Source organism: Mauremys mutica, chromosome 3, assembly GCF_020497125.1.
Source record: "Mauremys mutica isolate MM-2020 ecotype Southern chromosome 3, ASM2049712v1, whole genome shotgun sequence".
In the NCBI taxonomy this organism is placed as follows: domain Eukaryota; kingdom Metazoa; phylum Chordata; order Testudines; family Geoemydidae; genus Mauremys; species Mauremys mutica.
In genome coordinates this window covers 101,210,785-101,282,873 of record NC_059074.1, presented here as the reverse complement: position 1 = coordinate 101,282,873, position 72,089 = coordinate 101,210,785, and the positions used below count along the sequence as shown (strand labels likewise).

Here is a 72,089-nt window from a genome sequence, read left to right as displayed (position 1 = left end):
TGATCATCAAGGGGCCCCACTGGTTGTTTAGCAGGCTTCCTGCTTCTGATGTACTTAAAAAACATTTTGTTATTACCTTTGGAGTTTTTGGCTAGCCGTTCTTCAAACTCCTCTTTGGCTTTTCTTATTACACTCTTGCATTTAAGTTGGCAGTGTTTGTGCTCCTTTCTATTTGCCTCACTAGGATTTGACTTCCACTTTTTAAAGGAAGTCTTTTTATCTCTCACTGCTTCCCACTGTTACCATTGACCATGAGTTTTTTGATGAGGCATCTGCAGACCCTAGCAGAAGTGGCTGAAATTGCTTTTAATGGCTTCTCTGGTGTCTTTCTGAGTAGTGGTGGGCAATTGTACCTCTGTCCTAGGCTTCTGTCATGCAGGGTACCCAGGGGACTCTTTTGAATGAGTATATCATTGGTAAGGCTAATGAGGTGATATGGGCTACAATGTGTTCAGTATTCTGGAAACATCCACCTTTATGTCTATATCATGTCTGACAAGGTTAGTGGCGATTGGACATCTAACATAGTGAATGCCAGTGAAAATGAGGTAGGGATCTGAAGCTAAAATAGGGAAAGAACAAGTTAAAAATGACTTAGACAAGTTAGATGTCTTCAAGTTGCCAGGTCCTGATGCAATGCCTCCTAGAATACTCAAGGAGCTGACTGAGGATATATCTGAGCAATCAGTGATTATCTTTGAAAACTCATGGAAGACAGGATTGATTGCAGAGGCTTGGAAGAGGGCAAATATAGTGCCAATCTATAAAAAGGGGAGTAAGAATAACCTGGGGAATTACAGACCAGTCAGCTTAACTTTGGTACCCAGAAAGATAACAGAGCTATTAATCATCGATCAGTTTGCAAACACCTAGAAGATAATAAGGTGATGAGTAACAGTCAACATAGATTTGTTAAGAACAAATAGTGCCAAACCAACCTAATAGTTTTCTCTGGCAGGGGTAACATGCCTTGGGATAGGAAGCAGTAGTATATCTTCAATTTAGTAAGGCTTTTGATGCTGTCTTGCATGACCTTCTCATAAACAAACTAGGGCAATACAGCCTAGATTAAGCTACTATAAGGTAGTGGAAAACTGGTCCCAGAGAGCTGTTATCAGTGGTTAACAGTCTAGCTGGAAGGGCATATCAAGTGGGGTCCCACAAGGGATTGGTCTTGCGACCTATTCTGTTCAATATCTTCATAACTGATTTAGATAATACCATAGAGAGTACACTTACAAAGTTCCTAGACAATACCAATCTGGGAGGATAGGATTAAAATTAAAAATGATCTGGACAAACTGGAGAAATGGTCTGAAGTAAACAGGATGGAATTCAATAAGGACTATTGCAAAATAATAACTGCAAAGGAAGGAGTATTGCAGAAAGATATCTGGGGGTCATAGTGGATCACGAGCTAAATTTGAGTTGACAGTGTAACACTGTTGTGGAAAAAAAGCAAATATCATTCTGGGATGTATTAGCATGAGCATTGTGAAGAAGATATGAGAAGTAATTCTTCTGCTCTACTCCATGTTGATTAGGCCTCAGCTGGAGTATTGCGCCCAGTTCTGGCCAGCTCATTTCAGCAAGATGTGGACAAATTGGAGAAAGTCCAGAGAAGAGCAACAAAAATGATTAAAGGTCTAGCAAACATGACCTATGAGGGAAGACTGAAAAAATTGTGTTTTTTTAGTTTGGAGAAGAGAAGACTGAGGGGGGATATAACAGTTTTCAAGTACATAAAAGGTTGTTACAAGGAGGAGGAGGGAGAAGAATTGTTTTCTTTAACCTCTGAGGCTAGGACAAGCAGCAATGGGCTTAAATTGCAGCAAGGGCAGTTTAGGTTGGACATTAAGAAAAACTTTGTAATTGCCACGGTAGTTAAGCACTGGAACAAATTGCCTAAGGAAGTTGTGGAATCTCCGTCATTAGAGGTTTTTAAGAACAGTTTAGACAAACACTTGTCAGAAATTACCTAGTTATTATGTATTCCTGCCTTGAGTGCAGGGGCCTGGACTAGATGACCTTTTGAGGTCCATTCCAGTCTTCCACTTCTATGATATGATTCTATGATATGACTGGTGTAGTGGAATAAATACCTTGGTGTCTAGATGAGCTTGTGGCTTGGATAAGAATTGGTGGACTGTGTCTCAAGCCATGCACGATGGAGATAATTTTGGTGAGCTGAGGAAAGCAGCAGAACTGATGGAACTTGGCATGCTTGAGTGACAGTGTGGAACTGCCATTTGTAACACAGGGTTTGCAGCTTAGATGTGATACTGAATGCTGGGCTAATCTGGATGTTCAGGTAGTGGTTCTGATCATGAGCATTTTTTTCATCTGTGCCTAATCAGAAGATTGTGATCTCATCCATCTAATGTGGCTTTTGCTACACATACCCATGCTTTTGTCACCTCAAGATCAGAGGCGGCTCTAGGAATTTGGCCGCCCCAAGCAGTCATGCCTGTGGGAGGTGCACCGGAGACGCGGGACCAGCGGACCTCCCGCAGGCATGACTGCGGAGGGTCCGCTGGTCCCGCGGCTCCAGTGGACCTCCCACAGCTGCGGAGGGTTCGCTGGTCCCGCGGCTCCGGTGGAGCATCCGCAGGCATGCCTGCGGGAGGTCCACCCGAGCTGCGGGACCAGCGAACCGTCCGCAGTCATGCCTGTGGGAGGTCGACTGGACCCGCGGCTCCGGTGGACCTCCCGCAGGCATGACTGCAGAAGGTCCGCTGGACCCGCCTGCCGCCCTGCCAGCAAAATGCCGCCCCAAGCGCACGCTTGGTGCGCTGGGGTCTGGAGCCGGCCCTGCTCAAGATTAGACTTTACACTGAGACCACTTTGGAAACTGGCATCAGCGCAGAATGTGACAGCCTATTTATTAAGCCAAGTGTCATATCAGAAATAAATTTTTCCACAGTGATCTGGACCTGCACAGGCAAGTAGTCAGATTCTCCAGCTGGAATTCAATGTGTTGGTTTAGCTTATAAAGCCATGAATAGTTACCTAAGGAACCTGTTACCTCTCTCCCCATGACATAATGCCAGAGTTAATACTGGAGCGTGTACGCAAGCTACATGCCACTTGTCATGAACAGGAAGGGCTGCTGGCAGGGCAGTTTCGATGAAAGGTCTGATCAGAGTCTGGATCTGCTAATCTTTAGGGCACACTGCATCTTTCCTCCTAGGCATTTGGAATGGGGACTGTTGAAGACCGAAGAACATTTATTGGTCATTGTGGAAGTTATTTTATAGTTGGGGAGGTCGTTGGGAAGCTATTGTGAAATTAAATTATAGCCGGGTGCCCAGAACTTGGCATGGGTGTCTACATTGTTGTTGTAGACGTGCGCGCGCGCACACACACACACACACACACACACACACACACACACACACGTACGTTTTTGTCTGATACCCCCATAAGGCCTCTGTCCCAGACTTGTCCAAGACATGCCTGCTAAAATGAAGAAAGGCTGCTAAAATTCTAAGTACACTTACGGCTGAAGCCCACTCTGATTATATATTACCACTTGGCATAGAAATATGGTGGGTCCTTGCTTTGTTGTTAAGAAAAAAGAATGCCCTTTATTTTAATACCTGGTAATGAGCTACTTTCTTCCTAGAGCGTAGCTGTAATTGGGAGCTAAACTGTGATTCTATTACATTCTCCAAAGCTACAATAAAATCAGACACAAAAGACTAACTTTAAAGGAAGCTTTGCAAGTAAAGCAGTTCTAAAACTAAACTATATTGTTTATTACCTGTACAAGATGGATCTGTAGAAACCAATCTTTCATGGACCACCTATTTTCTTAAGTAATGGAAGAGGCAGTGGGATGCTATATAAATATCACTTCTGAAGGAATTATGAGGGATGATTGCCTACACTTAACATATTTTTAGAAGAAAAATAACACTAAGGCCTGGTTTACACTAGGAAAGTAGGTCGGTATATCTCCGTTGCTCGGGGCTATGAAAAATCCACACCCTTGAGTGAAACAATTAAACTGACCTAATCCCTGGTGTAGACAACGCTAGGTCAATGGGAGAATTTTCCTGTTGACCTACCTACTGCCTCTCATGGAGTGGCCTACCAACAGATATGGGAGAAGCCCTCCTGTCAGCACAGGTAGCACCTTAACTGAAGCGCTAATTTGGTGTTGCTGCATTGCTACAGTGCTCAAAAAGTGTAGACAAGCCCTAAAGATATGTCTGTGCTGCAACTGGGAAGCGTGACTGCAATAAACGAGGACATGTAGATCACGGGCAGCATGTGTATGTCAAAGCTAGCTCAAGCAACAATAGCAGTGAAGTCACAGCAGCACCATAAGTGCCCAGGGTCCTGGGTGGGCAAAACTAACCCATGCATGGCTTCCTGCTATTGTTCTGTGAGCCTCTGTAGTACTCTGGTAAGGAGAAGCAGTGTTAGAACTCTGGCGCTGGTGGAGTCTCCAAGGGCACTGGGGAAACCCTAGTGAAATGTAGCTCTTTCTGCTCATTGAGAAAGGTGCTACTTGTGTTTGCTGCAGTGCTCCACTATTGGTACTTACCAATGCAAAGGGTGGGACCGGAGGGCAATAGCCATGACCATATCCAATTCAGGCATATATTCTTTGGGTTGGTAAGTGATTCCAGTGATACCAGCCTGCACTCATCCTTTACCATGCTTAATGAAGCCAGCCAAATGGTGTCGGATCACTGTATTAAGTGCACTAGAGTCAGGAAAAGTCTCTTTGGGTCTTTTCCTACTTTAAGTTCACTTGTACTGGGCCAGCCAGGGTTTGGTCCTAGGATGTTATCCTAAATCTATTCTCTCTGTGTGGGGGTGGGGGTGTGTGCGCGCGCGCCAGATTCTCAGCTGCTATGGCAGAGAGTTTTAGAACTGCTTAGTTGGAGAGCTTCCTTTAATGTTAGTCTTTTGTGTCACAGCTTGGTTGAAGTCAATGGAGCTAAGCTGATTTACACCAGCTGAGGAGCTGACGTTATATTTTTTTTCTATGAAAAGACAATGCATTGCTGTGAAGTCTGTTACTGAAGGCTAATATTTTGCGTGTAGCAATTACAAAGTTAATTTTACAAAAATGCTTACTAATAATACCCTTTATATTGAAGTGGTCTTAAATCAATTTGATTTTATAAAGAGAAAGTGATACATTATAATAAGCCTATTACAAAAATAGCACAGTCATGGTAACATGGCAGCGACCAAATGTGTTTGCATATCAGGAAGGGGAACTGACCAGAGAGCAGGACTAATTTAACCAGCCTCTGGGATTCTGAGTACACCTGGATATTACTAATTTTATTGAAGATAAACAGAACTGTTGACAGTTCAATTCATTTTCTTACACAGGCAGTATAAAAGAGTGTGGCATGTGTCCAAAATTACAGAATACAGCAGAACTGAGGCAGTATGAGTTACAAGGTTACAGTAAGTATATGGATAATAAAAGCACAATAAAATCAATATCAATATTTTCAGTCTATTTCACTTGGTCAATGATTCCACAAATAGTTCAGTTATTCATTGAATACATGCAGTAAATCAATGCCTCTTAATTATTTTATTTCTGTCAATTGAATTTCTGTCATAGATATTTTGATTTGTAGCCATTGACATGTCATGTATTTACTGCTGGCAGCCATATGGATTCTAAATTTCTTGTTTAAGTACAGGAAACCAGCACATTTCTCTGCTGCTCAGTATTCCACAGAAAGGACAGAGGAGAATGTGCAGAGAACTGCTACTAACTAAAAAGTAAATGTGATGAAAATCTAGTGAGGCTTGTCAATTAGAACAGATTTGATTAATCATCTGTCAGGAGAGAGACCCATTTACCAATGTTTATTGGTTTTGGGGAGATAAAGAACATACTATGCATTTCAGAGACCCGTCAGAAAAGAGAACTAGAAAGAGGAAATGCAAGATAATAAACAAAAATATTAAAATGATCAATTATACACGGGAACTTTACAGCTATAGTTACAGTATGTATGGGGATTTCTTTAGGAAAAATTAGAATTTGTGTTTGTTGGGATAGAAGGAAAAATATGGCTGTCAATTATTTAAAAAGCACTAGTGACTGTCCCTGCAGCAATGTTCTAGCACTGTGTTTTTTGAGCATTATACAAAATTGTTTGTTGAATTATTTGATCAGTCTTTTACATAGGGGGCCAAACTTTTGCCATATGGACCCTGGGCTACCAATTAAAATGAAGGATATGGCAAGCTACATCTCGTAGCAGTTGCTCTGAGTGTTAACAACTTGTGTGCGTGGCACCTGTGTGAGTGCACGAGCACTATGTTCACTTTTAAAAAAACAATCTTTACAAAACACGGTTAGCATTCAGATATCATGTTACCCAACATGATATCTTTACTGAAATATCACTGAAACATGCTGGGAATCTTTTTCCTATTAACATGCTGTCTGTGTATGATTTAGTGTTTTTCACTATACAGTAGCTGAGTGCAACCCAACAGAAACTCGTTCATACCAGGGCACTGTGCCTGTGCCCAGATAAGAAGGAAAGAACAAAATTAAAAAGTAAATCATTTCGTTTAGTTTAGAAAATCGCTGAGAACTGAAATTGTCAAAGCAAGGGGTGTTTTAATAGTATTATATTAAAGATATGTCTATATTGTTACAAATATACTCAAAAAAGCATACTTCTAACATCTAGGATTAATAATGACAATAATGTAGACAGTGGCATCCCTTTTCTTCTAAAGTCTTTGAATTAAGCCTTCGCACTTACTGATCACCGGTGTACTTAAACTGTACCATGGTATTGAACTGTGGTGTCAACCAGATAAAAAAACACCCCATGCTGCTGCAAATCAAAAATAATTTAAAAAATGGACAAATGTGCATCCTTTGGTCCTGATTCTGCTCTCAGTTATCCCATGTCAAATTCAAAGAATCTCCAATGGTGTAACTGAGAGCAGAATAAGGCCCTACATGCCCCCACATTATATTGTCTCCACAAACAGTTTCTGTTTCCTCACGTAGGCCCTGAGCTGGCACACTGCTTCATATAGGTACATCCCTGCTCCTACACAGAGAATACATTAATAACAGTCCCTAGCTCTTATGTATGGCTTTTCATCCATTGATCTCAAAGCACTTCACAAAGTAGGTCAGGATCATCCCCATTTTACAGTTAGGAAAACTGAGGCACAGAGAGAAGTGATTTATCCTGGGTTCCTTGCAGGCCAGTGAGAATGCTGGGAAGTGTTCTATTCACTAGGCCACATTAGCATTTCCACACTACATCCTCCCACACAAACACAGACAGACACTCTTATTTATTCACTGAGCGAGTGGTGTATTCTGACACTTTAATAAAGATAGCCCTTAAGAGTTAGCAATCTATAAAAAAAAACATTCATACAAAGGGCTTTTCATAATACTTATGCAGCCTAATGCAATATTTCAAAAAAACGGAAGATGGTACCAGGATCTCTCACCTAATGATGCTGAAGCAGGCAAAGAGCCCTAATAAGAAAAGGATAGTCTGTTGTTTATCTGTGCATCCACAAGCAAGGCAATGGTGTTGAGTGGCTTATTCCAGAGAGGCCAAGACTCTGAGAAGAAATGGGAGCTGGGGCAGAGACTCACAGACTCCAAAGCTGTCCACACGGCTTCTCAGATCAGAAAAGCCATGATTTATCATTCCTGCTCCCATCGCTGATGTTGCCTGATTTTAGGAGGTTAATATTATTATTTTAGATAATATGGGTTATAGGCTCGCCAATTAATTTGATCAGAAGATAATAAGGTTTTTGTCCCAGAATTAGGTTACACAGAGTTTGCAAGGACCCCAGAGATGAATGACAAGGACATTCACACTGAGACAAATATAGTCTTAAAGACTTCTATTGAGATAAATGGAATAGTAATAAAATGGTAAAAGACTCAGAGTAATAAGGCAATAATATTGTTCTAGAGATACATGTGGTATTATATACTATAACGCTTTTGATTAATATACTCACACCCTTCCTTGATAACCTGGTGGTAAGACACAAAAGACCAGCCTCTGGCAACCTCTGGCATGCCAAGAGAGTTCAGGTCCAGGTTCCTCAGTGCTTGAGTGGGAGGTGCAGAGCTTAGGAGAAGCTTGAGAGCTAAAAGCTATAGAAAGACTATAAAAGCTGATGTATGAGTTTTAGTTAACTAACTGACTTAAAACATAAGAATTAAGATCTACCAATTAATAGACTAATAAACAAAAGAATAATAAACCCAGAACTAAGAACAAAGAAGCTACCTAGGCATGGTGGGTTACACTTATAGAGCTTGACACTGGAGTCCTCCTTTTATGTTTAAATTTAATTTTTCACTCACAAAATATCAGGATACACTTAGTTTATAGGCTGGCATGTCTGTGCGTATGGATGACACATGCATACATATTAATGGCCATTAGCTCATTTTTACATCTGTTATTTTTGGCCTAACCTGTTGTTTTCATGTTCTTTGTGGTGTATCTGTTAAATTTAAAGGTCACAACCATATATGGACCTTATGCTTTAGCTCATCCCCACTTATCTAGGTGAAAGATCCTGAACATATATCCGCTAACTTTGCCTAAGTTCTACATACAGGATGTGGCCTGTAGATCCCTTGCGTTACAGCCAAAAATACTCTGATATAAATCTATAGACCTATTATAATAAAACAAATAATCAAACCCATAGGAAAAGATATATAGGCAAGCAGGCAGGCTAGCCCTATAGGCTACACTGATCATAGCCAGAAGGAGAGAGAAGAGTCCTGGGAACTACTGTCAGTATAGCAACCAATCAAAGCATCCAGGGACAGGCAGGCTGGGGGGGGAGAACAGGATTGCTGGACTCAGGAAGGATGTGACTGTAGGTAAGTGGTATTTACTAGGTGCAGATCTCAGAGTATTTGTTGCCAGATTAGAATCTTCCTTGACTTAGTGAAAACCTACTGTTCTTTCCAGATGTTACCATCTGTGTGTCTCGCCTTCCACTTTGATGTCTATGCCTTTGATTTATGTCTCCAGGAAGCTGCAGCCAAGTGAGCTGCAGAATCTAAAACAAACAGTAGCTGGTGGATAAGTGAGGCCAACAAATGTGCTGCTGCATTAGCCAGGCCATGATTCAGCCCAAGGAGAGTCTCAGTTCAGAAAAATCTAATGATAAAAGTGTAATTCTGTTTCAAAACCAGTTTAATCCCTTACAAGACCTTAATGAATTAAAGAAAATTAATTTCCTAAAAGTTCTGGTAGATTAATATGTTTAATACTTTCTTTTTTCTCTCTGCAGTTACCTTGGCTGGATGAATACCCAGGAAAACAATAAATAACTCTAAATGTATTTCAGCATTAGGACAAAAGTTGCCTGTGCAACATCCAGCAGGCTGAGACTACAATGTACTTAAGTGGGTTTGAGATCTCAGGAAGGATGCAGTTTTGCGGTGAATCTGTAAATGGCTCCTGCATAAAGAGCAGCTGGTCAAGCCATATCCGTATTTCCATGTATATCTTCATGATGTGCATCATCCTGGCCACGTTGGCTGGAAATCTGACAGTTATCATCTCAATCGCACACTTCAAGCAGCTCCATACGCCTACAAATTTCTTGATCCTTTCCATGGCCACTGTTGACTTTTTGTTGGGGTGCTTCATCATGCCTTACAGCATGGTGAGGTCTGTGGAGAACTGCTGGTACTTTGGAGAACTCATCTGCAAAATCCACACTAGCACAGACATTATGCTGAGCACAGCCTCCATTTTTCATCTTTCCTTCATTTCTGTTGATCGCTACTATGCCGTGTGTGACCCACTGAGATACAAATCTAAGATAAATACTTCCATCATAGTGGTCATGATTGTCATAAGTTGGACCATCCCTGCCATTTTTGCCTTTGGGATGATCTTTCTGGAGCTAAACTTAAAAGGAGCAGAAGAGATTTTCTATAATCATATCCACTGTGTGGGAGGCTGCTTTGTCTTCTTTAGTGAAACTTCAGGTGTGGTGACCTTCATGATTTCCTTCTACATCCCTGGATTTGTTATGTTGTGCATCTATGGGAAAATATACGTTATAGCCAAGAGGCAGGCAAGATCCATTAAAGATGCAGCTAGCCAAACGCAGATCAGATTTGAAATGAAGCACCACATTTCACCAAGTAGAGAAAGGAAAGCTGCAAAGACATTAGGCATAGTGATAGGTGTTTTTCTCATATGTTGGTCTCCATTTTTCTTCTGTACTGTCATTGACCCCTTTCTGAACTACTCAACACCACCTATTCTTATTGATGCATTGGTGTGGTTTGGTTACCTGAATTCTACATTTAACCCATTAGTGTATGCATTTTTTTACATGTGGTTTCGCAGAGCATTAAAACTGATTCTGTTCGGGAAAGTTTTCAGACAGGACTCTTCCAGGACTCAATTATTTTTAGAATAATATACTTAGAATTTTTGGACTCGCTACATTTAGCAATTGATTGGAGATTGTGCTTACACAAATATCAGCTAAAAGAGGTGAAAATCAACAGCTGTTTGTTTACCCACTTGTGATGTCTAGTTCAGGTTGCAAACTGTGGTACCTTAAACCTTGTCTCAGTACAGACTGGACCTTGCCTCAAATTAGGCTTTGTACTTTGTTTATTATGATTAATGATTTATTTAGAACTTACAATGTGCTGAGCTCTCTACAATACACAAAAGGGAGTTTGCAGTTTAAAAGAACATTAAATCACTTTGTCCAGAGAAATCATGTAATTCGGGATACACTAAGCACTGTTTTTTTTTGGAAGGCCTGTCTCACACTTTTATAAAGCAAGCACTCAACAGTTCTCATTACTGAACTGAGGTTTGTATGAATCTTCTAAGCAGAGCAACAAAGAGCTTTCCTTTTGGATTTCCACCGATGACCTGAAGATGAAAGAACATAGCTTTTATCATAAAGCTATTCTCCTTTCAATATATATTAATATTTCTTAAATGCTAATTTTAAGATCCCAATGTTAAATGGTATCAAAACAGTACCAAAGGTATGTTAACTTTAGCAAACAGAACTCAAAAGCAAAATTGAACATCTAGGGGCTAGAATTTGAAAATCATTGCAAATTGTATTGGCCAGTGTCCTCTACTGGTTGCAAGCAGATGAAACTATTCTGTTATGTAAAACGAACAATGTAAAATGTGTAGAGACTAAATGTTTTAGCTAAAACTTATTGTTATTTTAACAAATGGCAACAAAAAATACTGATTAAGACACTTTTTGTTGACTTTTAAAATATGATGTTGCTATGCTAAAATGAATATCATCCTAAGAAACTGAAACAGAAATAATATCTCAGGCCTGATTTTGCAAACACTGCAAGGAGTAATACTCAGTACTGGACACAGTCATTACTGAGCAGTCAGTGGAGCTAGACTCTATAGTAAGAGCTATACGCAGTAGTAAATGATTACAGTATCAAGTCCTGTGCTGATATGGATAGGAAAAGTGTGTGCCATTTGTTGCATCTTGTTTCATACTCTGTGTTTTGTACAACACCTCGAATAAGGAGAATGCAAGTTGCCTATTAATGTTTCACTGGGAAATTAAAATGATGCTACCTTTCATCAGACCAAATGATCAATACTCCCTGTTGTCTCTTTTATTCTGTTATTGTTACGCCGACATCTTGTAAATCTATATCTCCCAAAACTATCTAAAATAAACAATTACTGGATTATACTGCAGCTGGCCAAATGTGTTGTTGAAAGTTTTTATTTCTGATAATATTTCATTGCTTTATATTACTTTCTTAATAATTTATAAATGAACTCATAACAGATAAATTAACTGATAATTAAAGAGTAAAAAATCAGCTCCCTTTTCTTCCATGCTCTATAGAGGAAACAAATTTTTTTTGGTGCAGCTTACTCCCCTCTCCCTGATAGCTCTGATAAGCTGGCTGGCAGGCTGGGTCTTCCTTACTCCTGCCCACCCACTTTTTTCTCACCTGTACGGAAGGGATTGTAGGGAGCCCACAGTGAATGCCCCCACTACCTTAGCATCCTTCAAATCCTTCCTCAGGACCAGTGGTTCTCAAACGTTTGTACTGGTGACCCCTTTCACAGAGCAAGCCTCTGAGTGTGAACCCCCCCCCCTTTACAAATTAAACACACTCTTTTATATATTTAACACCATTATAAATGCTGGAGGCCAAGCAGGGTTTGGGGGGGAGGCTGACATCTCGGGACCCTCCATGTAATAACCTCATGACCCCCTGAGGGGTCCCAAACCCCAGTTTGAGAACCCCTGCTCAAGACCAAGTTCTACCATGAAGCCCACAGAAAACTCAATTGACAAAAGCTAGGGATGTAGCCAGGAGAGGCTTCTGATATTTATTTGGTTTATATGTTGATAAGTATCTTATAATTGCTTTAGGAAATGATCTATTATACAGAAATGTGACTATTGAGATTGATGAGTGGTGTAAGCAAGAAAGACTACGTGAGGAATGTGTGTGTATGTTAGAGCCATGCTCTACGTAACACCCATACATGAACAAATGAGGGATTGCAGGCTCAGATGGTTTGGTCACTGTGGCGTGGCACTCCCTATTCTTCATAGAAATATTGTTATGATATGAATATGGCCTAACTAAGATATATTTTTATACAAGATGGGTCTTGTAAGATATCAGTGGAAAGGTTCTAATTTACTGAATGCGATTATCCAATTTGTATGCATGTATCATTTCTGTATCTGAAGTTCGGAAGATTGACTATGTAACAATTATAACTGTGTGTGTACTTGGGGGAACTCACCAGACAGTAAGCAATCATCCTGAAAATACCTGAAGAGACAAAGGACCTAACGTGAGGGGAAAGGCAGGGGTGAGTCCAGACTGAGATGGGGTCTGTAAGAAGACATAACTGGAACTCTAAGCTACAGAAACTCTGCAACTTGCCTAAAATAACATTTAGGGTGAGAAATTACTTCTTGAAACCAGTCTCTTTAAGATCTTAAGCTTAGTAAGTGTGTTTTGTGTTATTTTCTTAGTAATCTGCTTTGTTCTGTTTGCTATCCCTCATAATCACTTAATATTTATCTTTTATAGCTAATAAACTTATTTCTTGTTTATAACATAACCCAGTTTGTGCAATTTATAACGGGGTGGGGGCAAGAAGTTGTGCATATCTCTCTTCACATTGAAGGAGAGGGCAAATATTTATAAGCTTGTGCTGTGCAGATCTTTCTATACAGTGCAAGAGAATATTATCTTGTGTGTATTTTCCAGAGGGAAGCTGCACTTAAGTGCTGGGCAGTTTCCTGGCTGAACCATCTCAGAGAGAGCTGTTTGCAGCCTCTGTGTGATTCTACAGCTGGTGCTCCTTACCTGTGTGTGTGTGCGGCCAGAGAGCCTGATTCAGAAAAATAGGGAGACTAAGCCCAGGCTAGTGGAGCAGGTGGGCTCAGCGAAATCCCAGTACATCAGGTGGCATCCCAGAAGGGGGGTCCAACCTGTCACAGTCACCTAACGCACAGTCCTGGCAACTATCTGAGTAAAAGAGTCCAGGAGATCAGGAACTGAATGGAAAAGACAGAGAGACTGGCCCAAGGAGGAGTGGTGGAATGTCATAAAGGAAGATGTGTAGTTAGCATGTGGTGTGATGGAGGCTATAGGATGGAACCACTTTCAAGGGAGAGGATTCATAGAGTGAATCCCATTTGATGAAGGAAGAATTTGGTTTAAATATTAATAGCTGACTACAAATCATCTTGCTGAGCTCATAGCTGGCCTATGTAAATCCATGCTTTTATTGTTTCCCTGATTCTCCTGCTCTCATCCCTTCTTCTTATAATTATTACATCCACTATTTCATCATGTCTTTTACTCAATGTTTTGACCAGCACCTATCATAATGAGTCCCTGAACCTCACTAAGGTAGTGCATTGAGTGCTACTGTAGTACAGATGAAAGTAACAATAAGGATCTGACAGCTGTATGCATCCATAATTTTATAACCATTTGATGTGTATTATAAGTTCTTCATGGCAGTGACTCTGTATTTATCTGATTTTAGGAGGCATCATGCACATCTAAGTGAACTATCTAAGGAATATGTAATATTATTATTTAGATTACACTGGGGAAAAGGTAACTATGCCCCTCCCTGAAATGTTGAATAAGGTTAACCACATTTGGGGTTATGATTACTGGGTGGCATAACATACTATATCAGGAGGTAAGCTGGGTTGGTAATGGCATATACAAATTCAGAACTTCACAAGTTCATAGGATTAATTCCCAGGTGGCCCACTTGCCAGTCTAAATTACTGGGAGCCATTATCATGGTTGTTTCCAGGGCAGGCTGGCAGGTAGCTGAGTAATGTTCTTAGCTGGTGCCAGTGCTGTGTCCTTCCTTCCCTGCACACCTGACCGCTGCACATACTTTTCAGGATTGGGTTGTGCAGGTTTGGTTTGTGTAGGTCTGCTCACATGCTGGGTTCTGAACCCTCAAGAAGCCTTATTAAACCTCCCATTGCAATGAACAAAGCTGAATGTAGCTCTCTGGCTTCATTTGAGATTAAGGGTTCTAAATAACCTCAACTGAAAAGCATTCAAACCAGCTGACCTGAAACCAACACAAATGTTAATTGAAGCCCATACAATACTGGATTGCAATAATAGCAAATGAGGTTAAAAGGGTTCATTAATATCATTCACTATTAAATGTTTCCTTTCTGAAGGGCCTGATTTTGCACCCACTAGAGTCAACGAGTTTTGCCACTAACTTCAATGGGAGCAATTTCAGACCCTAGATCTGATTATCTGTGTGTGAGTTTTCCTTTAGAACATACTAGCTATTTCCTTAAAACACATTTCCCTCTCCCCATGTTTGTACACTCCTTGAAAACCTCTGCCCTCCTCACCTCCAATATCTCATACTGCAACAACCTCTTATTCATTAATCTTTCCTCTCCCCTATATCCTCCACACCTATTCACTTCTCCATCACTCTTTGACTCCTCCATTCTTGCCCTCCAGTCTTTCTTTTGCCACCCAAACCCATTACTACAGTCCTAATAGCACTTCTCTACTTGCCCATATCACTGCTGTTTTGGGCCTCTTTCCAGCAGAGAATTTTTTCCCCTTTACACTTCCTTCTCCAGGAAGTACTTGCAGTAGGGAGCACTAGCTTTAAGTTAGGGAGTGAGGAGCATCTGTACATTTCACATAAACTGTGGGAAGGTTGGAGCAATGGTGGGAGGCCAATTGGCTTTTAAGACCAATTGTCTGGGGCTAGCACTAAGCATGTGCTCTAGGGATTAGCTACTGACACACAGGACCCTCACATTGAAGTTTGAGGTTTGGGCAATTATTCAAGGAGGTGAAAGTATAACCCAGTATTGGAGTTTTAGCTGAATAGCCCCAATTGCTTTTCTGGGGGGAGTGGAATGGTGGTGAGAGTAGTGGTGCAGGATTCTGGCTTCCTCAAAACACTGAGGCCAGTCCTGGAGCATCTCAGGGGGGAAGCAAATGAACCAAAACAAAAGAACCACCCTACTAGTTTGTTGTACCAAATCATCACAAGCTGTGACTTTAACATCTCAGACAATGTTAACGTGATAGTAACAGCATTAACCTCCAGCCGCGCCTGTGACAGAGCAATGCCCCTCATACCAACTAGTCCAGCCACAGAGCAGTAGCTGCAACAATAGCGGCTGGCCCTAAGAAGGCAGATTTTCTTGCTCTTAGTAATTTATGGCTATAACACAAACTGTTTTTGTGCATGGCACAATTGAGAAAAAGTTTCAGAAATAACTTCTTTCTCTTGTGTCTGATTAGCTAAAGTTTATAGTTTCCCAAAGCGCCTTGTTGCCTTCTGTTTACAGACACTGTGATCCCTGGAGGCACAGCTACTTTAATGAAGTCCTGAACTATTTACTTTCATTAGTCCTAATCACTGCCAGTTATTGCTCGTGATGATGAAAGCGGACAAAAGAGGTGTGTTAATGAGGCCCCATGGTCTCTATTTGAACCCAACAATTTGGCAAATTGGAAGCGAGAAAATTGCTTTGTGCTTTTGTCAGATTGGATTATGGTCAACCAAGAAGAATATAAGCAAGTGCACCTTCAAAGTGTCATCCTGTAAATGAAGTGCTAAGGGCATTGTTAAATTTGTTATCCACACATCTAGTTACTGACCCTATTAAACACTTCCCAGATGACTGCCTTTTTCAAAACAAATGTGTCTCTAATGGCTGAGATCATGTTTTAACTTTTATGAAAACTTCTTTTAGCAATTATTCTGGGCTTGACCTTAAGAAAGCATTTTCACTTGTTAAACGTGTATGTTTATTTTGTGTGTTACTGTACAACTGCCTGCATTTAATGGGTGCTGGAATAAGGGTGCCGGGGGGTGCTGCTGCACCCCGTCTTGAAGTGGTTTCCATCATATCCAGGGTTTACAGTTTGGTTCAGTGGCTCTCAGCACACTCACTATAAAAATTGTTCCAGCACCCCAGCTTCATTTTGCTGCTAATAATGTCAAAGGCAAAGGTCCCATTGACCCAAAGTCTATAATTTTGATTTTGTGCATTATGCATTTCCAGAACCCTGAGACAGAATTACATCCCAACACAGGAGTATTTAAAACAGTTACATTAAAAAACAAGCACACAACAGCACTAGTGCAACGTTATGACTGACATATTAAGCTGTTTAGCAGTACATCAAGACCAAGCAGAGGAGGCTAGAAGAAGAGCAGGTGAGTCCTGTTCCTGCTCAAGAGGCATGGCTGGAATACACAGTGATGTTAGGTGTATCGGTGGGAATTGGTTCAATGGCAGAATATGGTCTGGTCTGAACCAATTCTCCCTGAGTCTGAACCAGCCCTCCCCGGTCAGAACAGCAGATCTGAATGGAGATGCTTCTCCCCGTCATGGGGGCGAACCCAAATCCTGGACCTCAACACACTGAATGCAAGTGCTAGAAATCCAGATCCGAGCTCAGCCTTCTCCAAGCTGGTGAACTTGTCTATGGATTGACGGAGTCTAGTACACAGCAGTCAGCAGCTATGAACTTGGATCCAAATACAGCTCCCAGGTGTGGACCTAGGGAGGATGGGTTTGGGCCCATCTCTGATTAATAGTGAAACTGAGGGAAATCTTACTATAAAAACATGAGTGATTTCATGAGCTTCAAGTGATTGCTTTTCCATGGAACCAAGCGCCTTCCCTGTTAGGCCAGGGCCTGCTATACACCTGGATTACCTCATGTAGCTTCCAGACACATCCTCTGCCTCTATAGCAAGAGGAAATGGAATCATAGGACTGGAAGGGACCTCAAGAGATCATCTAGTCCAGTCCCCTGCACTCATGGCAGGACTAGTCTACCTAGACTATCCCTGACTGACAGGTGTTTGTCTAACTTGCACTCAAAAATCTCCAGTGGTGGAGATTTCATAACCTCCCTAGGCAATTTATTCCAGTGCTTAACCACACTGACAGTTAGAAAGTTTTTCCTAATGTCCAACCCAAACTGCCCTTGCTGCAATTTAAGCCCATTGCTTCTTGTTCTATCCTCAGAGGTTAAGGAGGTTAACCTTTTTCTCCCTTCTCCTTGTAACAACCTTTTATGTACTTGAAAACTGTTCTCATGTCCCCTCTCAATCTTCTCTTCTCCAGACTAAACTAACCCAGTTTTTTCAATCTTTCCTCATAGGTCATGTTTTCTAGACCTTTAATCATTTTTGTTGCTTTTCTCTGGACTTTCTCCAGTTTGTCCACATCTTTCCTGAAATGTGGCGCCCAAACTTGGACACGATACTCTGGTTGAGGCCTAATCAGTGTGGAGTAGAGCAGAAGAATTACTTCTTGCGTCTTGCTTACAACACTTCTGCTAATACATCCCAGAATGATGTTTGCTTTTTTTTGCAACAGGGTGTTACACTGTTGACTCCTATTTATTTTATAATCCACTATGATCCCCAGATCCCTTTCTGCAGTACTTCCTAGGCAGTCATTTCCCATTTTGTATGTGTGCAATGATTTTTCCTTCCTAAGTCAAGTACTTTGCATTCGTTTTTATTGAATTTCATCCTGTTTACTTCAGACCATTTCTCCAGTTTGTCCAGTTCATTTTGAATTTTAATCCTATCCTCCAAAGCACTTGCAACCCCTCCCAGTTTAGTATTGTCTGCAAATTTTATGTGTACTCTGTGCCATTATCTTAGATCCTTGATGAAGATATTGAACAGAACCAGATGCAGGACTGATCACTGTGAAATCAGGACACTTCAAAAGGTAAGGGTACCCACAAATCACACCATATTTGATCCTTTACATAAATAGCAAATAATAGCAGATTGATAACAAGAAAAACAGGAATAGAAAACATGAAATGCATGTAAACATGGCTGTGTTTACTTTCTTGGGAGCAAGTCTTGCTTTTGCAATTATCTGTCTATTTTAAGGCTTTTTATAGTGCTCATAACTATGGTGCCTAAGGCCTTGATTCAGGAAAGCAATTAAGCAAGTGCTTAATTCCTTTCCTGAATAGGGTTGTTTCCCTGGATCAAAGCCCAGGTTCTCAAAGGTATTTAGGCACCTAACTTGCACTGATTTCCAGAGGAATTAGGTGCCCAAATACTTCTGAGGATCTGGGCCTAAATCCTGAAATTAACATAGTTGAAATCCTACTCTCAGTAATGCATTAACTAGATTTGCTTACACTTCCTTGGTTGAGTGGGATTTTTACTAGCGCTTTTTACCTCCATGCTGCCAGTTTAAATCTAGCCAAAGTCAGTATTGACTAAAATACTTCCAGGTCATAACTGTTCAGTGGTCTTCATAAAATGAACGTGAGGTCTCAGTCCAATTCCTAGCAGGAAATTGTCCACATCACAAAATCATGCCCCTCCCCCCTCCAATGGGCACACTTGTTAGCAGATTCAGCAGAGATATCAAGAACTGAATAAGCTGTGAGCCTACTGTGTCTATGCTGACCAGTTAGCCCATGGTCTTACCTGGGTTTCAGCTTTAGCCCACCCCTACCATGCACACAGGAAACCTCTGACCTTAGATGTGCTCTATGCCTGTGGTGGCTTACTCAGCTTGGGTGTGTGGGTTACAGCCTAATGCTGATAATCCTTCAGAAGCCTTCCCATAATTTCCCTTCCCCCCCCCCCCCCCCGGAAAGGACAGACAAGTTCTTTCCCCCAGAGCCTCTCAGCACAAAGAACCAGGGGTAGGAAAGATAGAAAATGTGGCAAAAGACCAGCTTGGCTTAACCACAAGATCTTGCATGATCTAAAAAATAAAAAAGAGTCATATAAAAAACGGAAACTAGGACAAATTACAAAGGATGAATATAGGCAAACAACACAGGAATGAAGGGGCAAGATTAGAAAGGCAAAGGCACAAAATGAGCTCAAACTAGCTACAGGAATAAAGGGAAACAAGAAGACTTTTTATCAATACATTAGAAGCAAGAGGAAGACCAAGGACAGGGTAGGCCCACTGCTCAGTGAGGAGGGAGAAACAGTAACAGGAAACTTGGAAATGGCAAAGGTGCTCAATGACTTCTTTGTTTCGGTCTTCACCGGGAAGTCTGAAGGAATGCCTAACATAGTGAATGCTTATGGGAAGGGGGTAGGTTTGGAACATAAAATAAAAAAAGAACAAGTTAAAAATCACTTATAAAAGTTAGATGCCTGCAAGTCACCAGGGCCTGATGAAATGCATCCTAGAATACTCAAGGAGCTAATAGAGATGTATCTGAGCCTCTAGCTATTATCTTTGGAAAACCATGGGAGACAGAAGAGATTCCAGAAGACTGAAAAAGGGCAAATATAGTGCCCATCTATAAAAAGGGAACAACCCAGGAAACTACAGACCAGTTAGTTTAACTTCTGTGCCAGGGAAGATAATGGAGCAAGTAATTAAGGAAATCATCTGCAAACACTTGGAAGGTGGTAAGGTGATAGGGAATAGCCAGCATGGATTTGTAAAGAACAAATCGTGTCAAACCAATCTGATAGCTTTCTTTGATAGGATAACGAGACTTGTGGATAAGGGAGAAGCAGTGGATGTGGTATACCTAGACTTTAGTAAGGCATTTGATACAGTTTCGCATGATATTCTTATCAATAAACTAGGCAAATGCAACTTAGATGGAGCTACTATAAGGTGGGTGCATAACTGGCTGGATAACCGTACTCAGAGAGTAGTTATTAATGGTTCCCAATCCTGCTGGAAAGGTATAACAAGTGGGGTTCTACAGGGGTCTGTTTTGGGACTGGCTTTGTTCAATATCTTCATCAACAACTTAGATTCTGGCATAGAAAGTACGCTTGTCAAGTTTGCAGATGATACCAAACTGGGAGGGATTGCAACTGCTTTGGATGATAGGGTCATAATTCAAAATGATCTGGACGAATTGGAGAAATGGTCTGAGGTAAACAGGATGAAGTTTAATAAAGACAAATGCAAAATCTCCACTTTAGAAGGAACAATCAGTTTCACACATACAGAATGGGAAGAGACTGTCTAGGAAGGAATATGGCAGAAAGATATCTAGGGGTTATAGTGGACCACAAGCTAAATATGAGTCAACAGTGTGATGCTGTTGCAAAAAAAGCAAACGTGATTCTGGGATGCATTAACAGGTGTGTTGTGAGCAAGACATGAGAAGTCATTCTTCCGCTCTATTCTGTGTTGGTCAGGCCTCAACTGGAATATTGTGTCCAGTTCTGGGCACCACATTTCAAGAAAGATGTGGAGAAATTGGAGAGGGTCCAGAGAAGAGCAACAAGAGTGATTAAAGGTCTAGAGAACATGACCTATGAAGGAAGGCTGAAAGAATTGGGTTTGTTTAGTTTGGAAAAGAGAAGACTGAGAGGGGACATGATAGCAGTTTTCAAGTATCTAAAAGATTGTCATCAGGAAGAGGGAGAAAACTTGTTCACCTTAGCATCTAAGGGTATGTCTACACTACGGGATTATTCCGATTTTACATAAACCGGTTTAGCAAAACAGATTGTATAAAATCGAGTGCGCGCGGCCACACTAAACACATTAAATCGGTGGTGTGCGTCCACGGTCCGAGGCTAGCGTCGACTTCTGGAGCGTTGCACTGTGGGTAACTATTCCGTAGCTATCCCATAGTTCCCGCAGCCTCCCCCGCCCCTTGGAATTTCCGGGTTGAGATCCCAGTGCCTGATGGGGCAAAAATCATTGTCGCGGGTGGTTCTGGGTACAACCTCACCCCTCCCTCCCTGAAAGCAGCAGACCGTTTCGCGCCTTTTTTGCTTTGTGAACTGTGCAGATGCCATAACACAGCAAGCATGGACCCTGCTCAGCTCAATACCGCAATCATGCATGTTTTAAACACCTCGCGCACTCTCGTGCAGTATATGGTGAACCAGGACCTTCAAACCGAGGCGAGGAGGAGGCGGATACGGCAGCGCGGCGATGACAGTGATGAGGATGTAGACACAGAATTCTCTCAAACCGCAGGCCCCTGCGCTTTGGCGATCCTGATGGTAATGGGGCAGATTCTATCCATTGAACGCCGATTTTGGGCCCGGGAAACAAGCACTGACTGGTGGGACCGCATTGTGTTGCAGGTGTGGGACGATTCCCAGTGGCTGCGAAACTTTTGCATGCGTAAGGGCACTTTCATGGAACTTTGTGACTTGCTTGCCCCTGCCCTGAAATGCCATAATACCAAGATGAGAGCAGCCCTCACAGTGGAGAAGCGAGTGGTGATAGCCCTGTGGAAGCTTGCAACGCCAGACAGCTACCGGTCAGTCAGGAATCAATTTGGAGTTGGAAAATCTACTGTGGGGGCTGCTGTGATGCAACTAGCCAAAGCAATCACTAAGCTGCTGCTACGAAAGGTTGTGACTCTGGGAAACGTGCAGGCCATACTGGATGGCTTTGCTGCACTGGGATTCCCTAAGTGTGGGGGGGCGATAGATGGAACCCATATCCCTATCTTGGCACCGGAGCGCCAGGGCACCCAGTACATAAACCGGAAGGGGTACTTTTCAATGGTGCTGCAAGCACTGGTGGATCACAAGGGACGTTTCACCAACATCCACGTGGGATGGCCAGGGAGGGTTCATGACGCTCGCGTATTCAGAAGCACTACTCTGTTTAAATGGCTGCAGCAAGGGAATTACTTCCCAGACCAGAAAATAACAGTTGGAGATGTTGAAATGCCTGTCGTTATCCTGGGGGACCCAGCCTACCCCTTGATGCCATGGCTCATGAAGCCATACACAGGCAGCCTGGACAGTGGTCAGGATCTGTTCAATTACAGGCTGAGCAAGTGCAGAATGGTGGTGGAATGTGCATTTGGCCGTTTAAAGGCGCGCTGGCGCACATTACTGACTTGCTCAGACCTCAGCCAAACCAATGTCCCCTATGTTATTGCTGCTTGCTGTATTCTCCACAATCTCTGTGAGAGTAAGGGGGAGACCTTTATGGCGGGGTGGGAGGCTGAGGCAAATCACCTGGCCGCTGATTACGCGCAGCCAGACACCAGGGAGATTAGAAGAGCACACCAGGAAGCGGTGCGCATCAGAGAAGCTTTGAAAACGAGCTTCATCAATGGCCAGGGTACAGTGTGACTGCTGTGTTTGTTGATGAACACCCACCCGCCTTGATTGACTCATTCTCTGTAAGCAACTCACCCTCCCCCTTCGAGTACAGCTTACTTATGCAAATAAAGTCACTATAGTATAAAAATCATGAATTCTTTATTAATTCATTATAAAAAGAGGGAGACAAGTAAGGGTGTGGTTTGGGAGGAGGATAGGAGGGATGGAGAAGGCCATTAAAAAAATTTCACAGTAATGACAGCCTTCTGGTTGGGCTGTCCATGGGGGTGGAGTGGGCGGGTGCACGGAGCTTCCCCCCACGCGTTCTTACACGTCTGGGTGAGGAGGATGTGGAACATGGTGAGGGTTGAGGGTGGTAATACAGGGGCTGCAGCGGCACTCTGTGATCCTGCTGCCGTTCCTGAAGCTCCACCAGACGCCGGAGCATGTCAGTTTGATCACACAGCAGCCCCAGAGTTGCATCCCGCCACCGCTGATTTTCCTGCCGGTCTTCCTGCCGCCACCTCTCATCTCGTGTGTCCCTCCTGTCCTCACATTCACTGGCATCTTTCCTGTAATTTGATACCACGTCCTTCCACTCATTCAGATGAGCTCTTTCCTTGCGTGTAACTTCCATAATATCCGAGAACATTTCATCTCGCATCTTCTTTTTCCTCCGCCTTATCTGTGCTAGCCTTTGGGATGGAGGAGGGCTTGAAAAATTTGCAGCTGCATGAGGGAGAGAAATATTTTAAAAGATACATTTTACAGAACAATGGTTATACTCTTTCACAGTGAACAGCACTATTCACCTTACATAGCACATGTGATTTCCCTACAAGGTCGCATTTTTCATCTTAATACTGAGTGCTTGCAGCTCTGGAGTTACAGATCTCACAGACACAGGTCCGGGCATCAGAATTCAGCTTGCATGCGGCCATGGTAAGCCACTGTCTTTCGGCTTCTGTAGTGATTTACCCCTCCCCCCAACGCATGGCTAATACCATGCTAGCTCCCTGCTAATCAACACCCTTCCCACCCACCCACCCACTGCGTGGCTGGTAGCTTGGGGAAGATCCCCGCTGACCAAACATGAAAAAGATCATCGGCATTTCACTCCTCCCCTCCCCCCGCTTGGCTACGTGTAGGAAAGGATTTTTTTTTAAGCTGCTGCAGTCCACGAACCCAGTAGGAAAATGGCCATCCCCCTTACTTAAATTCCTGATTTTTAACCAGGTTACCCTGAACAATATCACTTTGCTGAGGATAACACAGCGAGATAAAGAACGGATGTTTCTTGAATGCCAGCAATCACCGGGACCATACGCAGCTATGCTTTGCCATGCAATGATACCTGATTACTTGCTACATGCATGGCGTGGTAAAGTGTCCTACCATGGTGGGCGGAACAAGGCTGCCTTGCCCAGAAACCTTCTGCAAAGGCTTCTGGAGTACCTCCAGGAGCGCTTCATTGAGATGTCCCTGGAGGATTTCCGCTCAATCCCCGGACATGTTAACAAACTTTTCTAAGTAACTATACTGTCTGCGAATGCATCCCAAGTCCTCAGGGCAAATCAATCATTAAAAAACGCTTGCTTAAAAAACAATGTTTGCTATTTGCAAAGGTACACTCACCAGAGGTCCCTTCCATGGCGTCATTGTCTGGGATAGTTGATTGTGAGGGCTGGGAGGAGGGTAATTCCGTCAGGGTGAGAAAAAGCTCCTGGCTGCTGGGGCTCACGGAGTGCTGTGTGCTCTCTGCTAGGTCGTCCTCCTCTTCTTCATCTTCATCTTCCCCGTCCGCATAATCCTCAGACATGGCAGAGATTACAACCCCCACCTCGGAATCCACGGTCAGGGGTGGGGTACTTGTGGCGCAGCCCTCTAAAATTGCATGCAGCTCAGCATAGAAGCAGCATGTTTTTCGACCTGCCCCGGACCTTCCGTTTGCTTCTTTGGTTTTCTGGTAGGCTTGTCTGAGCTCCTTAACTTTCACTCTGCACTGCACTGAGTCCCTGCTGTGGCCTTTATCCCTCATAGCCTTAGAAATTCTTTCAAATACTTTTTCATTTCATCTTTTGGAACGCAGTTCTGTTAGCACTGAATCCTCTCCCCATATAGCGATCAGATCCAGTATCTCCCGTGCAGTCCATGCTGGGGCTCTTTTTCGATTCTCAGGAGACTGCATTGTTACCTGTGCAGATGAGCTGTGCATGGTCACCTGTGCTGATGAGCTCTCCACGCTGGGGAAGCAGGAAATGAATTTCAATAGTTCGTGGGGCTTTTCCTGTCTACCTGGCCAGTGCATCAGAGTTCAGAATGCTGTCCAGAGCAGTCACAGTGGTGCACTGTGGGATACCACCCGGAGGCCAATACCGTCGATTTGCGGCCACACTAACCCTATTCCGATATGTTAATCCCGATATTAGCGCTACTCCTCTCGTCGGGGAGGAGTACAGAAACCGATTTAAAGAGCCATTAAAATCGATATAAGGTGCCTCCTAGTGTGGATGGGTGTGGCGTTAAATCGGTTTTACGCTCCTAAAACCGGTTTAAACGCCTAGTGTAGACCAGGCTTAAGGATAGAACAAGAAGCAAGGGGCTTAAACTGCAGCAAGGGAGGTTTAGGTTGGACATTAGGAAAAAGTTCCTAACTGTCAGGGTGGTTAAACACTAGAATAAACTGCCTAGAGAGGTTGTGGAATCTCCATCTCTGGAGATATTTAAGAGTAGGTTAAATAAATGTATATCTGGGATGGTCTATACAGTATTTGGTCCTGCCATGAGGGCAGGAGACTGGACTCGATGACCTCTCGAGGTCCCTTTCAGCCCTAGAATCAATGAATTTATAAATCTATATGCCCCCCTGTCTCATTCACTGTCCATTTTGGTCAATTTCACAGTCATAGGATTTAAAAAATACTAAATTTCATGATTTCAGCAATTTAAATCTGAAATTCATGGTGTTGTAATTGTAGAGGTCCTGACCCCAAAAGGAGTTGTGGGTGGGTTGCAAGATTATTGTAGGAGGAGTGGGTTGCAGTACTGCTACCCTTACTTCTGTGCTGCTGCTGGTGGCAACGCTGCCTTCAGAGCTGGACAGCTGAAAAGCAGCAGCTGCTGGCCAGGAGCCCAGCTCTGAAGGCAGAGCTGCTCCCAGCAGCAGAGCAGAAGTAAGGGTGGCATGGTATGGTATTGCCACCCTTACTTCTACACTGCTGCTGGTGGGGCATTGCCTTCAGAGCTGGGTGCCCAGCCAACAGCCACAGCTCTCTGGTCACCCAGCTCTGAAGCCAGTGCAGAAATAAGGGCGGCAATACTGCAATCCCCAGAAAATAACCTTGTGACCCTCCTGCAACTCTCCTTTGGGTCAGGACCCCCAATTTGAGAAACACTGGTCTTCTCTGTGAAATCTGTATAGTATAGAGTAAAAGCACACAAAAGCCCCGATTTCACAGGTGGAGACCAGATTTCATGGTCCGTGATGTGTTTTTCATGACCATGGATTTGGTAGGGTCCTACACATAGGTAAGGGCAGGAACAGTGAGGACACAGTGATGTGGGTTGGGCTTTGCTGTGCGGATGCTCAAACCGGGGTGCCAATCACCCAGGTAAACTGTGCAGTGTAGATATAAGCTTAATGATGCTCTTCAGGACAGAAGTGAGGAACAATAGTGGAGTCAATGCAGCTCCTTTCATGAGCACTGAATTCACGTTTGTTTTTAAAATTATAGAACTTAATATCATTGTAATTGGTTGGCAGTGTTTGCTAGTTGGTGTTGATCTTACTGGGAAAAGATTAGGTGGTTGCTGATTCCTTGAGGCAAATGGCTTGTTACCCCATCTGGTTATAATGGAAGTTGGAGTGGCTCTTTAGATGAAGAGGATGCAGGGTGTGGGCTGAATGGTCCATATGGGGGAGTAGTAGGAGCAGTCAAGCAGGAGAGGGAATATTTGAGCTGATCTTTATGTTGTATTTTCCTTAATTTTTGGTGTTAATAAAACAACTTGAGGAAGAGAGTGAGTTTCAACAATATATAGTATTGTTAGAACAGCACTTGTTCACATAGGTGGAACTCATTGCCAGGGGATGAAGGCTAAAACTATAAAAGGGTTAAAAAAATTAAATAAGTTCATGGAGGATAGGTCCATCAATGGCTATTAGCCAAGATGGTCAGAGACGCAACCCCATGCTCTGAGTATCACTAAACCTCTGACTGCCAGAAGTTGGGACTGGATGACAGAGGGTGGATTACTTGATATTTGCCCTGTTTTGTTCATTCTCTCTGAAGTATCTGGCAAGGGCCATTGTCGGAAGACAGGATACTGGGCTAGATGGACCATTGGTCTGACCCAATATGACCATTCTTATGTTCTTATATTCTAATGATTGAATTTACTCAGTAATCAGTATAGTTCTCTCTGAACAATTATTAAGAATAACATGAAAACAGCAAGATACCACAAAGGTGAAATTATTAGGAAATAATTAAAGTAATTAAGCAGTACACTATGTCGGGGTGGAAGTAATTACTGCACATAATTACTTCCCTAAGCACTACAAGGCCTCCAGTTCCTGCCATATGATTAAGCCACAATAACTACACGTGGGTGTTTTCTGCCTTATCAATTGAAATTAAGTTTTATATTTAACTAGTTTCATTTCATATATTTAATTTCCCTTATTGTCATTGTTAAAACATTTCAGCCTTAAGTTTCTTCAAAACACTGAAATATGCAGTCTGTTCCTATTTGCCATTCCATGCTGAACGGGAAACAAATTCTGAGGCACAGGACCTACTGTTCTCAAAGTGCAGCATGTTTTTACAGATTTTTTTAGTTATTTCTTTATGGTTTGTAACTCCAAAATAGACTATAATCACATCTGTTTTCCATATTGATGGATATTTTACATGTTTGTTTTAATAAAAAGTAATATGTACAAGGCTTGCAATCTTGTTTGACTATTTAAGAAAAAATTTCCAGATGTATCTGATCAAGTTCAGACATTTGTCTCCAAAATAGCTGACTTCCCTCCAAGATAAAATATTCCTAGTCACATTACCATTTAATTTTGCTTTCATTTGCTGTTCTTTGGAGTTAGCAAGTGATATGGTGTCAGATAATTCTTATGATTTTTATGTATTTTTCCAACATAATGTTGGAAAATGTTTCCTTGTTTATCTTTAGTGCAGTTTCCCTATAGGTGAGCTCCTTTAAATGTTCTTAACTTTAAAATTAGTGGCCTGATTTTCTTCAAACTTTGCTTGTCCACTATATCTCACTAAAACTTAAAAGTCAAGCCAAGTTCGAAGATTGTGTGCATGTTTAATTCTGCGAGCAAGTTGATGATAAAAGGTCAGGGAGGTGTCATTTGAGTTGTAAAAATCTACAGAATCATCATTTCAATGGTATCATCCTCTGCAGCCTGGCAGGGGGAACTCGCTGCCCACCCTGGCTCCCAGCTTCCTCTGGTTGGTGGAAATTGTGCTGATATAGTGTCCTTTCTCCGGGGAACATAATGATATCAATCATGATAAACCTAGAACAATTATGTAGGTATATATATTTGAGAAAATATATATTTAAAAATCTGCATGTTTTAAATTATAATTTAACACAGGCACATCAAACATGCAGCCCTCACAATGTTAAATTGTGGCCCTTGACTGACAGCACTATGTTATCAGTTAATACACAGAACGTGATACCTGATCTATTTTTTTAATGTTACAGATTACTATAAATTGAAGGAGTGCTTCAAGCTGTTTTGTCATCATCGGCAAAAAAGAAGCAGTTCAGGGATATTGATTATCAGGTTTGGTTATTATGCCAAAATAGTTATAATGAGCACTGGTTAAGAAGTCAGCATTCAGCCAAAAATTGCTGGAATCCATCGGCAAAAGGTATGCACATAGTTACATAATGTACATTTCATAACATAAATACAATCCCAAAGTAATTTATTACAAAATCCTTATTTTTACTTTGGTCTTGATAATTTTTAGGCATCAATGGAGGAGTTATAGTGTACCAAGCTAGTGAGTAGCTGAAGCTTTGGAGAATACCACCGTGGAGGATCTGATTAAACACAATGCTATAAGAAGTGCACCAATAACCTTAATTTGGCAAGGCTGGAGAAGAAGCATATTAAGCAGCAGGAAAAACTTGAAGCAGCCAGAGAACCTGACAACCCCAGAACACGATAACATTTTGAATGGAACATTAAGCATGACTGGTATGACTTCCACAGAAATAACCAAGCATTATCTAGACAAATTAGGTGCTGTTAAATGCCAAGACGGGGCAATTTTAAAGCTACAGCTTACTCACACTGGCAACCCATTTGCATATGATTGATCTCATGATGAAAGCAGCCTTCAGTGATGAGATAGCTAAAGATGTAAGTCAAATGGATACTTTGGGTCATGACTTATATGAAACCTTCAAAACCCAATAATTATCCAAGAATCCATCAGTCTATGGGCTCCAATCAAGAAGAGCAGACTAAAGCTGTGCTCAAATACAAAAAAGAAAATAAGGATGAAGGTTGCAGGGACTGTTACAGAGCTAATCACAGACAGATTATTGTGTGCTCATCTCCTGGTCCTGTCCAGATCTCAGCATGAAGTTGACACTTTGGGAAAGGATGAGTTCTCCGTGGTACCATGACTGATGTTCAGATTTGATGGAACAATGTATATGTGCCAGGCAAAAAGCAAGCTAATGCACAACTTGCACAGTCTTCCTAAGCCAGCACCTACTGACAACGTAGCCATTACCTTATGCCAGCAAAGGCCCTTCATTGTAGTAATCATAGATGTTATGGTTGAGGGACAAACTCTTAACAAACCAGAAACTGTTAACGCTTGCTGAGATTTGGCTGAACACTTCGTTATGAGGCTACAGAAAAAATGCTGGACCTATGACAAAGTCTGCCTGATGTTTGACATGTATTCAGAGGAATCAAGTAAAAAATATCATGGGATACAAGGTGGGGAAAGTGAGAGGGTTTACATCTCATTCAAATGGGCAAGAAGGTAATTTTGTTAGGTTTGTTACGCTCCTGTAGGACTGGTAATTACTCAAATATCCAAAAGAAACAATGTATTATCCACTACACTAGGAAGAGATTGTGCCAGCTACTCCTGACCTCAACTTTTCCTCCGTCTCCTTTCTAGAAGGAAAGAAGGAAGCCCCTTCCATGCTGGCTTTCATCCATTCCAAATCATCAAAACAGCTCTCACAGGTGAGTGTGTCGGTGCAGGTGAAGCAGGCACAGACATTGATCCTGTTATGGAGGACAGAACAATCCCTTCAGGGGACCTGGCTTCATTTATCTCTTGTAGCAGCAACCCCCTAATGATCCTTTTGGCTTAAATTCTCTTGAGATCTGACTGTAATGTCATAAAAGTGCAGTAACGTGCATTTCCTGGTTATTCTGGGCAAAGATACCAACGGGCTATACCCTTCAAATTCAACATTAATATTTCACATAAGCTGGATAATAATACAAAAATAAACCTTCAAGAATATATTGATGGTGTTTTCTAGCCTGACGCAGGTAGGGCAGGGTAAAGAAGCGTGAATCTATAGTATTTATTTTAAATCTTGTGTTGCTTATGTGTTTATCTTTTCTTACTTTTAAAACCATATCTACTGGGAGAGAAATAATGGGTCTGAGCTGTTCCCCACATCACATGTTTCTTTACATATAGGCTGACATGGCATAGATATGTTATCTCTTTCTGCTTTTATTTTTTATATAATATAGGATGATCTCTAGCAAAGTATGCAGAAGGGGGAAAGTGGTGAGGCTGTGTTTTCACAAAGAAACTAAGGGCTTGATCCACCTCTTGTTGAAATCAATGGGAGTTTTTCATTCACTTCCATGGGAATGGGATCAGACCCTAACAGAGGGAAGAAAATAGAATTTGCCGTCTTTTGCTGCATAAGCAAGAATCTGCAGTGCAGAAAATAACATGCCATGTTTTTAGATAAAAGGATTGATATAATATTAAAATAATAACCCTTTGCAGATGGTGGACAGATATTGTATTTACATCCTCCTCAGCATTCACTTGGTTGACAGCCTTCAGATTTCTTCAGGGATAAAACGGAAAGCTTACAAATAGTACAAATAAGAGAGAATACAAACTTTATTATTAGCTTGTTATATACATTTTGTTCAAAGTAACTTTCTGAAATGGCTAATACACAGGGTTTGATTCGCCTCTCACTTATACTGGTGTAAATGAAGAGAAACTCCATTTCAATCAGCAGTGTTACAACAGTGCAAAACTGGTGTTTATGAGGAGAAAATAAAGCTAGGGATATTTGTTGTGATATGCTTTCTTGTTTTTACAACCAATTTTAGTTACAAATGTTCATGGGGGGGACTTTATCATCCATAGCATGTGAGCTTAGCATCAGCAGGAGTAGCTAAAAGACAGAGAGTGGATTTTTGAATTTGTGACACTTGTAAGATCAGTATTTGTGGAGTGTAACTCATTACCTGACTTCTCAAAGGACTCCAGGGAAGTGTGAGCTGGGCACAAAACTCCCCTTACTGAACAGGCTTGCTCTGAAGTAGTCAATTTGTTAAAAATAGCAGCTCTCAAACTGTGGTTTGTGCAAAGCAGTGATCAGTTCCATGTAGTAGGAGGCAAGGAGAAGAAATAGTCCATGTGGAAGAATTCATTTTACAAAGTGGCCCAGAGAATGAAAAAAATGGAGACCCAGCTAAATAGAAGTGAAAATTCCAGACCAAGCACAAAAAACATCCTGACCATGATAACTGTAATTCTTTGCTTCCCTACCTCCTTTTTGAATGTTTGGCATTAGTTAAAACAGCTGATTTTGACATCTGTAGAAAATAAATAGCTTTTTAAAATGTGGAACTTAAGTAATAGATTGCGAAAAGAAATGTCATACTAATAGTCAAATTAATGATGTGAAAAAATATGTACTTTTAACATTTTTATTTAAAAACATTTTTGTAAATGATATTCATCATCATTTCCAGTGTCAACCCATGTAAATTACTTCAGCATCTATCAGAGAAATGGTGGATAAAACCTGGCCCCACTGAAATCAATAAGAGTTTTGTCTTTCACTTCCATGGGACCAGGATTTCATCTGACAACTTTAAACAATGTTTAATGGTTACTTACAATTAACTTTATATTGTATTCTATGTTAGGAGCTGTAGTCCATTGGAAATGCCTGAACATTAAAACTGCACAGAAAAACATCTTAATAGGAAAATATCTGATAAAGGATTATGGCTTTTCCTAATATCTCCAAGCACTGGATTGATTGCTTTGAATTTGGAAATGGATCTTGTCCTGAAACTTTCAGATCACCAGGTATTCGAGGTGCAATGTATTTGTTCATGACTGGAGCCATCTTCATCACCATTTTCGGGAATCTAGCCATAATCATTTCAATCTCCTATTTCAAACAGCTTCACTCTCCAACCAACTTCCTGATCCTCTCCATGGCTGTCACAGACTTTCTTCTGGGATTCACCATTATGCCTTACAGCATGGTCAAATCTGTGGAGAACTGCTGGTACTTTGGGATCACTTTATGCAAAGTCCACTATAGTTTTGATGTGATGCTCTGTGTGACTTCTATCTTTCATCTTTGTTCCATTGCTGTTGATCGCTTTTATGCTATCTGTTACCCACTGCATTATTCTAGCAAAATAACCATCTCTGTGATAAAGCGAATGCTAGCAGTTTGTTGGTCAGTGCCAGTTGCTTTTGCTTTTGGGGTGTCTTTCTCAGAAGTATATGCTTCTCGAATAGAGGGCTATCAGATTTTAGTAGCATGCTCTAGTTTGTGTCATACTGTGTTCAACAAATTATGGGGAACAGTTTTGTTCACAGTTGGCTTCTTTACTCCTGGCTGTGTTATGCTAGGAATTTATGTCAAAATTTTTTTAGTATCCAAAAAGCATGCACGTGTTATGAGCAGCATGCCTGAAAATGCAGATCATGAAAAACCAAATCAACTTTCCAAGAATAAAGACAGGAAGGCTGCTAAGACACTGAGTATAGTCATGGGGGTGTTCCTAATATGCTGGTTTCCATGTTTCATCACAGTTTTAATTGACCCATTTTTAAATTTCTCTCCTCCTAAGCTGTTGCTTGATGCCTTAACATGGTGTGGCTATTTTAATTCTACCTGTAATCCATTAATATATGGTTTTTTCTACCCCTGGTTTCGAAAAGCACTGAGATACATATTAGGTAAAATATTCCAGACACACTTCAATACAGCTAGTCTGTTTCCTGAAAATCAATAATGAGTCTGGTTATAACAAATGAATCCAGTGGTGATTTTCAGTTAAAAAGGGGGCATTGTTTGGTTGAATATTATAGTGTAAAATTAAAGATTCATCTGTCATAATTATTATTGCAGAATGCTATCATCTAATAGTTTTCACTGATTATCTCCCAACAATATAAGTGGCAATACAGAGTGAATGATTACGTTTAAGTAAGCTCTCAGTAGAAAATGTCAGTACATGTCTCTCATAATTCAGTAATATATATATATATATATATATATATATATATAATCCTTTGCAAATATGTCAATCTAAATGAACATTTGCAACCAGAAAATGATGAAGCAGAGCAACACCTTCAACAAAAGAATGGATTGAGCAAAACTGGCACAAGGTGAAAATTTCATGTTAAGTTCTACATGAAACAGATTTATAGATGTGGACGTGGTAACAAAGAGCTATCACCTGACTTACCAAAATAAAAGCCCTACTTATGATGAATAGAGCCCTAGGGAGGCTGCGCAGGAGGCAGCCAATTAGAGAGAGACTGTGTGGAGCAACCAATCAGGGCCAGGCTGGCCCATATAAGAAGGGCTGCAGAGCAGCTTCAGTCACTCCCTGGAGCTTGAGGAAGACTGGCTGTCTTGCAGGCTGAAGGCAGCAAGCCACCTGGGCAGAGCAGTGCTGCAGGCAGAGACCTAGGGAGCTTAAAGGCAACTCCTGGCAGGCTGGAAGGATCTGCAGGCTGAGGCCAGGACAAAGAGGGTGCTAGCAGGACCATCCCTAGCTATTTTGAGGCCCTACACAGCCCCCCTGTGAGGGCGGGCAGGACTCCATGGTGGGGGGGAGCTGGCTTGGGGGACAGGAGGGAACTGCCCCCCAACACTCACCAGATGCATGGCTGGGGCTGGGTCACTGCACTTCCTGTTGCCGGTGAGTGCAAGCCCGGCCCTGCTTCAGTCCTTAGGGGAGTGGGGGTGGGGCTGGGGCAGAGCAGGCGTAGGAAGAGGTGGGGCTGGGGTGGAGCAGAGGTGGGGCTGGGATGGGGGCCATGGGGAAGAGCTCTCCCAGGGCAGGGGCTGGAGCAGCATGCAGCTGTGCGGGGCACCAGGTGCCCCAAATTTCCTGGTGTCCCACCAGCTACATACTTTGTGTACGGGTAAGGATGGCCTTGGGTGCTAGGGGCACGGGGAAGTGGCCCAGGGACATCTACTGAGGAGTGGGATGAGACACAGCAAGTGGTGGCCATCTACAGGGTCCCTGGGCCAGGATCTGGGGTAGTGGGCAGGGCTGGGACTCTCCCCGCCACTGAGGAAGTAGCAGACAACTGGCTGCAGTAGCCACTGGGAGAAATGGCTGGACAGCAAACTGCAATACTGTCCCCTGGAAGGCGGGAAGCACAGAGTGCAGCACAGTCAGAGGGCTGTGTGATGAAAAGGACGCCTGGGTCCAGGAGCAGAAGTGACGGCAGCAAGACATCACCACAGGAGGGCGCACTGGCGAACAGAGCTAATCCCCAGGACAGCCTGCAGGAGGCGCCGCAGTGGTGAGTCTACCCCGTCACACTACTGAAGTCAGTAGAGTTCCATAGAGGCACAGGACTCCACTTCTACAAGTCAGACACAGGATCCAGGCCCAAACAAACAATTGAGTAGATGTGCACAAAATATAAAGAAATATTTTAACCACTACAAACTGTATTTGTCTTTTATTATTGTTTGCAGTGTGTAGTAGCCATGTTAGTCCCAGGATATGAAAGAGACAAGGTGGGTGAGGTAATATCTTTCACTGGACCAACTTCTGTTGGTGGAAGGGAGAAGCTTTCAAGCCTCACAGAGTTGAAGAACTCTGTGAAGTTCCAAACCTTGTCTTTTCCACCACCAGAAGTTGGGCCAATAAAAGTTGTAACCTCACCCACCTTGTCTCATTTTTATTATTGTAATTCTAGTACAGCATTGTAATTCAATTTTCTCTTTATATTACTTGTCTCAGACTTTATCCCCTTAATTTCTATTCTTTCCTTTTGTTTCTTCAGTAAGTGAGCTATCTACATTCTAGTCTAACATGCCATACAAGCAGTGGTGAGCTGGTGGCGGTTCCCACAGGTTCTCAAGAACCGGTTGCTAAAATTAGACCTCCGTGGAGAACCAGTTGTTAAAGGGCCAGGGGGTGGGCAAAGAACTCCGGTCCGTGGGCCGGACCATCCTGTTGCTCCCAGGATTCCCAGCTGGGGAGGCTGAGGCTCCCCGGGCCCCTCCCCCGCTTCCCCCTAGCTGCAGCGTGGCCAGCCGCTGGCACCAGCTGGGCAGCTCAGCTGAGCTTGGGAGTCGTCCTGCTACCGCTTTTTGAGTGCCCCGGCAAGGTGTGTGTGTGTGTGGGGGGGGGTCCTGCTGCAAGCTCCAGGGCTGGCCGGAGGGGAGGGGAGGGAAGGAGGCAAGTGGGGCAATTGGCCCAGGCCCTGCAGGGCCCCCCGGCCCCATGAGTATGTTGCCCCAGCCCCTCCCTTGTACCCCCCCTCCCCTTGAATCAGAACTTTTTATAGGGAACCGGTTGTTAAGATTTTGGCAGCTCATCACTGCATACAAGTGTACAGCTGGGAGCTATAGTAGGAAATATAGGGTGACATTCTGGGGAAATATGGGGAATTTTTCCATGACTTCAAAAGGGTTTCACCCATGTAGTTTACTGAAATATACAGTGTAATCAGTACACACATTTCACTATTTTTTTAAGTTCTGAAATTAAGATGATGATAGAAGAAAAAAGCAATGAATTTCATAATCTTCATTTTAAAGCATAAGTAGAGCCACTGAGTCACACAATGACGCACAGTGGAAGGCAGTGACTGCACCTGCTCCCTTCTCCCTCTCTGCTCAGGATCATGCAAGTTTGTGATATGTCCATCTTCCTCACCTCCCAGTCCCTTCCCACCTCTGTGGCTTCCTTCTCCTTCTCTCTTTTGTCTGGTGTGAAGGTCTCCCATGGTCCCACTATCCTGAACCTCTCAGCTAATCCCCTTGATTCCACCCCCTTTAATCTCCTAACCAACCTAAATTCTTTCCCTCTTGTCTCGCATCATTTTGAAAGAAATTAAACCATTTTTATTGCATTGGAATACTTTTCTTTCATTTTGATTCAATTTAAAATTTTGGTTTGTTTCAATTTCATTTTAAAATGGTTTTCATATTTCTGTTTTTTTTCTCTCTTGTTTTGCCTTTTCCCCTTTATTTGACTGGAGCAGGTAGAGGGAGGGACAGAAAGAAGGGGAAACAAAACAAAAAAAACCCAAAAAACCCACCACCACCAATCCAAAACAATAATGTTTTTAAATCGAAATGAAAATTTTTGACCAATAAAATTTCAAATATAAACATTTTCATGAAAATTTTCATGTAGTCAAAAAAGCCATTTTTCATCATAAAAACTTTAACTGAACATTTTTGATGATCTCTAATAACATTCACCTCTGCTTTCATGCCTCATTTCAGTACTTTAATACAGCTCACAGCACAAGATAAACTTTTTTTGTTAGAAAAAAGGGAGAGAGAAGTTCAATCCCACAGAACAGCATAGCCTTAGGAACTCATAAGAATCACACTAAACACAACTATTAATTCTCCTTCCTTGTATATTGCGTCGTTCCCACTTTGGTTTTCTGTATTTTGCTTGTTTAAACTGGAGGCTGGCTTGGGCAGGGGTCTCTTTGGTACACTTCTGTAAAATACCATGCAGTAATAACAACAATGACCTTCAGGGGAGGCAGCAAGGTCTAACAGATAAAGCATTACCTGGGGACTCAGGACATGTGAGTTCTATTTGCAGCTATGCCACTGTCTACTGTGTGACCTTGGGCAAGTCACTTTGGCCCAGACAGATCCACAAAGGGATTTAGTCACCTCATTTCAGTTTTAGATATCGTTGTGATCCACATAAACCTGCTTGGCTGCCACCTATCCTGCTAGCTGCCTAAATTCACTCAGCACCAACATTTTTGCTATAAAAGGTCCCCTAGGCACATACCTCTGAGCATGAGTACTGCTGCCACGGGCAGGCATCCAGATGCCTGTCTTATGACTAAGCCCCAGTGTGATCCTCAAAGCAGATGAAGAGAGATGGTGCAATGTCTATTTTCTCCATGGGGCCCAATTCATTAGGCATGCTCAGAGCACATCTACTGCCACAGAAATTGGCTGTGAGGGGAAGAGGTGGTAAACTCCCTTATAGCCTTTAGCCTAGTGATTAGGGTATTCACCTCTATGTGGGAGATTCTGGTACAATTCCCCACTCTGCCTGATGAGGAGAAGGGATTTGAACAGGTGGGTGCCCTAAGCACTGGATTATAGAGTGATTATCACTCTGTCTTTAGCCTGACTAACATTTAAAGAAAGAACATAACATAAGAACGGCCGTACTGGGTCAAACCAAAGGTCCATCTAGCCCAGTATCTGTCTACTGACAGTGGCCAATGCCAGGTGCCCCAGAGGGAGTGAACCTAACATGCAATGATCAAGGGTAATGACTCTGGGAAACGTGCAGGTCATAGTGGATGGCTTTGCTGCAATGGGATTCCCTAACTGTGGTGGGGCGATAGATGGAACCCATAGCCCTATCTTGGCACCGGAGCACCAAGGCAGCGAGTACATAAACCGCAAGGGGTACTTCTCGATGGTGCTGCAAGCACTGGTGGATCACAAGGGACGTTTCACCAACATCAACGTGGGATGGCCAGGAAAGGTACATGACGCTTTCATCTTCAGGAACTCTGGTCTGTTTTAAAAGCTGTAGCAAGGGACTTTCTTCCCAAACCAGAAAATAACCATTGGGGATGTTGAAATGCCTATAGTTATCCTTGGGGACCCAGCCTACCCTGTGCATTTGGACGTTTAAAAGCACGCTGGTGCAGTTTACTGACTCGGATAGACCTCAGTGAAACCAATATTCCCATTGTTATTACTTGCTGTGCACTCCACAATATCTGTGAGAGTAAGGGGGAGATGTTTATGGCGGGGTGGGAGGTTGAGGCAAATCACCTGGCTGTTGATTACACACAGTCAGATACCAGGGAGGTTAGCAGAGTACAGGAGGGCGTGGTGCGTATCAGAGAAGGTTTGAAAACCAGTTTCATGACTGGCCAGGCTACGGTGTGAAAGTTCTGTTTGTTTCTCCTTGATGACCCCCCCCTTGGTTCACGCTACTTCCCTGTAAGCCAACCGCCCTCCCCTCCTCGCTTCGATCACCACTTGCAGAGGCAATAAAGTCATTGTTGCTTCACATTCATTCATTCTTTATTAATTCATCACACAAATAGGGGATAACTGACAAGGTAGCCCGGGCGGTGTGAAGGAGGAGGGAAGGACAAAGCCACACTGCACTTTAAAATTTATTGAATGCCAGCTTTCTGTTGCTTGGGCAGTCCTCTGGGGTGGAGTGGTTGGGTGCCCGGAGGCCCCCCCCACCACGTTCTTGGGCATCTGGGTGAGGAGGCTATGGAACTTGGGGAGGAGGGCGGTTGGTTACACAGGGGCTGTAGAGGCAGTCTGTGCTCATGTTGCCTTTCCTGAACCTCAACCATATGCCGGAGCATGTCAGTTTGTTCCTCCATTAGCCTCACCATTGCCTCTTGCCTTCTGTCAGCCTGGGGTACTGGCTATAGGTCCAGGGTGAGAAACGGTTCCTGACTGTCAGGAAAACAGTTTCTCTGCTTCCTTGCTATCTTCAACCTCCTCCTCCTCAACTTCCTCATTCCCCAAATCCGCATCCCTGTTGAGTGCTACTCCATTGATGGAGTCAAAGCACAAGGTTGGGGTAGTGGTGGCTGCACCTTCTAGAATGGCATGCAGCTCATCATAGAAGCAGCATGCTGGGGCTCTCACCCGGGACAGCCGTTTGCCTCTCTGTTTTTTTGGTAGCCTTGCCTCAGCTCCTTAAGTTTCACGTGGCACTGCTGCTGGACCCTGTTATAGCCTCTGTCCTTCATGCCCTTGGAGATTTTTTCAAATGTTTGGGCATTTCATCTTTTGGAACAGAGTTCTGATAGCATGGATTCCTCTCCCCATACAGTGATCAGATCCTGTACCTCCCGTTTGGTTCATGCTGGAGCTCTTTTGCGATTCTGGGACTCCATCGTGGTCACCTCTGCTGATGAGATCTGCATTCACCTGCAGATTGCCATGCTGGCCAAACAGGAAATGAGATTAAAAAGTTCGTAGGCTTTTTCCTGTCTACCTGGCCAGTGCATCTGAGTTGAGAGCGCTGTCCAGAGTGGTCACAATGGAGCACTCTGGGATAGCTCCCGGAGGTCAATAGCGTTGAATTGTGACCACACTACCCCAAATTCGACCCGGCAAGGTTTCAGTGCTAATCCCCTCGTTGTGGGAGGAGTACAGAAATAGATTTTAAGAGCCCTTTAAGTTGAAAAAAAAACGCGTTGTCATGTGGTCAGGTTCAGGGTTAAATCAATGTAACGCTGCTAAATTCGACCTAAACTTGTAGTGTAGACCAGGGCTAAGGAGCTCTTATATGACCCTCATTATCTTTAGTATTACATTCACTTTAACATTTTTAAAAGAAAAAGAGAGGCTTGTCTTTGTACCTAGCACTTAGTGTAAAGAGCGTGTTTCAGTTGCAGAGCAATTCACTATTGTAACTCAATCCTCACACCCTTTTGTGATGTAGGTAAGTGGCCTCATGCCTGTTTTATAGAGGGGGAGACTAAGGGTCGGTCTACACTAGGAAATTAGATCAGTATGGGGTGTATGGGGTGTTCAGGGAGGGGTAGCACCTCTGGTGTAGGGGCATGTCGTGTCCCTTCAGGGCAGCTCGTCCACCTTTGGTCCCCACCTGTCACTCAGCTCTCACCTGTGGCTCCCTGTAGCTGTAGCATGCGCAGCGGCCACACCCCGGGCAACAGCTTCGACAGGCTGGCTAAACCAGGTTGAGGGTAGCCGTCGGGCATAGACCTTCGGTGAGATGGGGCCTTGTCTATCCCGAGCATGTGAAGACAGACTCCGGCAGATTGAGCGGATGAGACCTTTTGGAATAAGACCAACGGTCATGAAGGCGGTTTCTGCAAGCAACGTGGTACGCTAAGAGCACGGCAAGACGCGAAAGACGCCCTGGTCAACCACTGCGCCCAGCCCATCTCCAACCGTCTCGACTTTTGTCCTGCCATTGGAGCAAGATGGAATCTGGGAAGAGAGAGTGAGGCTGACTATGCGCACCTCTCCCTCACTTTAATCCAATTCACGCGCAAGTCTTGACATCCCTCCAATTCCCGTAAACTTTAAAGTCCTGTGGCGATGGGCGAGCGACGAAGCAGCAGGTGTGGATACACTGGAAGCTGTAGCCGTGGACCTCACACAGGCGGCTCAGGTCTAATGGTCGTCTTCTTGCTGACCGAAGCAACAGCTGGATTCGGCGTCTACCTGAGTGACTGAGCAGCCCTCTTTAGGACTGCACTGCTCACCTCCGTAGTAAGAGGAAGGGGCTAGAAAAGGTGCCCTAAACATTGTTTGCTTCATAGAACCCTGGCCAGCTTACCGCGGCTGGAGGGGATCCCATCTTATGCGGTCGAATAACAAAATTTCAAGCAACAAAACGCAAGGTGACACCACTTATTATTGGTACATGGAATGTACACACGCTTCTAGACAACCCCTCAGCAGATCGACCAGAAAGAAGAACAGCTCTGGTCGCCAGAGAGCTCGCAAGATTTAACATCGATATTGCGGCCCTGTGTGAAACTCGTCTAGCCAACGAAGGTCAGCTCACAGAAACAGGAGGTGGTTACACATTCTTCTGGTGTGGACGTAGCAGTGACGAACGTCGTGAATCTGGAGTTGGCTTTGCGGTTAAGAATCATCTTGTCCGCAAACTTGCCAGTCTTCCCAAGGGCGTGAACGATCGACTCATGACACTGCATCTTCCACTACCGAGAGGAAAGCGAGTTATACTAATCAGCGCTTACGCACCCACAATGACAAATCCGGATGAAGTAAAGGACAAGTTTTATGAAGATCTCGATGCCCTACTTTCATCCGTGAAGCGCACCGACAGGCTGATTCTACTTGGCGATTTTAACGCGAGAGTAGGATCCGATCACTCTGCCTGGGATGGCGTCATTGGAAAAAATGGAATCGGCAAATGCAACAGCAATGGCCTACTACTATTGAAGACATGTGCGGCTCATGATCTGATCATCACCAATACCATCTTCCGCCTGCCCACTCGCAAAAAGACGTCCTGATGCACCCACGTTCCAAGCACTGGCATCTCATTGATTATGTCATCGTGCGGAGGAAAGACAGACAGGATGTAAGGGTGACTAAGGCCATGCCGAGTGCTGACTGTTGGACTGATCATAGACTTATCATCTCTAAATTAAGCCTTCACATCAAGCCAAAGAGACGTCCGCAGGGAAATAAAGCTGTGATGAAAAAGATCAACGTCAGTAAACTGAGGAACACCAACACAGCAGCTTCACTAGTAGAAGATCTCGACAACCAACTCTCAGAGCTGCAATTAGAGGAAAACGTTGAGAGGAACTGGGAACGCTTCCGAAATATTGTGCACTTTTCTGCACTAAAGGTTCTTGGACCCTCACACAGGAAACAGCAGGACTGGTTTGATGAAAACGATTAAGAGATCAAGGCTTTACTTGCTGAAAAGCACCGCCTTCACCGTGCTCATCAGAACGACCCGTCGTCAACAGCTAAGAAAAATGCCTTCAACAACATTCGCAGGACCGTACAGAGCAAGCTTCGTAAGATGCAGGACTCCTGGTTGAGTGCCAAAGCAGATGAAATCCAGAAGTTTGCTGATAGAAACGATGCCAAACGGTTCTACGAAGCCCTTAGATCCTTGTACGGACCTCGGCCTTCAGGGAGTTCCCCTCTACTGGACTTAGATGGCGTAACTCTCATTACTGAGAAGACTCTGATCTTACAGCGTTGGGCTGAGCATTTCCAATCCGTACTGAACCGCCCATCTTCCATCAATAATGAGGCGATTGATAGAATGCCCCAGGCGGATATTAATTACAGCCTGGACGTTCCACCATCAGAGACTGAAATCCTACAGGCCATCAGTCAGCTGTCTAGTGGCAAGGCCTCAGGATCTGATGCGATTCCAGCGGAAATCTATAAGGATGGTGGTGCAATGCTTGTTGACAAACTCACTCAGCTGTTCCAGTCCTTCTGGAATCAAGGGTCCATTCCTCAGGAATTGAAAGACGCGTCCATCGTACACCTCTACAAGAGGAAAGGAAATCGAAAAGTCTGTGATAATCATAGAGGAATATCACTGCTTTCTAGCGCAGGCAAGATCCTTGCACGAGTGTTGCTGAATCACCTGATTGACCACCTGGAACAGGGTTTACTACCCGAGACACAGTGCGGCTTCCGCAAAGAGCGTGGCACTGTGGACATGATCTTCGCAGTTCGTCAGCTCCAAGAGAAGTGTCAAGAGCAGAATCGTGAACTGTATACCATCTTCGTGGATCTTACCAAGGCTTTTGACACTGTCAGTTGCGAAGGTCTGTGGCGCATCATGTCGAAGTTTGGGTGCCCTGACAGATTCATCCTGATGGTACGTCAGTTCCACGACGGCATGACGGCTCGTGTTCTGGACGACGGAGAAGCTTCAGAGGCCTTTCCCGTCACAAACGGCGTCAAGCAAGGGTGTGTGTTGGCACCGACCCTGTTCAGCATAATGTTTTCAGCTATGCTGTCAGATGCCTTTCAGAACAGTTCCTTGGGAATCAGCCTGAGATACAGGACTGATGGGAAACTGTTCAACCTGCGAAGACTCCAGGCTGTCACCAAAGTAAAGGAGACTGTGCTAAGAGATCTTCTTTTTGCTGACGACTGTGCCCTGAATGCTGGATCAGAGCAGGAAATGCAAGCTAGCATGGATAAATTCGCAGCAGCATGCGATAACTTCGGCCTCCTCATCAACATAAAGAAAACCGAAGTGATGCACCAGCCAGCTCCGAAAGCCCAACACCAAGAGCCCACCATCATAGTGAAGGGACAAAAGCTGCAAGCAGTGGACCAATTTACATACCTTGGCAGCACCCTTTCTCGCGCAGTGACAATTGACATCGAGGTCAACTGCAGAATCGCTAAGGCAAGTTCTGCATTTGGCAGACTGTTGACCAACGTGTGGGACCGCCGTGGAATAAGCCTTGCTACAAAGCTTAAAGTCTACCGAGCAGTAGTGCTAACTACCCTGATGTTTGCCAGTGAGACTTGGACTGTATACAGGAGGCACGCTAGGCAACTGAACCACTTCCACATGACTTGCCTCCGCAGACTTCTGAGGATCCGGTGGCAGGATAAGGTGCCAGATACAGAAGTCCTCTCCAGAGCAGGACTGCCATCAATTTATACTCTGCTTATGAAAGCCCAGACACGCTGGGCAGGCCATGTTGTAAGGATGCCAGACCACCGCATCCCCAAACAGCTCTTTTATGGTGAGCTGTCTCAAGGAAAGCGATCGCACGGGGGACAAAAGAAGCGATATAAAGACACACTGAAAGCCTCTCTTAAGTCCCTGGATATTGACATCACCTCCTGGGAAACTCTGGCACAAGACCGATCGACATGGCGTACGCTGATCCATCAAGGCTGCCAGACATCTGAAGCCAGAAGGATAACTATTGCTCAAGAGAAGCGAGCACTCCGTAAAGCCAGAGCTGTAAATGTAGTAACAGTGGTGCCCACACATGTCTGCCCGACATGTGGCAGAACATTTCGTGCCCGTATTGGCCTTATCAGCCACCTGCGGACGCACTGTGGACAGCTCACAACCTGCTAGATGTCAAGGTCTTCTTCGAAAACGATGGACGAACATCATCATAGATCAGTATAATTACATGGCTTAGGAATGTGAAAAATCTACACCCCTGAGTGATGCAGTTAAACTGACCTAAACTCCAGTGTAGACAGCATTAGGTTGGTGGGAGAATTCTCCTGTCAACCTAGCTACCACCTCTCAGGGAGATGGATTACCTATGCCGATGGGCTAGGCAACCTATGGCACGCGTGCCGAAGGCAGCACGCGAGCTGATTTTTAGTGGCACACACACTGCCCAGGTCCTGGCCACTGGTCAGGGGGCTCGGCATTTTAATTTAATTTTAAACATTTAAAATCTTAAACATTTTTAAAAACCTTATTTACTTTACATTCAACAATAGTTTAGTTATATATTATAGACTTATAGAAAGAGCCCTTCTAAAAGTGTTAAAATGTATGACTGGCATGCAAAACCTTAAATCAGAGTGAATAAATGAAGACTCGGCACACCGCTTCTGAAAGGTTGCCAAACCCTGGCATAGGTTGTGTCCTCACTGAAGGGCAACAGCTGTGTTGCTGCAATGTTTTAAGTGTAGACAAGCCCTAAGGCAGAAAGGGTAAGTGATTTATCCAAAGTACAGAAAAAGTCAGTGTTAAGAGTATCAATTAGTACTCAGGCAGTCCTGTCAACCTGTCTTCTGTTCTAACACCAGAAACATGCTATTAGCTTTTATACTACACACTGGAGCATAGGACAAAAATGAAGAACAATTGTTACCGAGTCAAATTTCCCTAGTGGTAATGTCTCTGGACATATTCTGTAGGATAGTGAAAAGCAGGACATGACAACATACAATCAATACTGTGGGAAGCAAAGGAAAAGATGATAAATATTTCCTTCCATTCAAAATGATCAGAAAGGCATTTAAACTGACTAACCACAAATGCACCAAAATTCAAACATTGTGTACTTTTGTTTAGGAGCAAATCTCGTTTAGTTGTTGCCTTTGCTGCAGATCTACTGTGCACTGTGACCAGAAGACAGTAATTACATTTCATAGAAAAAAATCACCATAATTTTAAAGCCAGAGCAGGGAGTAATTACGTTAACAGAAATCATGGCTTCAAAATGATGGCATTGTCTTAAGAGTCACCTCTAATCAAAAGATTGGAGCCATTTAATTGCTGAAGGTAAAAGAAAAAAGTGGAGGAGGCAAAGGAAGAAAAACCAATGCTGAGATCTGGGGAGAGCAGATTAGTACCACCAAGAGTTTTTCCTTTATTTATTTACTAAAGGCCAAGTAGTTCTAGGGTTTTCCCCCCATTTGGCTCCAAATCTCCTGAGATCTGTTTGTAAAGCCATAAAAGCACAGTGTGTTGTATCCATTGGTAATTCCAGGCAGTCACTCTGAGCAATCTGCCCTTAAAATTCAATATTACCCTTTGCACAAGCACGGGAATAAGAAAGTTGTTTTAAAACCAGTGTGTGATCTATCAAGGCTTTCCCTGGACATGGGCAGGTAAGAGGAGGGAAAATGATGTGTGTGTGAAATGCATGACTGGACTCTTGTATTTCCTATATTTGTGTTTTATTTTTAAGAAGAGCTACTGCAACAGAGATTAGAGCACTGTGAGCTACTCACTGAAATCATAATCTTCTACACTGGCAGACCTCCAACCCTTGCTGAGCTCCACTGATTTCTGTGATGCTCTACTGGGGCTCCTGGGTCTACCCACATGGAGCCACTTCAAGGACCAGAGCCTAAGAGTTTATTTCTTTTCTCATTGAAGTTAATGGCGGGGATCCCACTGAGTTCAGTGGTGCAGGATCAGGCTCTAAATGCTGCTTTATATGAAAAGTTGAATTAGGCATGAAAGTGATATCAGCTTCTCCTTGTAGGTCTTATTTTAATGTAGAACATTAGTTTCAAATAGGGAAAGCAGAATGATGTCGGTAGTTTCTCCTAGAGACATTGTTACATGGGAGAAAATAGAATCTACCCGTTGTGTGCTCTCCCCAGACCTGAGTGTCTGCAATTCAGAAATAAAGATTAAGGTAAAATATGAACTATGTGGGCATATGGCACATCCTACTTACACTGTGCATGCTGCCATACCAAGGGTTACAAACGAAGGGCATTCAAGGTGAACTGTGAACCCAAAATAAATCCTTGATATTCTTTACTGCTTCTTTATGATGCCCCTTCTCTGCACTGCCTAGGCTAAAACTGAGTATCCTTTCCTCATTCAGTTGGAAATGAGATTAAAGTCAGTTCTTTCCCAGATGTCAAGTTCCCACAGGGAGGAGAATAACTGATTATATAAATATAAATGTAAAATAAATAGATTGAAGTTCTCCCAATCTCTTGGCTGACCTCTGACCCAGTTCATGAAGTTTTCTTGAAACATCAGGATGGACCAGCAAAGACCACAAGCAACTTTTAAAATAATTTTACTTCATAGTTCACAGTTTAAAATATGTAATGAGAATAAAAACCACAAGCTGTATTAGTAGCTTTTAATATGCTGTCGTCCAGACAAAGGTTCCTCAGCCTATGTGCAAAATGCTGCTTCTAATGATTAGCAACAATTTTATTGTTACCCAAAAAGGCAGATGCCTAAACACATCCAACCTCACCCAATGTGAATGGTACTATTTGAATAGTGGGTGACCCACTGACTTTGATGGGACTACTCATATAGGTTAAGTTATCTACATGCTTAAATGTTGGTAGTATTGTAGTCATAGCTAACAATGCAACAAAATGTTATCAGCTTGTTTCTACCTCATTAATTCTTATTTTCTTATCCTTTAGATGATGCAACTAATCAACTTTTGTCCTAGTTTTCTGATTTATTTCACTCTAATCACTATAAAGGTCTGTACTGAGGACAACTGAAGACTTTGTGACAGACAAAAATGCACCCGATTTCCTGAATATGTTTTCTCTGCAAAACCTTAGTGTGCTGAGAAAACTTGGTCATATTTTCAAAATAAAACTGTATTTCTGTATTTGTGATCAAAATCTGAAATGACTCCTGGGACTGCTGAGGAGGACTGCCTGACTGCTCTAAGAAAATGCCTGGAGAGAATCAACTAGCCTACTACATCCAGTAAAGAGCCTATAACCATGAATGTTTCCAATGGTTGATAAATTACAAGATATATTTTAATCTAATAGTGTCAGTGAAAATCTGGTGACTTTTATGTTAGCGCTTCACTCAGCACATAGGGACCTGGTCTTGTTTGGGATTCAGGGCATTACTGTAATACAAATAATAAATAACTAATCAGTTTATTAAAGCTAATATAAAATAGGGATGAAAAATACATATTTAATTCATTGCTCTTCCATTCCCTCCCTGAATGCTTACTATTTAATCTGTTTAATTTTATCATATTGTTTTACATCAGTTGAGCTCATTAAATAGTTACTGTCAACTAACTGTGTTTTATTCTAATATATGAGCTATATTGCTACAAATATTACAAGTCACATACAAATATTATTGTCTCACCATATTAGCTAAAAGATTGTTTCTCCTAAAACAACCAAGAACTTTATTGATTGCTCCAATTTTGAAAATGGATCTTGTCCTGAAATGTCCAGGTAGTCAGGTGTTCGAGGTGCAGTGTATTTGTTCATGAATAGAGCCACCCTCATCACCATCTTTGGAAATCTTGCCACAATCATTTCAGTCTCCTATTTCAAACAGCTTTGGTCTCCAACCAACTTCTTGATTCTGTCCATGGCTATTACAGACTTTCTTGTGGGATTCAACATTATGTCCTACAGTAGGGGTGGGCAAACCTTTTGGCCCAAGTGCCACATCAGGGTTCGAAGCTGTATGGAGGGCCAGGTAGGGAAGGCTGTGCCTCCCCAAACAGCCTGGGCCCCACCCCCTCCCACTTCCCATCCCCTGACTGCCCCCTCCCAGTACCCCTGACCTAAATCGCCCCCCCCCCGGATCCCACCTCATATCCAACCCCCCTGCTCCCTGTCCCCTGGGACCTCCTTCCCCTTATCCAACCTCCCCGCCACCGCTGCCCCCTTATCAGGCTGCTCAGAATAGCAGGCGCTCACAGCCCTGCCGCACAGCGGCGTGGCTGAGGGGGAGGAGGGACAGCAGGGAAGGGCCAGGGGCTAGCCTCCTTGGCTAGGAGCTCAGGGGCCAGGCAGGACAGTCCTGCGGGCCAGATGTGGCCCATGGGCCGTAGTTTGCCCACCTCTGCCCTACAGCATGATCATATCTGTGGAGAACTGCTGGTATTTTGGGATCACCTTCTGCAAACTCCACTATAGTTTTAATCTGATGCTCTGTTTAGTTTCCATCTTCCATCTTCATTCCATTGCTGTTGATCGCTTTTATGCTATCTGTTTGTAATGGTTTTGGGACTCACCACCTGATGCCTCCTGCTGGCTGTCTCTGGGAATTAGCTCTGTCCAGTGGAGTGCCCCTTCCTGGTGGTGTCCCATCCATCGTCCCGCCCTCGGTTGGCGTGTGGACCCACATTGCTCCCAACTCGCGGTGTCCTCTTCAGGACCACTGCCCTACGGTAGTGCCCCTTAGTCCATCCACACACCCTTCCGGGGGGGTGGGGAGTTGATCAGCAGTCCTACACCCCAGACACCATGTCCAACCACACCTTCTGAGTCTAGTCCCTCTTGTCAGGGATCTGGCATAGTCTATAATGGCCGCTCCCTACGGCCAAGGGCTGAGTGTCCTGCAAGGGGGGGACCCAGGCCCGCCCTCTACTTTGGATCCTGGCCAAGGGACCCTCTGGCGGCAGCCATCCTGCCCTCCTTCTCTCCCTCGTTATAATGGTCGCTCCCTACAGCCAATGGCTGGGTGTATTGCAAGGGGGGAAGGAAGGAACCCAGGCCCGCCCCCTACTCTAGATCCCGGCCCAGGAACCCTCTGGCAGCAGCCCTCCTGCCCTCCTTCTCTCCCTCGTCTGTCTGCTTCCCTGGGCCGCTTCTCCTACGGCCCCTTGCACCCGCTAGGCCCTTCCCTTCAGGGCTGGCAGCCTGGCAGGCTACGAGCTAGACCTCCCTTTTGCTCCCCGAGCCTGGCCAGCACTGCGCTGTCCGTGATGCTAGTCTCCTGCCTTTGGAGATTAATCTTCCCCTCTTAGAGGCCTGGGACAGACTGCCTGCTCTCTTCCTGGGCAACCTTCTTATAGGGCTGAGCCTGGCCCTGATTGGCTGTCTCCAAACTGGGCCCTGATTGGCTCACAATAAGGCCTTCTTTAATTGGCTCCCTGTCTATGCAGATGTCCTGGCTTGTTGCAGCCCATACTCTCAGGGAGTGGGGCAGTCCACCCCACTACACTGTTACCCACTGCATTATTCTAGCAAAATAACTTTTCCTGTGATAAGGCAATTGCTAGCAGTTTATTGGACAGTGCTAGCTGCTTTTGCTTTTGGGATTATTTTTTCAGAAGCATATGTTTCTGGACTACAAGGCTAAGATTTTAGTAGCATGCTCTAGTTTGTATCCTATTGTGTTCAACAAATTATGGGGAACCATTTTGTTTACAGTAGATTTGTTTGCTCCCGGCTGAGTCATGATAGGAATATATGCAATTTTTTTTTGTAATATCCAAAAAGCATGCGCGTGTTGTGAACAACATGCCTGATGATGCAAACAATGATGTTAGAAGTCAACTTTCCAAGAAAAAGGACAGAAAGGCTGCTACGACTTTGAGTGTAGTTATGGGGATATTCCTAATATGCTGGTTTGCATGTTTCTTTACATTCTTAATTGACCCATTTTTAAATTTCACTACTACTTTAGCTTTGTTTGATGCTTTAAACTGGTTTGGTTACTTCAACTCTACCTGCAATTCATTAATATATGACTTTTTTATTCATGGTTTCAAAAAGCATTGAAATATATCTTAAGAGGTAAAATATTCAATCCACAGTCTCGTACAACTAATCTTTCTGATAAAAATCAACTACAATAGAATATCTGAAATTGAAAACAAGATCCAATAGCAAAAACAAAAAAAATCCTTATGAATGACTAGATACTCATTGTTCAGTATACGTGGTCTTCAGGATGCAATATACAGAACACTTTCACCAAACACTTTCACCAAGCACTTTATTTAAAAAAAATACCTTATATTTTATCTTGATTTTAATTTATTCTTTTTTTATATACCCCTTTTCTAGGGTAGTATTTACTTTCTTACTATGGAATATTGAATACATGTCTTTTTAAACGTATGGTTTCAGAAATCATTTGAATATTAGGTAAAATATTTAATCCACGTTCCTGTATGTGTACAGCTAATCTGTTTTCTGAGGCACACTATAACTGGCTTCTTAGAGCAAACGTAACTGATACTTTAACTGTGTAACTCTCTGTCCTCCTCTAGTAGCTGGACCATGTGTAGATGTTTGAGTCTGCTATTGCTGCCAAGCAAACAGATCTGGTGTGAAATTCTGGCCCCGCTAAAATCAATGGGAACTTTGCAGCTGAATTCTCTGGAGGCAGAATTTGAACCCAGTTCTTTTAGCTCAGACAATTGAAGCTGATACTTTCTGGACTGAAGGCATGTATTCAGTCCTCACAGATGACCCACTCAGACATGTTGTTATCCAATGGTAATATTTAGTTAATAGAAGCCTCCATTATATTCATGGTAACATATATTGTAGATCTAGATTTAAATTTGACATTAACAATTTAATATAGTGTAAATGCATTGCATTCTGACTGCTAAACTACAGCATACTTACTTATTTACTGATTTTTTATATTTTTAGTGATCTCTTATTGCTTCAGTACCAATACATTTCTTTGCTGAATTTTTAACACAGGTGGCATGAATAATATCCATTTGAATCTCAGAAGGGGTGGGCTTAAAACCCAAAATGTCAATTGCTTCCTCAAAAGCAGATGGGACTGAAATAGCAAGGAGATATCTGACAGGCTGGCTGCTTGCAACCCACTGATGAAAGTTAGAGATTCTTAGGTTGGAGTGTGAACAAGTCCCACCTCCCATGAGCAGGTATGGAAAGCAAGGGCCTGATCCAGTGCCCTTTAAATCAATTGAACGATGTGCAGTGAATTCAGTAAGCATCGGACCAGACACCAAAGCAGGGAATGGAGCTCAGAGAAAGAGAGATTTGGCATCTGAAGAGGAAAATGGCAGAAAAAAAATCCATCATCTACATTTTCAGTTGTGAACAATGGCCTCTGAAACCCTTTAAGGGAGGCACTCAGATCCCATGTGCTAAAATTACCTAGATAAATAGTATGGAAAATCTCCTGAGCAATAAGAAGTCAGCAGAGGGCACTGTGATGAAACAGCTCTGGGTGAATCTGCTACTGCTTTTCTGGCTCCTGACCTGATAGAGCAACCAGGAGAGGGAAGGTTCCTTGGCAGCTGGGATGGCTGGAAATCTGTAGCAAAGTGACAAAGGCAGATGTTCCTGGCGAGGTCTAGGCATGGCAGAGCTGGGAATGATTGTGGGTGCAGGTGGTGATTTAAGACTGAAAGGGCATGTATGTAAATTGTATAGATAAGGGCTTATGCATCATGTAAATAAACAAATTGCACATAAGATATCTGACTCTGTGATGTTAACTTCTCTCCACCAATGGAAAATGACCTGCTGCAAGGCCTGAAAATTCATCACTCCTCAGCCAAAGGGCAACAATACATTAGATAAAATATCTGGATTTGAAGGCAACAAACTACAAATGTTTCTGATGTTTGTATGTTAAATGGCTTCACTATAGTCACTGCCAGAATTACTCTGGTTTAATAATAATACACCTCTCCACCCACCCACACACACACAGTTTCAAAATGGTTTTATAGCTTCCTGTTACCTAATTCAGTAGCAATACTGAAATTTTCAAATGTGAAGCCCTAAAGTTCAGTTCCAAAATCCACATTTAAACCCTGCAGAAGCTCATAGTTACCTAAATATGGATTCAGGAGCTAATTTTAGGCACCCAAGTTATTTTAAATATTGATCTGAGTGTGCCATCAACATACCGCACAATTCCTCATGAGTTGGCCCAATACATTGCATGTACTCCAATAACAACCTTGCTTCTTGATTACAAATCCTCAATTCTAGCCATGAACCTTCTCGGTAGGGGAGTACTTTGACACTGGAGAAATTGCGAAGTACACTTTTTTGGCTGTAAAAGTGTTTCTTCTCAGCCAGCCTTTGTCCCATATGAGACACAGGAGATCTTAACACTGCACTGCTTCTGACGAACATAGCTTTGTGGAACGGTAGCATAGAAGTATATTTGCTGTTGCGGGGGCAATACTAACTTTTAATTAAATCAGGTGTGTTATTCCCACCCACATGTAAACACTGCAGATCTGCCCCATTTTCCATTACACTGAATACCATGGAAAATGGCTTTTCAAATGCATGTCAGCCTATACATCAAGACATAGACATTGTCGATCTTTTTGGACCAAAAGTGATCTTAAGACATTTCTCTTGTTCCCTTCCATGTTCAGCAAATCTATCCAGCCTTTTGTTAGTGTCTGACTCCTGCTCTTCCTGTCCCAGCTGTGACCAGTGCTGTTTGCAGATCCAATGATTTTTGTTCACACAAGTGTTCTCTTCTTTAGCTTTCCTTATTCTGACATATTATAGTGAAAAGATATAACTCACATTGTATAGATTTATACAATGCCTGCTTATAGCAAGGGTATCTATTTTTTACCTGTAAATACCTATGTACTTTTGGATAATCCTTTGTGTCACAGTATGAGCTGTTCTGGACTGGTGTTTTGCGTTATCTTCTGCAGAATATAAGAGATAATGCAAACAAAAATGAGCAGAACATATCTTAGCCTTTTTGCTACATATCCATGCTAGAAGAAAATTAAAGAACATCCAAACAGTCACAGGAACTTGGATAAGAACCCTTGGCTGAAAAATCTCACAAGAACAAGTTTTCTTTTCACCTAGGTGTTACTTACTGTTCTGAGTTCTAATTCAGCAGAGCAACCTGAGCGTTTGTTTAACTCAGTAGAACCGAACCTTGTGTTCAAAGCGAAGTAAGTGCTTTAGTGCTTTGCTCACTAGGAATGGTCTCCTGAAGTAAGGCCTAGATAGAGCTAGGGATTCAGTGAGAACAATTTGCCTTGTGGTATTTCACTACTTGTGTGACTAATCATGGCTTGAATTTAGAAGTGCAGAGACACATGGTCAGAATGATCATTCAGGACCCTTCATAATGTTTAGGGGGTTGAAATGGTTGAAAGCTGAGGTGTGGAAGTAGAATAATGTGAATGAGACACACATTATTTCTGGAATGTTTTGTGCATCTCTAAATGTAACTGACCATCTTTGGATTCCCTTTCCCTTATGAGACATTAAGTGGTTCCTTTTTTTCATTTCTCTCAATTGATAATTATTATAATTTTACATGTACATTGCAACAGAACTTGGAGACCTCGGACAGGTTAGGGTCCTATCAATACTAGAGAATAAGGGTTTTCCCCCATGGAAAATATCAGTGAAAGTGAAAAATCATTCATTTTGGTTGGAAAATGTTTGTGGTTTTTTTGTCACTGTAATGCCTCCTGGGTGCTCTAGCTCAAGTGCCTCAGGCCCCATTCTTCTCTGTAGGCTGTGCTCCCTAGTTGGACTATATCTTCTATGATGTGCCACAGTCTCCCCTCTGGCTGAGTGGAGGTTATATAGCATGAGAATTCCATGGTCATGGTGCATTATGGGAAATGAAGTCTGGCTGTGGAGAATTGGAGTGTGGAGAGAGGAGAACCAGAGTGTAAGGTACTCAAAATACAATTCCTATGAGGCACTGTGGCAGAAATTCAGAATTGAAATATTTTGTGCTTAGGATGAAATATTTTGGCTTGTGGCCATTTAGTTTTTTTATGAGAAACTGTAAATTTCCATTGAAAAGAAACACTTATTGCAAAAAAAAATGTGTTTAGCCAAAAACCCATTTTTCCAACGAAAAACAGTTCTGACCGAACATTTTCAGCCAGCCCTAATGAGCAGAGTAAATGACAGCCCCTGTCATTTAAAGCTTATAATGTAAAAGACCTTCCATGGCTTTATATTTAACATGTTGAAGTAGAGGTAAAGTTCATTCTCCCATTTCCAGTATGACTGTGAACCAAATCAAATAATGTCCTCACTGGGTTGTTTGTGTATAATTTTTTTCAGTTGCAGCAGCAGAATGAAGAGTTAATCCGCCAAAGTAAAGACAAGATAGGAGATTGTGAACTCACCAGAGACAGCTACAGGTCTTCTCTGATGTGTATATATACTAGCAACAACCCAGTTAATCTGATAAGAAAGGAGGACAAATTTGAAATGCATTTTCATTGAGTCACAAGGAGTCACATGGAGAGAAAAAAACAATCAAACAAGCTTTGTGAGTTAATAAGAAAAAGAAGATGTATACACACTTTGCAGGTAAGTTCTAAAACTGTTAATTAATTTGAATCAGAAGATTTTCTAACTGAAACCAAAGACTAGAAACAAAAGCAAACATCACAGCCAAAAATGTTTTCTGGGAAGAGATGAAGTATGGAGAGCGACCGGGTAAAACATTTTTCACTCCAATGTAATGATATAACAAACTTTATTTTGTAAAGTACTAGAGGAACTGCAATTTATTTGATTTTCCAGTCTAAATAGTGGACTGACTGTAATGAGAAAAAGTTTTCTTGTGATTTTTTCAGAAGAAATATTCTTCTCTATATCATAAAAATAACTTGAATGACTGTAAAATAAAGAAATGACTTGAATCTTAAATTGTGTGGCAAGATCATTCAGAAACTGACTAGAGAAAGACAGCTGGATCATCTTCAACAATTTATGCTACGCCAGTAACAGATAGACCATCTCTAAATGGTATTAATAAGCTGATAATTACCAATGTGAGGACTGCAGGGCTGGGCTAGAAATATTGTTTTTCATGAGATTGCAGTCTCTTACTGAGAACACACACTGTGCTAGTTCTTATTAATGTTAATGTCAGATATCCTTTCAAAGTACCATACTAAGGCAAGATAATATACAAAGATCCTTTCCTGCAAACACTCTTATTCACTTCTGGGTAAACAGTAAACACTGGTGCTATTCATGGAAGTAAAGTTATACACATGCTTAAATGCTTGTAGTAATGAACTTTATTAGACATAAGATCTAATATTGATTCCATCAAAGTCAGTGTTAAAACTCTTGATGACTTTAATGGGGTAAGGATTTGGCCTACAATAGACCTGATACTTTCTATATCTTTGATGTAAGAGGTAGAGAGGTGAACGATCACAAAATGTTAAGCGTACACACAGCATAATTGGCTTTTGCATTCATACTACATGATTATTTATATAAGATAATGAACCCTACTATAATGACTATATTTTGATATCAGCCTGGCATACCTGTTTTAAACCTGCAATATGTTCATAATGGCAAATGTTCATATTCTTATCATGCAATAGAGTTTCAAATGGATATTAGAAAAGTATGCCAGAAAGCTTTCATGTGCTCTTTGGTCCAGAAATAGCTTTATATGAACCTGACAAGCTGGGAGAAAGAAAAAAACCACAGGAATAGGTGAGGGACAAATAGGGGGGATAGCTAACACCCGAGAAGGGATATGGACCTATAGAATTGAAAGGAGGAAGAAATGGGGCATGCAGAGGGGGCAACTGATTTGATTAAAATCTGTATTCTATTGAAGAACGAGTCCGTGATGTGTAAATAATCTAAGTATCTAATTAAATTTGGGAACCTTGTAGCATGAGAAACCCCAAAACTTGAGTCTTGGGGTTCATGATATTGCTAGAAACTCTTGTTGGCATTACTGGAGGAACACAATTCCTTAGTTTACTACTGTGAAATAATGTTAATTAAACTCCCAAACTCTAATAACATATACATAGCATGTGTGTCCATTTATGTATATGTGCATATGCATGCACACACTAGCATATAAGATGAACCTTCTCAGGCCATAGTAGCCATCTTCAAACTCCATCACTTTCATTCTATTGTACACTAAGAACTGTGCACCAGTTTGCTGGCATAAGGAATATCATGTAGATGAGAGTGTGCAGACCGTAAGGTGACATATATGTTTTTTTTCTTCTTACACATGTATAGCTGTAGTAGTAAATACTGCTTTAAATAAAAAAACCCAGAAGTCTTAAATAACAATTATCCATAATAAAGTTCACTAAACTGGTGCTGTTTTACCTGTTTTTCAAATCTTTCAATGCTTTGAGGCACACATTGTTCAGCAAACCTCAGTGACTCCTTAGCACGATGCTATTGTATTTCTCTTAATCCTAGCCAAGTATGTGTTGAGGGTAAGCTCCTTGGTGGATTCATATTACAATCAGAAACAAGTCTGCAGGTATACACTCAGTGGCCTATTGGCAAGCATGCTAAAACGAGGATGGTGTCAGTCAGTTTGTGTCACTCTTTACCTTGATGTCTGGCGAGCTTCACGAAGTGTTGCATATTAAAATCTTTATAGCATCAATCAGTGTGGGTTTCCTGGTGCTGTAATGTCTCTCCTGGAAGTATGTGCAGTACCTCCAGGAACAAAGATCTCTGAGATGATGCGTAGAACTGTAAAAAGAACAGGAGTACTTGTGGCACTTTGGAGACTAACACATTTATTTGAGCATAAGCTTTTGTGGGCTACAGTAGAACTGTGCAATCAGTGGTGGATTAGCCACTGGACTAAAGAGGCCCATTTCCTGGGGCTCCAGCCCATTGTGGGGGCTCTGGAAAAATGAACGCCCCCACACCCTGACATGCTCTGCCTCCCTGGTGCTCCTGCCGGGGATCAAGGATGGGGGGGGTGGAGGCTTACCCCGCTCTGCACCTCGACCCTGATCCCTGGCAGGAGAACCAGGCAGGCAGAACAGGGCAAGCCTCCCCGCGCCCCAACCCCATTTCCATGGCAGGAGTGTTGGGGGAGGTACAGGGAGGTGCAGGGGTGGGTGGGGGGTTGCAGGCAGAAGTGGTGGACTGGGGCCCCCACTTGTTCTGGCCCAGGGCCCCACAAAACCAGAATCCACCTGTGTTTGCAGTACAGGTGAGTGTCGTATGTTTGAGGTTTTCATTGTGCAAAGCTCTTATCAAGGTGCTTATAGTGTTGAATGTAAACTCCATAGCAAAAATATTCAATATTACTTAGAATTTTTTAGCACCTTATGATTCAAAAGTATTTAGAAAACGGTCCAGCCCATTTTTTCTTTTTTTCAATCATTGGGCCAAATTCTGCTCTCTCTTATAGTGGTGTAAGTTTGGAGTAACTCCTCTAAACTAAATGAGGATTGTTCTGAATTGATGTAATTGCAATTGACAGTAGAATTACGCTCATTATTTTTAATGTTAGGTGTTAATCAACTAATCTGAAACACAGGCTGCAGATGTTGCTACTGTTAATGTCACTTTGTTTATTTTTTCTTTTTCCCCAGGACTGGCTGTATTGTAATACTTTTGAAAAAGTTACTGTTGTTGATCTCAGATCATGAATTCATCCAACCTCTGGAGTCCACGGAATGTGCAGTATTGCTTTGACTCTGTTAACAATTCATGTCCTAGAAATGTAAGGTCTACAATCAGTCTTTGGGCTATGTACATCTTCATGGTGGGAGCAATAGTGCTCACAATGGGTGGAAATATGCTTGTGATCATTTCCATCGCTCATTTCAAACAGCTTCACTCTCCAACCAACTTCCTGATCTGCTCCATGGCAACTACTGACTTTTTGCTTAGTTTCATGGTTATGCCCTACAGTATGATCAGGTCTATAGAGTCATGCTGGTATTTTGGAGACCTCTTCTGCAAAATCCATACTTGTTGTGATATAATGCTCTGTACCACCTCTATTTTCCATCTGTGTTTTATCTCAGTTGACCGTTTCTATGCAGTTTGCGACCCACTGCATTATGTCACCAAAATAACTATCCCTGTGATAGTGCTATTTTTATTCATTAGCTGGTCTGTCCCATTCTTATTTGCCTTTAGCCTAGTTTTTTCACAGCTGAATACTGATGGCATTGAAGTATATGTTGCTTCCATTAACTGCTGTGGTTTCTGTGCACTGATATTTAATAAGTTCTGGGGAGTGATGGCTTCTCTTATAACCTTCTTTTTCCCAGGCACAGTGATGGTGGGTATCTATGTCCACATATTTACAGTGGCAAGAAAGCATTCAAGAAAAATTGCTAAAATCCCTAGTGTAATAAAATGTGTTTCTGCAATGAAAAACAAAATCTCCACAAAAAAAGAGAACAAAGCAACTAAAACTTTAAGTATAGTTATGGGGGTGTTTGTTTTTTGTTGGCTGCCTTTCTTTATTCTTACAATAGCTGATCCTTTTATTAACTTCTCAACACCTGAAGACTTGTACAATGCCTTCCTCTGGCTGGGATACTGCAATTCTACTTGTAATCCAATCATTTATGGTTTATTTTATTCTTGGTTTCGCAAAGCATTTAAAATGATTGTGACTGGTAAAATCTTCAGACCAGATTCCTCTACTCTTACTTTGTTTCCCACATATACTTAATTAACCAAGTAGGGCTCTTATGAATTGATTAGCATTAATAGATGCCTATGCTGTTTCTGGAGATCTTTTAGAACAGTTCACATAGGGCCCTCTATGTTGACAATATTTACAAGAATCTGCACTTGCTTTTGGAGTAACTCATTTGTAGCGTGTCTCTATAGGTATTGTTTAAGGATTAGCATGCTATCTTAGTGACCTGTCTGTCTGGATGATAGGAAGTGAGAGAACAGTCTGACAAACTATACAGTACATTTTATCCAACTTTGTTCCTGTATATACATTGATCATTTTGACAACTACCCTACAATGTCATTTCTGTGCAAGTACCAGTTTGAGATTCCAAGTGCAGGATTTAAGTATTAATTTATCTAGTTACCCATGTTTGAAAATGGACTCCCCATTGTTGTGGGCCCGATAAAGCTAGCCTTACTCCAACTGAGAGTGTATCTCTTAATTCTCAGCATGAATAAGGGTAACACAACTCAGCCCAAAATGTTTTCTCTGGCTGAATAACTGGTCTTTATCTATATACAATCTACCCAAGCCAGTCTCATATACACCAGTCAATGAGTTATTAAGTCTCTAGCGGAAAAGTGTTCTGAATGTTCATAAAGTCAGTGTTTGTTTTCGGTTGTAGCTGCTGCACTTGAGAAATCACCTCCATGCATTACCAAAGTAGCTGAGGTCAGCTGAGAACCTTAGCAGTCCTGACTAACATGTGGGAGTTTGAAGGATGCCAGGGGATGTTGTGAAAGGCCAAAAGTATGACTGGGTTCAAAAAAGAACTAGATAAGTTCCTGGGGGGATAGGTCCATCAATGGCTATTAGCCATGATGGGCAGGGATGCAACATTATGCTCTGAGTAACCCTGGCCTCTGTTTGCCAGAAGCTGGGATTGGACAACAGGGGATGGACCACTTGATATTGCCTGTTCTGTTCATTCTCTCTGAAGCCCCAGGCATTGACCACTGTCAGAAGACCGAATTCTGGGCTAACTGGAACATTGGTCTTATGGAGTGGGGCATTTCTGAGGAAAGGCGGATGGTGGTGCCTAAGTTTGTTCTCTTTTACAGTCCAATCCAAACTCCACTTGTTTATGCTGGCTCCAGGGAGAGGGACCAAGAAGACCTCTTGTGTTGAAAGGCTAATGCTAGTTCATATTTGCCATACTAATTTTATACTGCTTATGAAACAACAATGATAAGATAAAGTTTAAAATATGGGAATACATAAAGTAACTGATAAAATGTCTTATATTTAAGGCCTTACTTAATTTGCGATATTGCAGAAATTGCAGATCCCACAATATTAGCTTCCCCTGCAATTTTGTCAGACACCGGGGACTGACAGCGGGAGCCCTGGGCGGTTAACAGCGTGGGCTCCTGCTCTCAGCCCCCAGTGTCTGGTGGCCGGGACACCCACTGTCAGCTCCTTGCATTAATAGTTGCCACAAAATGTCTGGTTATCAAAAAAATTAGCCGGCATAATATACTTTAGGGTTTATATTGTTCTGGAAAAATGTTCTTACACAAATAGGTCTTCTCTGGCTTTTCTAAATTTCCACAATTAATAAAGGTCCATTGTTACTTTTTCAAGATTTTCCACATCTTGTTTGTGACTCAGCCACGATTATTTGACAATTATCCCACAATTCAAGTAGGGCCTTCCTTATATTACTATACGTCTACATATTTGCCCACCAGCATATATCTGCGATGGTATTTGTTGTGTCTGTTAGAGGGTGGATAGACACTAGCGAAGTCTTAACCTGAGACTGGGTTCCCCTTTCTGGTGACTGGACTCACTATTTATGTATCATGCACATTACTGGAGCTGGGAATCAAACATGAATACTAGTTCAAAAGCAGCTTCTCTATTATGTGAGTATGGGATCCTCTCTTAGCTGAGCCAGTAGGAGCCACAGTAGGCTTGTCTCAGTTCAAAACTATTCTGCAAATCTAACAACATTATTTACAAAAAGTGCTTTCATATTCACCATTCTATGTGGCCAGAAATCACCAATCTATTCAAGTGCCAGTGCTGACATTGTCAGCAATGGAAGGAAATGGAGATATCTGAAAGGCTTGGTAATGAGCCATGAAGTGCCTCACATTTCAAACCCAGCCCAGTTTGCTAAAGCTGCTAACATCTGATGGCTCGTTCAAGAGTTTATGTGAAAAGAGTTGTACTTCCCGATTTTCTGAAAATGGCAATGAACATACAATCAACACTGAAACCTTGTTTAAATGCACTAAAGAAACATTTGGGGTACAATCATCAGCTTGACGCGGCCTATGGGGTAAAGCAACGATGGCTGTCACCCACCTTTCTAAGCCAGGACTGCACAGGGGTAAGCCAGAACAGCCAGCTAGAATGGTCCCATGATACAGACCCCCTCCAAAACATCCCCTTCTTCTCCCAGCTGTCCCCGACATGTGCCCAGACCCTGGGGAGCTGGGAAGGAATGCAGTGAGGCTGGTTATACTGGCCTTTCTATACTTAGACATGTGGGGCTTCATTAGAGATAAGAACCACAGGGAGTTGGCTGTAGCTCCCCAATCTGAAGTTGCCCATCTCCAATGCAAGTTATTTCTGTACAGTGATATTAAGCCACTGGAGGATTGGACATAATGGATCACTGTCCCACCCCCACTGCATCCTCCCTCTCTTTAGGCCGGGCACTGTGGGGTGGGAGCAGTTGATGCAGGGAGGCAGCTGTGCTACCCTTGCCAGCTTTATGCCAATGCAAAATTTCCTTGTTTAAAGGGAACTCTAGGCTGGCCACCTCCAAAGGCTTTAAGGCCACTTTGTCCTGCTTACGCTTCTGGAGGACAAAGCAGACTGGAGGCCCTGGTCTTTGAGTCCTTGTTATTCAGGAACTCTACCATTTTGCCCTTAATGTGCCATGCCACACAGCATGGTTGTGGCTTCTTTTTTCCCAGATTCAAAGTGACTTTTTAACATAAATTCAGTGTTTAGTTTTAATATGGAGTGTGATTTGACAGGTGCTTAAACAATGTTATAAAAACCCTGAACACAGAGCAGGACATCAGACAAAGCTCAGGGGAGAGACCTATGGAAGCTGTTTTTATTTGAGAGTTCCCATGTGAGATTCATGTTCTCTCAGCAGCAAACAGCAGCAAAACAGCAAAGGGAATCAGTGAGAGGCTATAAGGGATGTCTCATTAACAGTCTTTTTGCAGAGTATTCATAATCTTAAATGCCCATAATTAATGTGACTCTTCTTTAGAGAACTTTTCAACTAAGGCTGTTTCACATAGAACTCTTTGTTACATTCTGGCTCCCAAATAATTGGCAGAATGAGTAATTTGTTATTATACAAAGGCCGCAAGTCCCAGGAATTGCCTGGAAAAAAAAAGAGAGAATGCAGCATGACAATCTCTCTCCCATATCTTTTGTATTTCCTCTGCTGGTCAGATTTCTGCAGTGTTCGTCCAGCTGGTTGCATCCACAGCTGATGTGGCAGCGAACAAGCAATGCGAGTGCACTGCTAGCTCCTCCACTCCTTGCTTGGAGATTGTTTTTTGACATTGTACTGTTTAAACTACATGACTAAATCATCAGCAGAGGGCGTACTGAAAGTGCAGGAAAAATGCCCATGGATGCAATGCACTCGCAACCCCTCACCCCCATTTGCTCAATTAAGTGGATATTTGCATACATAGATCAGGTGATGGCATATCCATGGGCATATCACAAAAACTGTGTAATGTTCTCTTAGGTATTTTGCAGGTGTGTGCACATTTCTGTGGGTACAACAGCTGAGTCACTTTTTGAAAAACTGACACAAAATGGTCTATACCGACTGCACTGGAAATCAAAAGCTGCTGTTCGTTCAATCACACACAAGATATATATAAGATAGGGGGAGTATTCTGATGGAGATACTGGTACATGTGGATTGGAATGAATTCCTTGCATAGTGAGACGATAATGGAGATGGCAAAAAAAAAGGACTAAAATCCAGCAATGAAAATCCTGAAATTATGGGAAACTGATTGCATGGGATATGCCCACTTCATCCTAATAGATAATCCCTACTCAGTGTTGCAGAGGATGATGAAAGACTCCTAGATAGGCCACAGATGGATATTAGGCCTTGTCTGCACTACACAGTTTTGTCGACAAAAGTCAGGTTTCATTGACAAAACAGTGGAGATGTACATACTACAATGCTCCTTCTGCTGATAAAACTCTCCTGCTTTCTTGCTGCCAAAGTAAAACCACCACAACGTGTGGTGTAGAGCTTTTTGTGGCAAAGTTATATCGACAAATTGTGAGTGTAGACACCGCACTTGGTTATGTCACTGTAAATGGCCTCCAGGAGGTGTTGCACAACGCCCATCCTGGCAGGGGTGTGCACAAGACTGGGGCAAGCAGGGGCACACACACACACACATATACCGTAATCATTGGGCACACAGAACTTCTCCCGCCCCGGGGCTGCGAAGATAGGGAAGAGCAAGCTCCTGTCAGGGTGGAGGGAAGAGCGAGGTCCTACCCAGGGCGGGGTGGGGAGGGAAGTTAGAGCGAGTTCCTGCCAGTGCCAGGGCATGGGGGAGGGAAGAGGGAGCTCCTGCCAGGGCTGGGGCTGGGGCAGAGGTGGCAGGGGAGGGGAGAGGGAGCTCCTGCTGGGGTGAGGGAAAGAGTGTGTTCCTGCCAGGCCGATGAGGGGTGGGAGTGGGCAGTGAGTGCCTCCTGGGGCCAGGTGGGGAGCGGGGAGAGTGAGCTCCTCGGGGTGGTGTAGACTCCGTGTGGTATCTACACTGACACTTGGTCGATATAACTTTGCCACTAAAAGCTCTATACCACTCCCAAGCTAACCCGTTATATGTCCCTGGACTCAGTAGGCTGGGTTGAGCAGCACTTCCAAACTGTCACTCTCATATGCCCTTGCATTCAGCAGGCTGGGTCGAACAGCACCTCCAAGCTTTACCCTCATATGCCATGGGCACCGCACTGGAATAGAATACGCCTGAGCAGGCTGGGTTGAGCAGCACTTTCAATCTGCCACACTTATATACCCCAAGTTCAGCATGTCCCTATCCCCTCTGTCACGTCACAATTGTTCGGTAGTAACCCACTTGATGAGAAAACCCCACAGGATATTTGGGCGCTGTAGGGATCTTTAGCTTAGGTACGAGGAGTGTTGCTGCAGAGTGAATGAGGAAGCCAAAAAACACTCACGAGAGAGAAAGAGAAGCAACCAGCTTAACCATGAAAGTTATTTATTGCCAGTCCGTGAAGCTTGAATCGATCGGGGGTTCCAGGTGGTGGTGGTGGTAGCTGAGCGTCCGGAGTGTTGGAGACAGACAGAGCCCCCAGCATGATCAGTCAGGAAAAGATAAAGTCCAAATGGAACTGAAGCAGATTTTGGAACCAGGCATCAGAGCACTTACTTGAGCATGGGTAGGGGGTTTTGTAGGGAAAGAACAATGGTTCAAGGGAGAACACTAGATTTGTTTATGGGTAAACGAATGGCTCAAAGGCATATATCAAAGTTGTTTTGTTCAGGCTAGACAATAGGAACTGCTCATTCCTGGCTATGGGCGGTGTTCCTTCAAGGAAACTCACAATGCATTTAGGCAGCTTCAGTATTTTGGATACCAATAAAGGATTTATTACTAGAATTGGTCTGATAACTACTGAGCTGGGTGTGTGCAGGCGGGTTCATTAACATCTGGAGCAGAGATCCCCCTTCATGCAGTGCTTCCCTGCTTTTCTGGTCCCAGAGTTCCATGCAGTTCTTGCTCTCCAGTCTGTATGCTAATAGAGATGCCTCCCTGTCCCAGCTTCAATGCAAATGAGGCTAGGGGAGTTTCCTTAATCCTGTCACCCTTGTTTGGAGGGGTTTAGGTGTATCTTCCACCGCCTTTTCATTGCTTTTTGTAAGTCTTTCTTCTGATTGGCTTTGCTCAAGCAGAGGCTGGGGCGGGGGGAGTCTTTTGTGAGTCAGACAGGCTGGACGCTGCACTCTGGTTCCCCAAGAACACAGAGCTCATAGGTAACATCAGGCAGAGTTTGTGTACAATGGTTTGTATATAAAGTTTGTGTACAAAGCAGAACAGACTACTATGAGACAAGGCCTTTTTTCCCCCAAACTTTTTCCCCCACCCAGAGCAACCCACACCTTCCCACAACCCAGCAGCCCTGGATTTGACACAACAAACATGTCAGACCCAAGATAACCTAAAAGTTCCCCTGGGGGATGCCAAGAACAGCTACAAACAATGTGTGGATTATCAACGATAGAAGAGGCCCTCCCTCTTGGTAAGCCAGAAGGTATGGCACTTGATGAAAAACCTACACAAGAACAGGCTGTTTCATAAATTGGGCTATGAGTTCCTTGGCAACTATCAAGTTTCCTTGCAAATTAACCCAATTACCTTTGAACATGAATTACTTCATTCTCTCCAAATACACCCAGTTTTCCATATAGCACTCCTGAAGTCCCACATTCCCTCACTACTCCCAACTACCATCACACCCTCCACATGGAAAACCCAAACCACTACCCACATATATGAAGAGGAGGGGGTGATGTAAGAGATTGCAAGCCTCGAACCCCAGGGCTCAGACCGTTCCCCCCACCCCCAAGCCGCTCAGTTGAACCAGTGGAGAAGAGGTCCGGCCAAGCTGTAGCTCACAAAGGCCTTGTCCACAAAGCTCACGATTAGTGGAGTCATCCAGTCCCACTGATTGGCTGGTTTGCACTACTTGAACCATAAAGAGGCACAGGAAGTTGTCTGAGTAAGCAGGTGAATTCCCGGATGACTGATACTATAGACTCTGTCTACTTCCTTATTCCTAAGCCCCATCTTCCTGCCTGTCCCCCTTATCCCACTCTCCCATCTGCCTCACTCCACATCCCTGCTTCTACATCTTACCCCTGACACTGACTCCAGCTTCGACTCCTGGCTTGACTCCTGACTCCGACTCCATTTTTTCTCAGTGAATTTTTTATACAGAACAGACACTTTCATAATGTTGCAAAAACACAACTGGAAAACTTTAAATGTCATTGGAAAAATTGTCCAAGGCCTTAGCCTTAAAGTCTTTATGAAGAAGGTTTTTTGGAACTTTTTCTCTCCTTAGGGTAGATGACCTATCATTACTTTTTGGTTTCTGCATTGGAATGGGTGTATCAGTTTAGAAACAACAGGCTCCAACTTCAGTGTAATCCCCTCTTAAAGATCCACAACAAAGATGTGCCTCTCACCTTTCCTATAGCAATCTCTCTGTGGTACCTCCGCACCTCCTTTCCCATCTTTTTTTTTTTTTTTTGGCTCTGGCACACAGTGCACTTGGAAAACACTTGGCAGGAGCAGAGGGAATGAGAGGCAAGGGAACATCAAGGGAGTGGGAGATGGGTTCTGGTGAAGAAACGCCATATGCAATTGAAGGCGCATTAATGAGGTGACCAGAAGTAAGGAGGAAGAGTGGTAAAGGGCAAAGATCTTGTTTAGGGAGCTCATAAAGAACCTAAAGCTACAGGCCAAGGAAACAGATATTGTGAGGAGAGTCCAGGTGAGAAAGGGTATTTTCGGGAGTCTGTGACAGATTTGTGGGTAGTCATGGAGCCATGAATTTGTCATGAAGAGGAGGAGGGAGAGATTTGTGGATATGAAGGGTTTAGTCTGGGAGCCAGGAGCCTGTTTTAAAATTCACAGCTATGTTGTGGGGAGCCTGGAGCACATATCTGGATAGTCTTGGAGGGATTGTCCAGGGTCACATTAAACCAGGCTATATTGTGGTACTGGGAACTTACTCTGAGTCAGAGAAAACCAAGAGACTGTCAGAACGTCTATGGGGAGGGAAGGTTATAATAATCACCTTTTCTGAGTGATGAGAAAATCTCAATTTGCCAGGAACTTGTGAGTTTGAGGGCAAGGCATGCTCTCACTGGGAAATATGGAAGATCCTAGGGCATTGTGATTTGTTGCTTGGATTTTGGGGTAAAAGGGATGGACATTGGGAGCCTGTTTGTCAGGAACTCATTGTGGGATTGAGGCCAGGTCAGGATCTCACAGGGAAATATGGAAGATCCTGGGGTGTTGTGATTTGTTGCTTGGTTTTTGGGACCCTATTAGCACATGGTGGAAGGAAAAGTCAAAGGAGGGCTGGAATCTGCAGGAATGAGTGGGGATGGAGGGATGTTACAAGAAGACATGGTCGTGAGCTATTAGTACCCTTCCAAGTGAAAGCCACAGGCAAAGAGGTTCATGGGCATCCTCTGAAAGAGGTCTATAGATTTTATGGGCAAGTGAGCATGTGTGTTTTTAAGACTCATTGTTCTTTAAAACAAGTGATGTTCTATTGTACAAATAATGCTTTGTGCATTCCCTCAGGCAAATTATTCATCTGAAGGACTCATCTCTCCATCTGGATTATTTAAGGCATTGATTACAATAACAACAAAGGAGCAACTGCAGGAGTAAAAAGAGAATGCAGGCAGAAGTCCAGCAACAGAGTGAGGGCCACCCAGTTTATTGCACCCAATGCAGCATGTATGATTACCTGCCCTATGGGCGGGTGGCGTATGTGTGCATTCGGTGCAAGGAGCTCCTGGCCCTCAGAGACCGTATACAGGCTTTGGAGACTACGGTAGCTGAGCTGAAGGAACTAAGGGAGAGAGAGAGAGGTATATAGATGGGACTTTCAGGGACACAGTTGAATGGTCCCACCTCTGGTCTGACAGCCTCTGTGCTGTTGAGGAGGATGAAAGCCTCATGGAAGGAGAACATCCAACTGGAGCAGAGGAAACGATCCCATAGTTGGGACCCTCCTTCCAGATGATGTTGTGGTATCATCTCGCACCAAGGATACCTCTCTGGGGGAGTGAACTCCAGTTATTAGGAAGAGGCAGGTATTAGTAAACATAGAATCATAGAATCATAGAATCTCAGGGTTGGAAGGGACCTCAGGAGGTCATCTAGCAGGACCAAACCCAACTAAGTCATCCCAGCCAGGGCTTTGTCAAGCCTGACCTTAACAACCTCTAAGGAAGGAGATTCCACCACCTCCCTAGGTAACCCATTCCAGTTCTTCACCACCCTACTAGTGAAAAAGTTTTTCCTAATATCCAACCTAAACCTCCCCCTCTGCAGCTTGAGACCATTACTCCTTGTTCTGTCATCTTCTACCACTGAGAACAGTCTAGATCCATCCTCTTTGGAACCCCCTTTCAGGTAGTTGAAAGCAGCTATCAAATCCCCCCTCATTCTTCCCTTCTGCAGACTAAACAATCCCAGTTCCCTCAGCCTCTCCTCATAAGTCATGTGATCCAGCCCCCTAATCATTTTTGTTGCCCTCCACTGGACTCTCTCCAATTTATCCACATCCTTCTTGTAGTGTGGGGCCCAAAACTGGACACAGTACTCCAAATGAGGCCTCACCGGTGCTGAGTAGAGGGGAATGATCACATCCCTTGATCTGCTGGAAATGCCCCTACTTATACAACCCAAAATGCCATTAGCCTTCTTGGCAACAAGGGCACACTGTTGACTCATATTCAGCTTTTCGTCCACCGTAACTCCTAGGTCCTTTTCTGCAGAACTGCTGCCCAGCCATTCGGTCCCTAGTCTGTAGCAGTGCATGGGATTCTTCCGTCCTAAGTGCAGGGCTCTGCACTTGTCCTTGTTGAACCTCATCATATTTCTTTTGGCCCAATCCTCTAATTTGTCTAGGTCCCTCTGTATCCTAGCCCTACCCTCCAGCGTATCAACCACTCCTCCCAGTTTAGTGTCATCTGCAAACTTGCTAAGGGTGCAGTCCACACCATCCTCCAGATCGTTAATGAAGATATTGAATAAAACCGGCCCCAGCACCGACCCTTGGGGCACTCCACTTGATACCGGCTGCCAACTAGACATGGAACCACTGATCACTACCCGTTGAGCCCGACCATCTAGCCAGTTTTCTATCCACCTTACCGTCCATTCATCCAGCCCATACTTCTTTAACTTGCTGGCAAGAATACTGTGGGAGACTGTATCAAAAGCTTTGCTAAAGTCCAGAAATAGTACATCCACTGTTTTCCCCTCATCCACAGAGCCGGTTATCTCGTCATAGAAGGCAATTAGGTTAGTCAGGCATGACTTGCCCTTGGTGAATCCATGCTGACTGTTCCTGATCACTTTCTCTTCCTTTAAGTGGTTCGGGATTGATTCCTTGAGGACCTGTTCCATGATTTTTCCAGGGACTGAGGTGAGACTGACTGGCCTGTAGTTCCCTGGATCTTCCTTCTTCCCTTTTTTAAAGATGGGCACTACATTAGCTTTTTTCCAGTCATCCGGGACCTCCCCCGATCGCCATGATTTTTCAAAGATAATGGCCAATGGCTCTGCAATCTCATCAGCCAACTCCTTTAGCACCCTCGGCCCCATGGACTTGTGCTCATCCAGCTTTCCTAAATAGCCCCGAACTACTTCTTTCTCCACAGAGAGCTGGTCACCTCCTCCCCATACCGTGCTGCAGAGTGCAGCTGTCTGGGAGCTGACCTTGTCTGTGAAGACAGAGGCAAAAAAAGCATTGAGTACACTAGCTTTCTCCACATCCTCTGTCACTAGGTTCCCTCCCTCGTTCAGCAAGGGGCCCACACTTTCCTTGACTTTCCTCCTGTTGCTAACATACCTAAAGAAACCCTTCTTGTTACTCCTAACATCTCCGGCTAGCTGCAACTCCAAGTGTGATTTGGCCTTCCTGATTTCACACCTGCATGCCTGAACAATACTTTTGTACTCCTCCCTGGTTATTTGTCCAATCTTCCACTTCTTGTAAGCTGTTCTTTTGTGTTTAAGACGAGTAAGGATTTCACTGTTAAGCCAAGCTGGTCACCTGCCATATTTACTTTTCTTCCTACACATCGGGATGGTTTGTTCCTGCAACCTCAATAAGGTTTCTTTGAAATACAGCCAGCTTTCCTCGACTCCTTTCCCAGTCATGTTATTCTCCCAGGGGACCTTGCCCATCAGTTCACTGAGGGAGTCGAAATCTGCTTTTCTGAAGTCCAGGGTCTCTGTTCTACTGCTTTCCCTTTTTCCTTGTGTCAGGATCCTGAACTCGACACAAGGAAAAACTCGACACAAGGATAATGGGCGATTCGATCATTAGAAACATAGATAGATCGGTTTGTGATGACCGGGAGAACCACATGGTGACTTGCCTGCCTGGTGCGAAGGTTGCAGATCTCTCGAGACATCTAGATAGGATTATGTGTAGTGCTGGGGAGGAGCCGGTGGTTGTCTGAATTAGCTGGGGGTTCGTTCAAGCTTGGTATTGAGTGAGGAAAAGACAGGCAGGACCAGGGTAACACTGAAAAGCCAAGTGGCTGCGTTTATTTAGGGGATAATTACAACGTGGGCTGGGGGAGTAGGTAACTTTGGCTGGGATGGTATCAAAAGTACAAACACACCCCAAAACACAGTAATAATACACTTTATACTGCTCACCACACCACACCAAATAGGCAGACACACCAATCACACAGATAGGAATCGGGTTCGTCAGGGCGGTGCCCAGTGCAAACACAGAAAAGAGACCCACGGGTCACTGCCTCAGCCACCCTTGCTTTCACACAGAGGGTAAACCCAGAGTGTGGTGCGGCTGCAGCTGGGCAGATTCCACTCACTCAGACCGCGGGGACTGGACCCCCTTGGTCAGCTACCCTCTAAGTAGAGGCAGCTCCCAAGTTAAACACACACACACACTGGACACAGACAGAGCAGTGATTCAAACACATAAAGCAGTTGGCAATTAACAATTTAATAACAACTAGAACTATTATACAAGATAGCTAAGCAATTGTGCAATTCTGAGCTCACTAATGCAATCCTGATATCCTGAGTAGATATTTGGTACCAAGTTAGGGAGGGGAAAAAATAAGAGGCTAAAGAAGCTAACTGTCAGATATCAAAAAGCAAATACCCGCACTCCAGGCGCAGCTGATCAGCAGAACAGACACCAGAAGCATGACGAGCAGACAGGGATCGGGTCCAAATGACAACGAATCCAAACGATACGACACGAGTGCACTTTACCGGGAGGAGACCCTGGCCGAACGAGTGATCAGGTCCTTCAGCTAACACGCGGATGCTCCACACAAATTTTGGGGGGGAACCTAGTTTTATAGTCCGGTCTCACTCCCTCGTGTCAGTATCTGATTGGCTCCCTGGTCCCTCCTCCCTTCAGGTTTCGAGCTGTTGCCACCCCACGTCAGAAGGGTTTGCACACGGCACACTGGAGTTGACGAGTAAACAAACCTGACCCCTAGATGACTGGGTCCAAAAAGAGCAGGAAAGTGAGTCTCTGGGCAGAATTAACCTGACCTCCAGACGACCGACCCAAAAAAAACAGGTTGCTGGGCAGAATCAGGCCTTCATACACAGAACTAGCCTGACCTTTAGATGGCCCAGCAGAAGAGAAAAAAAACAAAAACACAGGAGAGCATACACAGCCAGTGTTGCTGGGCAGGATTGACTCTCTGCCCTCTCCTATACAACAAGAACCTGGTCCAAGATGGAGGCTGTCTTGTCCTTTTAACAGGACAAGATGGCCATGGACCGACAAGTGGCCATACATAGCCATAACTGTGCAACGGATTGCGACAGTGGTCATGGTACATATAGGTATCAATGACATAGGGAAGGATAGGAGAGAGGTCCTGGAGGCCAAATGTAGGCTGCTAGGTAAGAGATTAAAGTCTAGGACCTTCATGGTAGCATTCTCTGAAATGCTTCCAGTTCCATGCGCAGGGCCAGTTAGATAGGCAGAACTGCACGGTCTCAATGCTTGGATGAGATGATGGTGTAGGGAGGAGGGGTTTAGATTTATTAGGAACTGAGGAAACTTTTGGGAAAGGGGGATCCTATACAGGAAGGATGGGCTCCACCTAAACCAAAATGGAACCAGATTGCTGGCACTTACATTTAAAAAGGTCATAGAGCAGTTTTTAAACTAAAGGTTGTGGGAAAGCCAACAGGTGTGGAGGAGCATGTGGTTCAGACAGAGACATCCCTGAGGGGAGGATCTACTAATGGAGATTCTCTATGTCCTAGTAAGGAGGAAAGGATGGAAGATAAAATACAGGTAGCATCTGATGAGAAACAGTCAAAAGAAAAAAAGTCTCATTCAATTACATCTAAAAAGTGACAGAAGTGCTTATATACCAATGCTAGAGGTCTAAATAATAAGATGGGTGAGTGCCTTGTATTAAATGAGGATATTGATATAATAGGCATCACAGAAACTTGGTGGAATGAGGGTAATCAATAGGACACAGTAATACCAGGGTCGGGCTGGTGGGGGAGTGGCACTATATGTGAAAGAAAGCATAGAATCAAATGAAGTAAAAATCTTAAATGAACCAAACGATACCATGGAATCTCTATGGATAGTAATTCCATGTTCGAATAGTAAGAATATAGCAGAAGGGATATATTACTGACTACCTGACCAGGATGGTGATAGTGACTGTGAAATGCTCAGGGAGATTAGAGGGTTATAAACATAAAAAACCTCAATAATAATGGGGGATTCCAGTTATCCCCGTATTGACGGAGTACATGTCACCTCAGGACGGGATGCAGAGAGATAAAGTTTCTTGACACCTCAAATGACTGCTTCTTGGAGCAGCTAGTCATGGAACCCACAAGAGGAGAGGCAATTCTTGATTTAGTCCTAAGTGAGCAGTGCACAGGGATCTGTACAATGCAAGCTCATTAATTAATTTGCTCCTCCTCAATGTAGGGAAGATATGCAAGAAGTCTGTGTTTCCCAAGCTAAGATTTCCCCAGACACTTCACTGAAAGACACACTGGTTA

At 43.3% G+C, this 72,089-nt stretch overlaps 3 protein-coding genes and 1 pseudogene across 3 annotated transcripts; all 4 read left to right on the top strand.

The window, feature by feature from the left end:
• Positions 1-5,323: 5,323 nt before the first annotated feature.
• TAAR1 (trace amine associated receptor 1) lies at positions 5,324-12,125 on the top strand. The gene is made up of 2 exons (XM_045010555.1): positions 5,324-5,433; positions 9,301-12,125. The coding sequence occupies exon 2, from the start codon at positions 9,406-9,408 to the stop codon at positions 10,444-10,446; it is 1,041 nt and encodes a 346-aa protein (XP_044866490.1). The 5' UTR covers positions 5,324-5,433; positions 9,301-9,405; the 3' UTR covers positions 10,447-12,125.
• A 19,789-nt stretch (positions 12,126-31,914) lies between these two features.
• On the top strand, positions 31,915-32,904 carry LOC123366661 (trace amine-associated receptor 2-like). Its single transcript, XM_045010306.1, has one exon. The coding sequence runs from the start codon at positions 31,975-31,977 to the stop codon at positions 32,902-32,904; it is 930 nt and encodes a 309-aa protein (XP_044866241.1). The 5' UTR covers positions 31,915-31,974.
• Positions 32,905-34,241: 1,337 nt separating this feature from the next.
• LOC123366660 lies at positions 34,242-49,654 on the top strand (annotated as a pseudogene).
• A 7,547-nt stretch (positions 49,655-57,201) lies between these two features.
• Positions 57,202-58,248, top strand: LOC123366954 (trace amine-associated receptor 4-like). Its single transcript, XM_045010908.1, has one exon. It carries the CDS (start codon positions 57,205-57,207, stop codon positions 58,246-58,248), a length of 1,044 nt encoding a protein of 347 aa, XP_044866843.1. The 5' UTR covers positions 57,202-57,204.
• Positions 58,249-72,089: the final 13,841 nt, after the last annotated feature.

Excerpts from the sequence above, each read along its gene's own strand:
- TAAR1 (XM_045010555.1), top strand. The coding sequence starts at position 9,406 with ATGTACTTAAGTGGGTTTGAGATCTCAGGAAGGATGCAGTTTTGCGGT.
- LOC123366661 (XM_045010306.1), top strand. The coding sequence starts at position 31,975 with ATGTATTTGTTCATGACTGGAGCCATCTTCATCACCATTTTCGGGAAT.
- LOC123366954 (XM_045010908.1), top strand. The coding sequence starts at position 57,205 with ATGAATTCATCCAACCTCTGGAGTCCACGGAATGTGCAGTATTGCTTT.